This window comes from Rutidosis leptorrhynchoides, chromosome 6 (assembly GCF_046630445.1).
Source record: "Rutidosis leptorrhynchoides isolate AG116_Rl617_1_P2 chromosome 6, CSIRO_AGI_Rlap_v1, whole genome shotgun sequence".
NCBI lineage: Eukaryota > Viridiplantae > Streptophyta > Magnoliopsida > Asterales > Asteraceae > Rutidosis > Rutidosis leptorrhynchoides.
In genome coordinates, this window is record NC_092338.1 from 285,380,666 (window position 1) to 285,452,754 (window position 72,089).

General features: G+C 35.0%; 1 protein-coding gene across 1 annotated transcript; it reads right to left on the minus strand.

The window, feature by feature from the left end:
* Positions 1-43,114: 43,114 nt before the first annotated feature.
* LOC139852875 (plant UBX domain-containing protein 4-like) lies at positions 43,115-46,936 on the minus strand. The gene is made up of 4 exons (XM_071842215.1): positions 46,694-46,936; positions 44,573-44,864; positions 43,819-43,914; positions 43,115-43,659 (listed from the first exon to the last, which is right to left on the minus strand). Exons 1-4 carry the CDS (start codon positions 46,840-46,842, stop codon positions 43,285-43,287), a joined length of 912 nt encoding a protein of 303 aa, XP_071698316.1. The 5' UTR covers positions 46,843-46,936; the 3' UTR covers positions 43,115-43,284.
* Positions 46,937-72,089: the final 25,153 nt, after the last annotated feature.

A 72,089-nucleotide genomic window follows, 5' to 3' on the forward strand; every position in this document is an offset into this window, starting at 1 on the left:
AGCTTCAAGGCAAGGTACCTAATATAATAAGTACTCGATCAAAAACAAACTTGTTGACTAAATACCAACACTTCACTCATGTGCATTTAATGACTTAAATGCATTAAATGCCCCATTTTCACCAAAACCGCCCCTTAAGGGTCGAGACCATCATTAATCACTTAAAAGCTAGTGATTAAGGTCCAACAACACTAATTATTACACAATTAGGGTATTTCATACACATATTTCCCAACTAGGTCAATCATTAGCCCTTTGACTAATTTAAAGTCAACACACCCATTTACTAATTTACTAGGTGTGCTAGTGATTTACTAACCAATTAGGACTCATAAACATCAATTAACACTTTGAAACCCTAAGTTAGTTACCATTGAGTCTTCATGACTCCATCTTACCCAAGAACATCCAAAATCACCGAATATAGGTTTTATGTTCTTCATTTACCCAAACCCTAACCCATACATAAATCAAAGTAAGAAAATCCAAGTTAGAACATACCACTACAACCAAAAAGTAGCTAGAGAGGAGATGGACAACTTTAGAACTCGAGCTAAGATCCAAAACTAGCTCCTCCTTCCTTGGCTTGAGCTTTCTCACACAAAAATATCACTCTCTCTCTAAAATTAAAGTGGAAAGGATAAGGTTATTGATAATGGAGTTATGACTCTCCCCAAACTGATCTACTGGCCTTAAACTCGTCCACAAGTGAAATTACTAAAAAAGCCCATCAAAATATCTGATTAAAACAAGCAGAACCCGGCTACAGTAGACAGTGCGCCACGCGCACCAATAGTTGTGCGCTGAGCGCACCTTGCCCAGTTCGGCTTCTGACCTCAGTTTTAATACACAACATCACCCACGCTTCATGTACTCTATTTACAGCTTTGTACAATAATATTAGGGTCTTACAACAGAGGTATGGAAAGTGCTATTTTTAAAGCCCTCATTTCGAATTGTTTTCACAAAATATATGCATTTTTCATTCCTAATTGTTATAATAAGTCCTATTATTTTATAACATAACCTACATTGTTTAAATTATTGCAGATGGCAAACAGATATCATCTTCCTGAGGAGTACGATTTGCCCTATTCTATTCACGGGCAAGATAATCCAGGGGTAAATGAGCCGTTTATGAGAAACTGGATAAACAGGCGACAGGGTCATAACAAGTACATCAATTGATAGATAATGGAATAATGTGAGTGGGTGGATGAATTGAGAGGAATGTTAAGTTTTCAGACAAATGGAAAAACACACATTGCCTGGTTAAAGCTGTTTGAAATTAACGAGCGCATATATCAAGAACCGTTTGATGAGTTTATAGCTATATGGAATTTTGAGGCAAATGTTGACCCAGAAGAGTACAACACTCGTTCTTGCATCCGCTTCCGCCACCAAAATATCACGCACCATCTCACTCTTGCACAGTTCGCCACTCATCTGGAACTGTAAAAGAATACTCATGTAAACCGCTCAGTATTCAAGAGAGGGTACACTACTTTGGACCCTACAGTCGATCATCAGGTTTTCTGGAAAACCTACACCACTGATCAAGAAGCCTGGAGGTCATGGAAAAAGGCCTCAAGTTTCATTAACCCAGTCCATCGCATCCTCCACCACCTCATAGTTAAGATTCTTTATCCAAAAACCCAGTATAGCAGAGTTGTCACCATTGCTGACATACATGTTATGTACTCCATGTTCCACAACCGGAACATGCAAGTTGCATAGCTTCTGGCTTAGGCATTCACTAATGAGAAAAACGCGCCGGGTACAGTTGAGTCGGTTTTGGGAGCTGTAATCACAAAAATTCTTCATCGGATGCACATCTTGGGTAGTATTGAAGCAATAGGTTATCAGATAGTGACTGAGTCAGAGGAGATCTGGTACAAACTGCTGCAGGAGACGAGCCCGGGGTTCACAGGAGCCAAAGGATGAGGATGATCCCACGATGCATGGTGGACCCACTGATAGTGACACCCAGAGACATTCACCAGTACGTCAGGGGGCTCAGCCATATTATGAGCCGTATCATTATCACATAAGGGATTTGCTTGGGCTGGAGAGATGGTTTACTGAGTCTGCGATATCCCAGAACCTGCAGCACTTCACACATCATGCAGGCATATAACTTAGTGTCCCACCATATCTATGGCAGCATCCTTTGGTTGTCGCCCATAGGGAGCCTAGAGATGTAGGGACCTGCTATCAGCATCCACCACTACCTCCTCAGCATTACTACACACAGCACACGGTTATTCCTTCTCCACCGCGGGAGCAGAACACAGGGTACGAGGATTTGGCTAACAGCATTTTCGGGACAAACCTCGTCAGCACACTTAGAGATACATCTGCCCGTGATCAGACTTCTGTATGGGATTAGGCAGTCAGCCAGGGTATAGTTGAGGACGTAATGCAAGGTTTAGGAGGAATGGGTGTAAATGCCTATTTGGGTAGGGATCTGCAGAAAGGACAAGGTTGGCGTACGGGGCTAATGATACGTATTAGTACCTCATCGATCACCAGACTAATCACATGTTTAAATGAGGTTCGTTTCGTGGTATCTTCAGGTACAAACCCTTCAGGGTGGGTACGGCAGTTGGCCACCGACAATGAGATGCACGATGAAGTCCAGTCAGACTTGAGGTGTAACACCCCGTCAAAAATCCCTTTAACGGAATGTTACCTCTGGTCCAAGTGCTTGGCTTGACTTCTACGTAACAGCAATATTCTACAGCGGAAGCAATTAATACCTGAGAATAAAACACGCAAAATGGATCAACAACAATGTTGAGTGAATCTACAGGTTTTAGGTAAACAATACAGTATGTTTAAGAAATACATTTTGAAAACGTTTATTAGTGGAAGACCACCAAGGTTTAACGTTAAAAGTTTGTAGACAACACTGTGTCCCATTTCAAAAGTTTGTTGACATGACCATGTCAAGTTTCAATCATTTGTAGACAATACCATGTCAAGTTTCAAATATTCGTAGACAATACCATGTCAAGTTTTATCTCATTTGTTCGTAAACCACAGTTTTAAATAACGTTGTATAGTATCTGAAAACAGTTATCAGAAAATAGTTTAAATTCCTTGACCACGAGATTTTACAAGTACAACTCCAAGTTGCGAAACGTTTGCATAATCTATGAGCACCTGAATACTAGCAATGACCCGAGTATAGAATCCACTATACCCGCCTTTACCTCATAAAAATGTTATACACTTGTACGAATGTATTATGTTCAAAATAAATGCACCACAGTTTTTATAGCGGGTGGGGTTGTCAACCTAACGGATCCGTCCATCTAAATTGTGCCTACACCGATGGTATTTAAAGTATTCAAGCTAGAGGCTTTGTGTACAAACTCAATATGCAGATATAGTACTCGTGTCAAAACAAAAAGCATTTGATAATATAAGTATAACAGCATGTATTCTCATCCCTGAAAATATGTAAAAAGCGGGACTGTAGACTCACCTTTGAATAAAGCTCGGATTGAAAAGTGGACAATTTACTTGTACAGTTTATAGCCGAGTAATGCAACCTAAGTATATGTATTTAGGTTGGTCAATAAATATGTCTTAAACAAGTGTGATTTCATAGTATAAGTTGTTTTATTGCTAAAATCGACGCGTTACAAAGTAAAAGTCAACATACAATCAACTAATTCATGCAAGTCAAACAAAGTCAACCGAAGTCAAACCGAAAGTCAAAATTGGTCAAAGTAGTCAACCAAAGTCAACATCAGTAGGTTCATGTCAAATGTTGGTCAACATGTCAAACCTAAGTCAAACAACACATTTTATGTCATACATGGTCAATTTCACAATTTCAGTTTATCGTTGTGCACAAAGTTCATGTACATGTAGCAAACTTAGCATATTATCTCATAGTAAAAAATTCATACAAACATGGAAAACTCCAGATCATAAGTATACTCAAAATCGATACCAAAAAGTCTGGCCAGCGTCTCATGCGATAATTAAAAGTCAGGAATCAGAAGGGATACATTTATGGTTTGCCAAGTCAGTTTCTGACCGCGCACGGATTTCGTTTTGGCTATAACCGGAGTTAGGGAAATGCAATTGATACAATACCAGTGGCCATGGTTCAAGGACAAGTTATACTAACACATATCAAAAATCGAGCAATTTTGGTTTAGCCAATTTGTACAGTTTATTCATGAAAATTGAACATTCAGTTTTTCAGCTCAAATCAGAATTTACATAAAGTATGGCTCTATTGTGACCAATGCATAAGGTTTCAGAGATTGAAATAAACTAACAATAAGTCACATATCATGTTAAAATTCATATTCCAGAAGCTTACATGTTCATTCAATAAACATAATCAACAGAGTATAAACAGAGAGCAATTTACAGATTCAATTCTAGTTTCGCAAGTCACATTCGCACGCGATTACCCGAAGATATAGATACAATTAGCCTATGATATCTACATGAAAGATGAAGTACTTTTTGTGTACATTTCAAATATGCAAAGTTTTAAATCCAGAAGTTAAAAAATTTTATCATACAAGGCTGTTTTCATGCAAGTGCTGTATAAATCAACTTTTTCACTAAATCGAGCATATCTCAGGTTATACATAAGTAAACAACATGATATCCTAGTGTAAATTGTGTGTTTTTAAATTACCTATCCAGTGGTATTAATTTCACAAGCCAATTCATGGTCTATCAAACCCAGATTTCGGATTACACAACAAAAACACAACGTTAATTTCAAATGGACATAACTTGATCATCCGGAAACGAAATTAAGCGAATCCAAAGCCTAAAATAAATAGTTTTTTGCAAGGATTCTGAATATCACATAATATCATACATTTAAAAAGTTAAAATTTACTGTACATGCAATAAACAATTCGGTTTTCGCATTAATCAATCAAAACGAGCAATTTATCGCATCTAGTATTCATCAAACATCAAGACTTGAGCAATAGACAACCTAATCCATGAAACTTTAACAAAAATCAGATTTTAAATATTAGGGTTTATGTAATTATACCTTTGATCACAAAATTAATGATACGCACGCGTAGAGAACGACGATCGGAGCAAGATTGATCAAACGAGTAAGAGCAAACAAGCAAGTTTGATGGTTGATTTGTGTGTGTGTGTGTGTGTGTGTTTGATGTGAAGAAAAAGAGAGGGAGGAGGAATGAGCTGCATTTTTCATAGTTAGGATGGAATGAGAGGATTATCTAACTAGTTATTTAGTGCCTAAAATCAAAAGTCAACAAACATGGGCCTAAAAACCAATAGTCAACAAACATGTGCCTAAACTAATAGTCAACATGCATTGGCTACTCATGGGACCAAGGATGATGAGGTATGAGGTCATGGCCATGTGGTCTCGGGCTCGGGTCTCGGGCTCGTTTTGTGTAAAAGCTCGTTCGCGCGTGGTTCGTTTCGAGTGCCGTTAACCGTACCGAATCTCCGGAACGTTAACTAGTCGTTGAAACAAAATCACCGTGTTTAATTCATTAAGTAAATAATAAATTAAATTTCTTTCGTAAGTTCAATAATTATTAACAATAATTATTCTATCGTTTTTCTGAGTTCCGTTAACTGAAAAGTTTTCTAGGCGATTAACTTTAATCGTGTCATTTCTAGTTTAATTCGTCAACAGAATTAAGTTTACTAATTAATATAACATATTAATTCAAGTAATCCACTAAGGATCAAGTACGCATTTAATTTCTTTAAATACAAAAAAAAAATTCACGTAAGTTCCATTAACTAACTAACGGACAGTTAACTAAAATAACGGAAAAAGTTGGGTTGTTATATTACCTCACCGTTATTGAAATTTCGTCCCGAAATTTGAATGATGGCAGTTATTGATGAAAATAAAATATTTTCGTATCATTAGAAATCCACGTTTCAACGTGATCTTGAATTCTATAACGAAGTTTACAAATAAAGTTTATACTTGGCTTGAATAGTTTGTCTTTCCAGACGTAAGCCTTCATAGATTCTTTTAATAAAAGAATTTGGTCATATAAGAGTGTTTCGTCAAATAATATGATAAGATTAAATAATCTTTCGAGATCTCTATACGGATGGACTTCTAAGGTCCGTTCGGTTTCGTAATGAATACCAGTTAAGTGTATAGAATTTCTTATCATCAAGAATATGAATGAAATGATTCGGTTATGTGTAAAAATACGACTGAATATGTCACTAATGGATGTATTGAAGTAATAGTTGTCCGCCTTGACTTTTCGATGTAATCACTATTGATTCTCCTAAATTCAAGGGATTTGAATATAATCGTTTGAAATCTGTGAGATTTGAATCCCGGTAATTAAGGAAATTAGAATCCTTTTCTTTTTGATTTAATACGATTATCTTAATCGGCTGACGCGTTGCTATGGTAAAAAGTTCTGATATAAATTAATCATCTCTGCGGCCTTATTTTCTCAACCTCAATCTTCTTACTTTCAAGATTCTATTTTCGAAAATTTTGTGAAGATGCTTCATCCGCTCTTGATTTTCGTTACTATTTTGACTGTGTATACAGTCATTCTTCTTTTTAGTCTACCACCAGAAGAATCTCTGTGTTTCTATAATGCTCTAGGGGTGACAGTATTTTTAATTCTACCACTCCTCTATTTTTCAATACTTATTGATATAAATGGTTTATGATCTTCCATGTTTGTTGTCTTTTATATTCTGACCTATTTTTCGAAGACTCATGCTTTTTATCCAAGAAGATCTTCAACTTGTTCTTCTATACATGGTCAAATAATAAGGATCAATAGTCGATGATGATGCAGAAACATTCGCTGTTCATCGTCATAGTATCCGTTTTCACCTTGTTTTATCTTCTCGACTTTAAATCAAGCAAGTAATGGTCCAGAATTCGTAGGTATGGAGTTTCGAATGATCATAATGTACAAGGTAGAAAGGAAAGGTAATAGCACAATTTGATTTGTCAAATTACCAGAATATTCGAAAAAGACCGAATCATCAAGAAATATATTTCCTTGATATGTTTAGTAGTTAAATAAAATGAAAGAGTTATGTAACATGGTTCATGATGATTGTAAGGTCTGTGAATCATCATCTTCCATTAGAAATTCAGCATGACTTCGGAGCAAGATATTCTCTAAAGATATCATCGGATCCAGAATTACCTGGATTCTTTGAATATAAGGTTTGGTCCTTGTATTTGTCCTTGGTCTCCTTCATGGTTAGCTCAATCCGTTTTTCAGTTCCAAATCTGAGCTTTTTCAATACATTATTCTTTATCATCAAACTTTTGGCCATTAAGACCATCTATAGCTTTTGCTGCTTCGTCAGCATTCTCAAGGTTAACGAATCTGAATCGTTGGTTATTAATCCGAGATGGTTTCAAGAGATTTTATTTTTAGATGATTAAACGCTGATTGTAATCGTTAACGGATCTAATGGTTGACGAATAGGCGTTGTTGATTTCAAAAGTAATGAATGATAATTTCGATGGTTTGATGTGATAATTCATCATAGAATACAAATGAATATAATTCATGAATGTAGTGATCTTTAGGAAGATAACACTTGCTAAAGCTTTACTTAGATTCCGATACGTCAAAATCATAATATGTAGTAGTTGTTCTTTAGTAAACGGATACACATATCTTGTGAGTGTAATTAGTATAGTTACTGATTATTGAATCAGAATTTGAAGAATGTATAATGTAACATATTATTGTGAGATATAAATATTTCTCGGGTTTTACCTACCCGTTAAATATTTTTACAATTTACAGTTTGTACAGAAGGATTTTTAATTACAATTTTTATGAAGATATATATTCGTATTTATTCTTCAGATGTAATCATGGATTTAATGAGTTAATATAATATTAAACTCATTTGATTTACGGTTGAAGATAATCTCCAAAGCCTTAGAGATTTTATAATTGTCGCGAAATATTTTGCTAATGAAGTTATAAATCAATACTTCATCGTTCATTGTTTATTGATATACCTCGGTATATGATATTGATGCTCGAGGAGTTCTTGTGAAATTTACAAGGCACGAATAATGTTTTCTAGAAAGTTTCGAGTACATCAAAAATAGAAGTGAAAAATCAAACATGTATTTGAATAATACACTTAGTTTATTATGAAATGGAGTTTATTGTGCTGAAGCAGTGATTAATGATTGTTAAGTCATTAACGAAGGATGTACATCATAGCATATTAATGATATGATTTAACCAAGTAGTACATACTAGTTAAGATTCACACGTAATAGCTTAGTACGAAAAGATTTATTATTGTTCCAAACCATATATATATATATATATATATATATATATATATATATATATATATATATATATATATATATATATATATATATATATATATATATATATATATATATATATATATATATATATATATATATATATATATAAAGTATACATATATAAAGTATACATATATAATTTTTTTTTTCTATGAAGAATGAGTCAATACATCTTAACTCACAATTACTAATATTCCTTGGTATCTATGGGGCGTATGATGTTGATATCCGAAGTACCGAGTGTGATGTTGAGGTGTGGGATGCGGATGTTGTTGGTGAAGCTGATGCTGTTGGTGGTGATGTTGATAGTACTAGTGGTGCTGGTTATGCTGATGGTGCTGCTGATGCTCTTAGATTTCGCACCATATTCTCCAGAGCCACTACTCGAGCGCGAAGCTCGTTGACTTCTTCTACTATTCCGGGATGATTAGCGGTTCGGACAAGTGGATGAATAAGATCTAGAATTCTGGATATTAGATATTCGTGGCGGGATATCCTGGAAATGAAGGTGAAAATGGTGTTCCGGATTGGTTCGCTGGTAAGTGCTTCAGGTTCTTCACCAAGAGGTGAATTCGGTTGGTGGAAGGGATCACCTTCTTCTTGTCTCCATTGATTGAGTCGACTACGAACCCATCCCCAATTCATCCAGAATTGATGATGACTAATTGGTTCGTTCGTTCCGGTTATGCTACCATTGGAGCTCGAGGAGTTCGAGGAATCAAGTGAGAAATCCATATTATATGATTGGATAAAGGGTTTTTGTTATGAATGGGTGTTGAATACTGAATGATATATTCGTCTCCTCGATATACGTATATATAGCAAAAAGATTTCCGTATTTTACGGAGGAAATTTAGGAAAAGTGTTTAGACAAAGTCAATTGGATAGATATGATAAGATATGATTTGTCTATACTTCATTTACGCAATAATTGCAGTAAGATGTCGGTGGATCAAAAATGATAAGCAGTGAGAAGTAGTGATCGGTCGCGACTAGTAGTGAGAGGCAGCGTTGAGTAGTAGTAAGCAATGAAAAATAGCAAGGAGTAGTGGTATAAGATGATGAGTATGTCCAGGCAGTATCTTCGTAGTGCCAAGTACAAATCAGGGATGACGAACAGTGTCGGGTAGTGACGAATTGTGACGTGATTACACGCTCCTTATAGGTTATAATAACAATTAAATCGTACAATGTAAATTTCTACTCATATTTGAAATTAAATGGTTTATGTTCTAAATGGTATTTATCCAAGTAACCTACTTGACTCATTCCCAATTCCTTATTTTGCGATGTCGGAACTTCTATATGAGTTACCGTAATGTAATCCCGGTCATTATATTACGCTATCTCATATTTCCATTCGACATTACTCCATAAGTTTAAGATAGCGTAGTCGACTTAATTCTGTTAAATCTCGCGTCGCATGTACGTATGCGATTCGTAGTATATTGTTTAATTCAAGTCCATATCATATGGGTACAGTGTGTATATGTATGTGATGTATTGTGTTGCACTACATATAGCATAGTGACACAAACAGTGCAAGTATGGTGTATAAAAGTCATCCAAGACACACGGCTATAGACTAGACCAACTAATGCGCCCTACCGTTAGACACACTAATGCATCCTAGTTCCCAATAGCTAAAGCTCTGATACCAAACTGTAACACCCCGTCAAAAATCCCTTTAATGGAATGTTAACTCTGGTCCCAGTGCTTGGCTTGACTTCTACGTAACAGCAATATTCTACAGCGGAAGCAATTAATACCTGAGAATAAAACACGCAAAATGGATCAACAACAATGTTGAGTGAATCTACAGGTTTTAGGTAAACAATACAGTATGTTTAAGAAATACATATCAAAAACGTTTATTAGTGGAAGACCACCAAGGTTTAACGTTAAAAGTTTGTAGACAACACCGTGTCCCATTTCAAAAGTTTGTTGACATGACCATGTCAAGTTTCAATCATTTGTAGACAATACCATGTCAAGTTTCAAATATTCGTAGACAATACCATGTCAAGTTTTATCTCATTTGTCCGTAAACCACAGTTTTAAATAACGTTGTATAGTATCTGAAAACAGTTATCAGAAAATAGTTTAAATTCCTTGACCACGAGATTTTACAAGTACAACTCCAAGTTGCGAAACATTTGCATAATCTATGAGCACCTGAATACTAGCAATGACCCGAGTATAGAATCCACTATACCTGCCTTTACCTCATAAAAATGTTATACACTTGTACGAATGTATTATGTTCAAAATAAATGCACCACAGTTTTTATAGCGGGTGAGATTGTCAACCTAACGGATCCGTCCATCTAAATTGTGCCTACACCGATGGTATTTAAAGTATTCAAGCTAGAGGCTTTGTGTACAAACTCAATATGCAGATATAGTACTCGTGTCAATACAAAAAGCATTTGATAATATAAGTATAACAGCGTGTATTCTCATCCCTGAAAACATGTAAAAAGCGGGACTGTAGACTCACCTTTGAATAAAGCTCGGATTGAAAAGTGGACAATTTACTTGTACAGTTTATAGCCTAGTAATGCAACCTAAGTATATGTATTTAGGTTGGTCAATAAATATGTCTTAAACAAGTGTGGTTTCATAGTATAAGTTGTTTTATTGCTCGAATCGACGCGTTTCAAAGTATAAGTCAACATACAATCAACTAATTCATGCAAGTCAAACAAAGTCAACCGAAGTCAAACCAAAAGTCAAACTTGGTCAAAGTAGTCAACCAAAGTCAACATCAGTAGGTTCATGTTAAATGTTGGTCAACATGTCAAACCTAAGTCAAACAACACGTTTTATGTCATATATGGTCAATTTCACAATTTCAGTTTATCGTTGTGCACAAAGTTCATGTACATGTAGCAAACTTAGCATATTATCTCATAGTACAAAATTCATGCAAACATGGAAAACTCCAGATCATAAGTATACTCAAAATTGATTCCAAAAAGTTAGGCCAGGGTCTCATACGATAATTAAAAGTCAGGAATCAGAAGGGATACATTTATGGTTTGCCAAGTCAGTTTCTGACCGCGCACTGATTTCGTTTTGGCTATAATCGGAGTTAGGGACATGAAATTGATACAAGAACAGTGTCCACGGTTCAAGGATAAGTTATACTAACACATATCAAAAATCGAGCAATTTTGGTTTAGCCAATTTGTACAGTTTATTCATGCAAGTTGAACATTCAGTTTTTCAGCTCAAATCAGAATTTACATAAAGTATGGCTCTATTGTGCCCAATGCATAAGGTTTCAGAGATTGACATAAACTAACAATAAGTCACATATCATGTTAAAATTCATATTCCAGAATCTTACATATTCATTCAATAAACACAATCAACAGAGTATCAAACAGAGAGCAATTTACAGATTCGATTCTAGTTTCGCTTGTCACATTCACACGCGATTACCCGAAGATATAGATACAATTAGCCTATGATATCTACATGAAGGATGAATTACTTTTTGTGTACATTTCAAATATGCAAAGCTTTAAATCCAGAAGTTAACACATTTTATCATACAAGGCTGTTTTCATGCAAGTGCTGTAAAAATCAACTTTTTCACTAAATCGAGTATATCTCAGGTTATACATAAGTAAACGACATGATATCCTAGTGTAAATTGTGTGTTTTTAAATTACCTATCCAGTGGTATTAATTTCACAAGCCAATTCATGGTCTATCAAACCCAGATTTCGGATTACACAACAAAAACACAACGTTAATTTCAAATGGACATAACTTGATCATCCGGAAACGAAATTAAGCGAATCCAAAGCCTAAAATCAATAGTTTTTCACAAGGATTCTGAATATCACATAATATCATACATTTAGAAAGTCAAAATTTACTGTACATGCAATAAACAATTCGGTTTTCGCATTAATCAATCAAAACGAGCAATTTATCGCATCTAGTATTCATCAAACATCAAGACTTGAGCAATAGACAACCTAATCCATGAAACTTTAACAAAAATCAGATTTTAAATATTAGGGTTTATGTAATTATACCTTTGATCACAAAATTAATGATACGCACGCGTAGAGAACGAAGATCGGAGCAAGATTGATCAAACGAGTAAGAGCAAACAAGCAAGTTTGATGGTTGATTTGTGTGTGTGTGTGTTTTTGATGTGAAGAAAAAGAGAGGGAGGAGGAATGAGCTGCATTTTTCATAGTTAGGATGGAATGAGTGGATTATCTAACTAGTTATTTAGTGCCTAAAATCAAAAGTCAACAAACATGGGCCTAAAAACCAATAATCAACAAACATGTGCCTAAACTAATAGTCAACATGCATTGGCTACTCATGGGACCAAGGATGATGAGGTATGAGGTCATGGCCATGTGGTCTCGGGCTCGGGTCTCGGGCTCGTTTTGTGTAAAAGCTCGTTCGCGCGTGATTCGTTTCGAGTGCCGTTAACCGTACCGAATCTCCGGAACGTTAACTAGTCGTTGAAACAAAATCACCGTGTTTAATTCATTAAGTAAATAATAAATTAAATTTCTTTCGTAAGTTCAATAATTATTAACAATAATTATTCTATCGTTTTTCTGAGTTCCGTTAACTGAAAAGTTTTCTAGGCGATTAACTTTAATCGTGTCGTTTCTAGTTTAATTCGTCAACCGAATTAAGTTTACTAATTAATATAACATATTAATTCAAGTAATCCACTAAGGATCAAGTACGCATTTAATTTCTTTAAATACAAAAAAAAATTCACGTAAGTTCCATTACTAACTAACGCACAGTTAACTAAAGTAACGGAAAAAGTTGGGTTGTTACATGAGGCATCCGAGATAGCCCTGTACCTGCGTATCATATTCTCTCCCTCCGCACCAGCCAGATCAGCCATGACTCTAACCTAACTCTCTCTATCATTTTATGATTATCTGTGATGTTTCGATACAATATTACATTATTATTTCTGTACGCCCAATCTTGGGCATAACTGCTTTTTACTTTTTAGTTTATATGATACTAGTCAAATAAGTTTGCATGAATAAGTGTCACAAACAAACGACGATTCAGACCGTACATAAGATGGAAGCACGACTTAGAGCAAGGACGCACTGAACGAGAATGGCGCCACTACAAGATTAGAAGAAACCATAATCGATGAACCATCTACACACACCTTGTGACCATAGGGGAGTACTACGTCTTCACCACTTTTTCAATAGAATATACGCAATATACTAGACCACTTAAAACACTAAGTGTGAGATTAACAACCCTGCCAACATAAACTTTAAATAACAAAATGTTTTTCAAAAAAACCTAAAGTGTAGGATACGATGTATCCTTAACATTGAGGACAATATTATTTTAAAAGTGTAGGATAGCAATTGCATATAATAATTCTCGCAAAATCCTCTAGTGTTTATAAAACTAAATTTTTCACAAAAATTTTAAATTTTTTGAGCTATAAAACACTTAGCATTCCAGAATTCTATAAATTATCAAAAAGTTTTTGTTACAACATAGATAAAAGAGTAAAACGAAGTCGAAAATTTTTAAAAGCCGAACCAATTTTCCAAAATAGCATTGCATAACCAAAGGCGCGATTCGACCCATTATAATTGTTGTGAGGCACCCCAAAATAATGCCTGACAAGAACTCATTTTTAGTGCTTTACTATATTCCCGTTGAGTGCGTCGATGTTAGCATCTCTGAATTATAACTTGCTCTTGATCTACATTTAGGAATCACACCTTTTGACGAGAATTACTAGGTTAGAAACCTCGGCTATTCGTGAAGACAAAACACCCCATCAAAAACCTTCATTTCCATTTTCACTCCAATCCACCACAACTACCTATTCTTTTCATTCACTTCATAAATAAAGAAATAAATCCCGATGAAATCATAACTTTCAGGAAGTCCTCTATAGAACAGCATTAGAAAAATACGAGTATCCAAGTCAAGTATAAAGGAGACCGCGAATAAAAGGACACTTCGAAGAGAAAAGTAAAAGATGCTTGCCAAATAAATAAAAAATAAATAAATATGATGAATAAGGTTCTGAGAAAAGGAGCGAACCAAAAAGATTCGACGAAAGAACTCCTGGCAATCAAAAAGAAGGATGCTCATTTCGAAATTCCCAATAAAAAGCTGAAATGATTATCAATATTCGATCCTTAAAGAACTCCTATCTATCCAAACCCTTTATAACCCAAACCTCCAATCACCATCCCTTCACAAAAATAAGCTGAGCCTATAACTGAAAATTCTCTCAAATAATTAATGGAGATTTGAGTCTTGTTCAAGCCTATGATGAAGAATGCAAACATGGTTGGCTATGAGCGATTTTATTTCTTAGAAGTATAGGACACCCGATACACTTTAGTGAATTGAGTGACCCGAGTGAGATAGCTTTACTTATGTAACCTCCTCTCATGTTTGCGGAAAAAGACTCGGGAATAACAAAAAGAATAACACCAATTTTTTGCTCCTACGTCTTGCGGAATAAAGATCGCTTGATCACTACGAATAGGAGTCTTCTGTGCTAAACGCTCGAAAGTTTGTTTGAGGAAAAGTAATGTCTAAGTGTGGGATATTTGATATCGGCTAAAAAGTCACATTTTTACTTCGATATTGGATCCCAAAAGTAATAAAGTTCCAAGCTTTGTCAACAAAACATTCACTTTATCGGTTAATTTTGTAGAATTAATAATTATGAAGACAATGCAAAAAAGAATCAAGAGAATCGGAGCTAAAATGAAGATTCTAGAGCGAAAATGGTAAAAGACAAGTTACGACCCAATAAACCAAATTACGATCAAGGAAATCAAGTTATGATCCAGTAAAAACCGCAGACCAGGGCAGGCCATACGGCTTGCCATACGACCTGCCACTATGTAAAACGGCCTTGGCATACGGGCAAACAAAACGGCTTGCCTAGTCATACGGCCTGGCCATACGGCCTGCCAGCCGTATGCCAGGATAATTTTTCTTATTTAAGGAGCTTTTGTCATCCAATTTTACAGACACCTCTTTTCACTCTCTCACTACAATACACTTTCTCTCACTAGATCTTTCTAGGCCTTCTCACCTCCGAGCGTGAAAATAAGTACCCGGAGGTGAACACTGAAGATTGTATTAGGAGCGGTCTAGATGATGTCAGCACTTGTAATGGTTCAGATCTCGTCTATAAACGGTGAACGCTTTCCTTAATTTAATAAAGTTATTTTGTTACTTTAAGTTGCTTTCATCTTGCATGCTTATCTATCTGTTGCAAATAGCAGAATGTCTTATCTGGAACTTATGCTATTGTTATGCTAAAACCTTGATGATTTAGAAGTCTAATTTACGGACCACCCTTTCCACTTATTCACGTGGCTATAAACTAGTATTAGGACTTGATCAACCCTAGGATACAAGGTAAGTAGTTATGTGTGCTTAACGTCATAATAGGGATATAGTACCTATGTACAGTTAATCATTTATCCGTCAAAGAAGAGCTGTCTATTTAGGTTATGATTAGAGTAGGCAATATAGAGTTTAGTGAACACTGGCTTACTCAAAAGAATGATTCACCTTAGAAGCAATGTTCTTGAGATGTTGTAAGATGATCTGAGGTTGAGTAAGTGATCGCAAAGGAGAGACCTCTAATACAATTAGCAGTACCTTAGAATATCTAAGATTGCACATCTGTTAATGTTAAGGCATAACTTAGTATTAAGTGGAGGAATGTTACTGTAGTTAAACCAACTAGGATTAAGAAAAGAAGAGACTTTCCTTTAGGGATATACCACTTTATTCATGTACCTAGGATTCTATCTATAAAGTCGTTTAAACCCTCTAAGGTTAACGTTGGGAGTAGGGATATCCGTCTTAGCCAGAATCTTCAAAGCCTAAACTCTTAGTGACAAATCAATTAGGTTCATAGTAAGCTTTAGTGTTCATCCTAGGAAGTTAAGCTCTTGTAATAATTCCCCATCAGTATCCTATTCTTCATACCTATCCCTTTTTATTTTTATAGTTTATATTACCTTAGTTAATCTTAATCTATCACAACTTGTCACTAGAGTTAACTATTTAGGCACTTTTATCCCACATTACTGAGCAAACATACAAATATACAAATCTGAGTTATACTTACCACTTACTCGTCAAAAGAAAGACAAGTAGGTGAAATATAGCTAGGAAAGCCAGCTAAATATAAATAATAAAACCATTACTCCCTCTTGGTAACTGATTCTGACGTTTTGAGACCTAACAACAACACACAAATAAAACCATCCGTTTGGTGATATCAAGTGTCTTCACCGAGAATCAAATCCCTAATACCTTCAAACGCTATATTAGCAGTTCCTGTAGAGCTACTAACCGCGACGATCGTACCCGACCAACTTTGCGGTAACCATGAAAGCATGATTAGTGCTTTTAGTTCATTATCAAACTTGATATCTACCGATTCAAGCCTTGATATGATATTGTTGAATTCGTTGATGTGATCCGCTGCAAAAGACTCCAATCAGCATCACTCTTGCCTTCGGGTTTGATCTCCAACACGGGTTGGTGTAGCTTCTTTTGATACAAGTAATATTCAATTTTTATCTTCCAAAATCCGAAGACTTTCTATCAAATTTATTGATTCTAAATGTCCCGTCTTCCGCCATCTTCCCAAACTCGAAACCTTGTGCTCTAGATACCAATTGTTATTATTTAGGACCCAACAATAAGAGTGATTTCCAGAAAAATCACCCTCCCACAAAGACAAACGAAGACAATAACAAAGAAAATAAGAATGTGATAATGTAACGTAGTTATAAGTAATCAAGGGTTGATTACTTTAATTCATGGACAAAACTATAGAGATTTTATTTATAGAATTCGTGATAAATGGTATGTGTAACACCCCGTTTTCCCCGTATATGATTTATAGGTGTATTGTGTATGTACGATAGGCGTATGAAGGGTTCGGGACATATTCGGGTGTTAAGATCTTGTATGCAAGGAAATGAGTCAGACCACGTTGAACGTCGTGGCGCGACAAAGGAGGCCGTGGTGCGGCATTTAACTGGAATCCAGATCAGAAGCTTGATAAAAAATGATCCTAGAACTAGGCAAATGTCGCGGCGCGACATTTAAGGTCGCGGCGCGGCATTCTAGGCAAACTGGTGTCGGATTTTTGTAATATTACATGAGAAGCAAGGGCATTTTGGTCTTTTCATGTTTGAGCCAGATTTGAGACTTTAACCTCATCCACTCATTCATTTTCCTAATTTCATTTTCCTTTTCTTTTCATTTTTCTCTCAAAACTCAAACACCCATTTGATTTCAATGGGATTTTTGGAAAGGAAGAAGCGGGATTTGATCTTTGGCGTAGTTGACTAGGTTGTTCTCCTCGTTCTTGGCTACACGGTGATACTAGTGGTAAGCTCTAACTCCGAATTTCATTTTCGTGTTCATCATTCAAATTTGGGGCTTTTGATTATATGATTCATAGATGGAACCCATTTAGTTGTTAATTGGAGATTAACACCAAGATTCAGGTTTATAAGTGTTAAAGGCGGGTTTTGGGTTGGGTAATGATTTAACCATGTTTAAGACTTGTAAATGGTGTACAATCACTAGCATTAGTGATTATTGGTGTTTTGGAGACTTTTAGGGTTTTCGTGGTTGACTAATTTTGACTAGAGTCAAAATTAGGGTTTGTTGAGGATTATGATCCGAATGTCGATTCGATGAGGTTTATAAACTTAAAATGGATTAAGTTGAAGTATAAAACCGAGTTAAACATGTTTTGGTGTCAAAACTTGTAAATGTTGAGATTTTGACCTTATGGGTCAAAATTAGGGTTTATGGGCGATTTTGAGAACGATAAGTGTTTAACACTTGTGTTCGGGTTTAATTGGCATATTAGGACTATTATCACTTGTGTTAGTGATTATTAGTTAGTTTGGGCACGGTTTGTCCTTGGAAGTGCATTTGGGTCGAAATTGCACTAAGTGTCGTATTGGGTTGGTTTGTAGATACAATCTAAGTGTGTTGTTGAATTTGTGATAATGGATTAGGTACTTTCCATTGACGAGTTGCGGATTACTTGGAAGCATTCTTTAAGGCGACAAGGTGAGTGTTAATATCCTATATGCATATGTATGTGTAGGATGGGTGCGGGTCGGGTGAAGTGGTTCTCGGTTATAGAGCTCACTTCACATATAGGTGGATTGATGGACTTGTGTATAGGTCCAATTGGCACGTTTGTGCGTTTTGGTTGACCACCTTTGGCGAGGTACACGCTTGTGTGTACGTTATCACACGTGGTTGTGATTTGGATGTTATAGACCCAATGGCGAAGGGTTGATATTGTTGTGAAGTGGATGACCCCGATGTGGTGGATTTTATAATCCCGTGACCGTGGGTTTTGATGTTGAGAAGTGAATCGCGTGTAGTTCGGATTCACGATGACTCGTGTAGTTCGGTCATCTTATTGAGGTAGTAATCTCGTGTGGTTTCGGATTACTAAGGCTCGTGTAGTTCGGCCAACCTCGATGTTGTGAAGATAGTAATCTCGTGTGGGTTCGGATTGCTAAGGCTCGTGTAGTTCGGCCAATCTTCCGTTTGGTATTCGGTAATGGGTTAAGGGGTTAACCTTATTCGTTTTATATTGTTATATATTAAGGTAATGTTGTGTTGTAGCTAACCCTCCGGGTGTAGCTTATTGGCGTTGTTCACATCGTCGTTGGTGAACTTATACTTTGTTGATATCTTTAGCTTGATGCTTAGAGATCGTACGGTATGCTTAGTGTAGTTGCCTTATTCATGGATGTTTCGGTATGTGGTATTTGATATTATGTGGCGTGTCCATTTTATACATATATATGTATGTAGTATATTATCATTCACTAAGCGTTAGCTTACCCTCTCGTTGTTGATATTTTTATAGGTTTGCATGCTTGGCGGCTCGGGTAAGCTTGGGGATTAGAGATCTTGGCTAGGCTGCTAAGAAGATCTTGCTTTTGTATTCGATTAGGATTTGGGTAGCGTAGTCCCAAATCACCATGCTCGGTTTTGGTTGGAAACTAAACTATTCGGGTCATGTATGTCCGTTTGGACAATTAATCAATGTATTAAATGTTTTAAGGTTTATTAAACCTTCTATTGTATTAAAGATGCTTATGGAAACACAATTGGGACCTAAAGTGTTATTTAAAGCGTATTAAAAGGAAAAAAATTTATGGGCCGGTTTTAATACGGGTTGGGTCGTTTCAAGTGGTATCAGAGCATGGTCTAAGGGATTTAGGTGACTTGAGATAGGTGCCTAGACTTAGACTTTTGTGTGTGCTTATTTGTTGCGGGACTTGTAGGATTACGGGTCGGAATAGGTTATAGTTAGTGCCTTGTTTGTAGATGGACTAACGTTTATATTAGTAATGCGGATATTATTAATATATTAATTGTGTTGTGATAATAATTCTCGCGTATGTGCATATCGCGTAGAATTTTGTTTGTGTTTGTTTATATCATCGAGCGAGGCGGTCGTTGTACTAATGAGTTGATACGGCGTGTGTGCGTAATAAGGACTTGCAAACCTTATTACGGGTGCAAATCATGTCTAGCAAGTGACGTACGACGAGTGTTTAGCAAGATGGGGCAGTATTGTGTGTGTGCTTTATACGTTCGTGATCTAATCACTTTGCATTCCTTAGAATGGCGACGGGAAACGGGATCGAGACGAACGACTTGGAGTTTAACGCTAGAGTTGCGACCGCCGTTGCGCAGCAAATGGGTGCGTTGGAAGAAATAATGGATAGGAGGTATTCCGAATTTCGGAGTAGCAGTGAAATGGAGCGTTGTCTTAAGAGTTTCATGAGGACTAAACCTCTAATATACGATGGGAAACCGGATCCCTTGGTAAGCACCACTTGGATCTCGGATGTTGAAGGGTGTTTTCGAACGATTGAATGTCCTCCCGAGAAGAGGACAAGGCTCGCTACGAGTTTGTTGCGGGGTAGAGCAAAGGATTGGTTGGATGGTAAGATTGATCTTGTCGGTGGTGAACCGTTTATGGCGTTATCATGGGACGGGTTTAAGAAGGAATTCTTCGAGGAGTTTCGGACTTCAGCCGATTTGTCGGAAATGCGTAATGAGTTGCGAAATTTGCAACAGGGTTCTTTGGATTTGAATACTCTCAAGACGACCTTTATGGCGAAGGCTCATTTTTGCTCGGAGTATTTGGGGAATGATAATTTGTTGATGCAAGATTTCTATCGAACCTTGAATGATGACTTAAAGAATAAGATTAGCCGGGGTCACGCGAAATCATTTGCGGAATTATTCGCCGTGGCTAGAGGTTTCGAGTCGTATACGCGATCAAAGATTGGTGAACCTTCAAGCGAGAGAAGGGTTGTTTCGTATGGTGCTCCGAGTAAGAGGACTAAGGGTCCGAGTGTGAGCACGGGTGGTACGCGGACGGGTATACTGGATTCTAGTGCATCTAGATGTTACAATTGTGGCATGAGGGGTCACAAGTCTTGGGAATGTTCGGTACCAAATGGTGATGGTATGGTGTGTTTCAATTGCCAAGAAGAAGGACATCGTAAGTCAGAATGTCCCAATTTAGCGGGGACGGGTGCGGCAAGGAGACGTTAAGGTACGTTTCGTTTTAATAAATATGCCCTTTGATCATTTATTAAGTGCCGTTTGAATTGGAGTATGTTAAATGCATCGTGTTGTGCATGTTATCATCATGGGTGACGTTCCTAATGGAAGTACCCTATGGTGACGTTTTGATTGTTGGGCGAAGGGCGTAAGACTTGGCGTAACCAAGTATTCCTTAGTATTTGAGAAATATTTCTATCAAACCATGGAAATGGGTTTTGGTGTTCGATTGTTAAGCGCGTTTTTGCTTTCATGTAGAAGTTGATGAACCATGAGGTTCGACGGTGTAGCGACCCGACCAAATCATGTTTAACGGCGCCGTCTACTTAGGTCCCGTTACGTGGTCATAAGTCTTTAAAACAACGTTTGACCAAAAGATATGTCGCATTCATTTCAAATGTAAAGATTGTTCAAAGTTTACAAGAATAGTTCCACCACAAGTTAAGTTACAAAGTTATAAGTACAAGTGAAACTTATACGACACAATTTAAAAGTAGCCAAAAGACGCTCCATGTATGCATATATACTCGACATCCAATGCAAGTATCAAAATAATGAGCGGAAGCATGTATAATGTATCGTTCAAGGACCTGAGAAAAACATAGAAATCTGTCAACGAAAACGTTGGTGAAATCATAGGATTGAGTAAGTAAGTACAAGTGAACCACAAGATTTGCAACAATGAGATAATAGTAATACATTCCAAAAGTTTGTTTCACGAGCACCCAATTATCAATGCTTAACATTCCTTCCATTGAACCCCATCACTTAGTGCTAGAACATACACTGTTTCTCGAAAATATATTTCATTCGTAAACGGTAGCGAACCGTTTGAATGAGGGTTTGTCAAACCCATATGGATCCATACAACATAAGTTCTCGCTTACACCCGGCAAGTGTAACTAATGATAATCGAATTGAGGATTTTGTTCTAAACTCGTATGTAGAATGTTTGTTTTCCTGTACTTGTGTTCACTTAGTAAAAGAAATGTTTATGTTTTCTCATCCCAAATGTAAGTTCAAAAAGAGTAAAAGTGGGACTATGATCTCACCTTGAGTGCACGAGTAGTAAAGTACTTCAACAAGTAAACGTGTGCAAAGAACAATGCTAGTCTTGACCTAAACAAATAGGTCGTATCAACAACGGTAAACACAAAAGGTCAAAGATGTTCAATTAGTCCTATGGCTCGTTACGACTCGATTACGTAGCATGTGAATCAATTTGTCAAGTTTCATGCAAGATACAAGTATAGAAACAAGTTAGGAATGTTGCATAATCATTTGGTTAAGTTTGACAAAAAGTCAAACTTTGGTCGGTCAAAGTCAACGAAAAAGTCAACACGTTCGGGTCGGGTCCCGAACTATTTTTCTGAGGTTTTTAATCATATATAAGCATGTTAGAACAAGTTACATGTGAATCGGAGGTCCATAGCATAGCAAACATTTTCCGTAAAATGACCAACGAGGACAGTAGCCTGCCAGTGCATCTGGACGGCGTCCAGATTTTCTGGACGGCGTCCAGCTTTGAAGGCTGGGACGGCATCCAGAATTTCTGGACGGCATCCAGCTTTGAATACTGGGACGGCGTCCAAGTATCTGGACGGCGTCCAGGTTGGATTTCAAGTCTGATGCAGAACTCCTAAGTGCACGAACCAAAAACCAAATAAACACAATTTATGATCCGCAAACAATCAAGTCAAGTATTTTATACCGTTGGGAAGGTAATTTGACGAGGAAGACAACTAAACACATTTCATCAATCAATCTACCTATTATAACAACCAAAACCGCATCTAATGCTCAACATTAATTGCATACAAGTTCATAAATGCAATTCAATGATTCGGGCAACCAATTTACATGAATGATATGCCGTTTCGAAGGTAATCAAGCATACAATCTAACTAAACACTTACCAACCATAATCCATGGCATTCAATGCATCAAAAGTTCATTTCAAGTTCATCAAACCCTAACCCAAATTCACCAAAATCATAAATCGAGTTCATGAACTTTTCTAAAGCAACCTACACATCAAATTGAAGCTAGTGATACTAGGAACACAATTAGAACATGAACTTTTAACATCTAACAACATATGATCATCCAAAATTCAAGAACAACACACCAAAATTCAAGTTCATGCTAGTTACACTAAAACAACGAGATCGAGCATATAAATTACACACACGACATCACAATGAGCCATAGACACTAACTAACACCATTTCAAGTCAAAAACACGAATTTAGAGAAATCTAGAGTTTTAGAAATGTTACCCAAACGAGATGAAGTTGGTACCAAAATGAAGAGGATGAAGAGAGGATCACGAATATGTAATTTATTTTGTTGTAAGCCTCCTAGATCGAATTTAGATGATGATTGAATGAATTTAGAAATTGTGTGTGTGTTCTTGTAACGACCCGGAAATTTCCGACCAAATTTAAACTCTAATCTCTATATGGTTCCGACACGATAAGCAAAAACCCTAAAGTTGACCCGCACTTTTTCGATCGTTCTATACTTATAAGATTAATATTTACATAAATTAAACCTTACCAACATGATAAGTAATCCAAATTGTTGAGACTTATGTTTTCGAAAAGAGTTTTACACAACGTTTGACCGTCTAGTTTGACCGATGATATCACGAACTATACAATATATGATAATTATACGTTTGTGTATATATATGTATATATACATATTTAACATGATCTAAGAATGTTTTAATATCTCATTTTGTATTAATAACAATAAGTTATAAGTATATTTTGAAACTACTAACTTAAGTTTTCAAAACGATAACCATACGTAACGTTATTTGACTTAAATACTTATGACCTATAATGTTTATACATATATCGTATAAGTAATGTATTTAATCACTTTTAAAGACTTAAATACATAAAACAATATAAGTATATTTACAAAAGATAGCTATATTTGAATCCTCGTTCCGTTTTCTCAAAGATTTCTATACGTATACCTAGGGTATATGTACCCGTATCATACGCAGCTTCTAGATGTATTTACTATTGGTATATACCAATAAAAATCTGCTCCTTAGCAGCCTTAAATGATTAAGAAACATGTGGAACCAACCATTTGTCAAGTAGCATGAATTATTTAGCAAGAAAACAAAGTTAGGTATTTTTTTTTCCTTTATAACCTAAAAACGTTTTTATGCATGCACACCATTTCTTCACCCCATTTTCTCATACTTACACTTCCATTTCTCTCTCAAAATACTCTTAACTTCATACTTGATCATCTCTAAGCATTTTCCCCATCATTTAGCTTCAAAAACAACACTTAAACCTCATAAGAAAACCTTACAAAAACACTTCAAGAAATCCTTCCAAGAACACAAACTTACTTCCAATCTTTCATCCAATTCCATCACCCTTTTGGTTCTAGCTTTTTACTCCTCTTTTACAGCAACCTTGTCCAAGGAACTTGAGGTAGTAACTATGTTCATAACTTTATTCGATTCATATATATATAGCTATCATATTTTGTGGTATACAATTTTAACAACAAGAACATAGTTTGAAAGTTTTCAAACTTGTTTGCAAACTAAATAGATCCTTCTAACTTAACTTTTAAAATACTTCAAGACCTGTAATATAACTTAAGTATATGCTAATTTAACAAGGTATAACTTGGTTTTTCAAAGAACACCTTAAAAACTGTTTTTACGACGTCGTAGTGCAACCGGGGGCTGTTTTGGGTTGGATAATTAAAAACCATCTTAAACTTTGAATTGGAAGTTTATTCTCTGGAAAAATGATTTTTACTATAAATATGTTAACACATAAAAATTTCATGATTTAATTCAAAGTATAAGTATTTTTAGAAAAATGGTCATTAAATGATATTTTTTGTAACAAAAATGTTTAACTTCATAAGTTTCACTAAAGTTTCACCTATGCTGTGTGATTTTGAATACAAACTAAGGTATTTACAGTTCATAGTCTTAAAGAGGGACTCGATCCAAGGAGATGGCAAGTTGAATCAACGAAAACGGAGTTGTAACGAAGAAACTATGACCGAAACAAAATCGGATATCCAAGACTAGTTTAGCCACGAAAATAATTGGGAAAAATTAAATAAATCACATCTTTTTAAGATAACATGATATTTTATATATATGTACTTATAATTCAATTTTATATGGTTCAGGATTACCCGTAAACAACACGAGAAGATTAATCATAAGATCCCATGATTGTACGCAACACGTCATTTGACAACACCGGTACTTTATGTACGCAACACGTCATTTGACAACACCGGTACCGTGGGTCAAGATTAATCTCGACCAATACATATACGATGGGGGTTTTATTATTTCGTTGGGGGTTTATTAAACATCTAAAAATGAACCATTAAAATTGAATTACTAACATCGAACTGCTAACTACGGACTAAGGAATTATTAAAAGTATTAAAAGTATAACAAGTATATATATGTGACGTTTGTTTAAAAAGAAAAGGTATTGATATATTATATATGGATAGGTTCGTGATATCAACCGGAGACCAAGTCAAAATATATATATCTTCAAGACGAAAGTGAGTATATAGTCCCACTTTTAAACTCTAAATATTTCGGGATGAGAATACATGTATTTTATGTTTTACGATATGGACATAAGTAACTGAAAAATATGTTCTACGTTGAGTTGTACCACTGGCATACTTCCCTGTAGCTTGGTAACTAATATTTACAGCGGTATTGTAAACGCGAATCCTGTTGATAGATCTATCGGGCCTGACAACCCCAACCGGACTGGACGACCAGTATTCAACGGTTGCACAGTACTTCGTTTTGTGACTACACTTGGTACGGTGTAGTAAGATTTCATATTAAAGGGAATATGCGACGTGATTGAATGTTAAGTATGGTTACCAAGTGCTCAACCACTTAGAATATTTTTATGAAAATGTTTATATATGAAATCTTGTGGTCTATATATATATATATATATCGCTGCCGGCATTAAACCTATATCTCACCAACTTTATGTTGACATTTTAAAGCATGTTATTCTCAGGTATGAATTAAGTCTTCCGCTGTGCATTAGCTCGTACTAAGGATACTACTTGAGGCTATTAAGGACTTATATCATAAGGCGTTGCATTCGAGTCATTGAAGTTCATAGAGACTATTATTAAGTAAATGGCGGTTTATGTCATTTGAATATTATGAAATGTCAGGCGATTATGTCAATTCTGGATGTAACTATAGATTGCCTTTTAAGAATTAATGCAATGTTTGTAAGATGTATCATATAGAGGGCAAGTACCTCGCAATGTTATCAACTATTGTAATTCGTTTGTAATCAATATGGACAACGTCCGGATGATTAGTTTCGGATCCTTTCAGTTGGTATCAGAGCGTTGGTCTTAGCGAACCAGGCTTTGCATTAGTGTGTCTAACTAGTAGTTGTTAGGATACATTAAGTGAGTCTGGACTTTGACCGTGTCTGCCTGTCAAAAGTTTTGCTTATCAATCCTAGTCGGAAATCATCTGCTTATCATCCTTAGGGAACTGCCTGCTTATCATTCTTAAGTCTAGACACGTCTTACTGCATTTAGTGCATCGATAGTGTATAGACAAAATTCATATCTTAGCGTATCTGTTACTATAGACATTGCCTGACGTATTTCAAAGATTCTCCGTAATTCATGGGATTTTGATATTATATATACATATGTAAATTATGTATTGAAGAGTACCAAACCCAACTCCTATAATTTATTCCAAACCAAAAATTCATTTCTCCGACTATACAAGATGGATTCTTCATCCAGTTCGAATTCCTCCGACTTCGATAGCTACGCCGATATGGATTTCCATTCGAGCTCCGAGAACAGCGTCACCGGAATGGATCAACCAATTTCCCATCATCTATTTTGGATGAATTGGGGATGGGTTCGTAATATACTAAATCTCTGGAGACAAGAAGAAGGTGATCCATTCCATCCACCAAATTGTCCTCTTAACGATGAACCTGAAGCACTTACCGGCGAACCTATTCGAAACACCATTTTCTCGCTCATTTCTAGAGTATCTCGTCATGATTACATACTATCCCATATTTCGAATCTTGTTCATTCGCTCGTTCCAACTGTCAATCATCCCGGTATAATAGAAGAAGTCAACGAGCTTCGCGCCCGGGTAGTGGCTTTAGAAAATACGGTGCGAAGCTTACAAACACCAGCAGCAGCACCAGCAGCATAATCTGTATCACTATCAACAACGCCGACAGTACTTTTGTCACCCCCAAAATCTCAACATCACAAACTGTATCTCGGATATCAACATCACATACCTCAAAAACCTCATCGGAACTTCGAGTATGATCTTCGTTCTATATATCGTTCTACATCGATTATCTTCGCTTTACGTATCGTTTTACCTCATTTATCTTCGTTCGACCTGGCGATTATGTAATCTCTAATGCTTTAGAAGTTATGTAATCTAGTATTAACGATAAATCAAATGAGTTTAATACTTCATTGACTCATTGAATCTATGATTACATCTGAAGAAAATATATATGCAAGTATATTTTTATAAAGATTGTAATTAAAAATTCTTTCGTACAAACTGTTAATGATGAAAATATTTTAACGGGTGGGTAGTACCCGAGGAATATTTAGAATTCACATTAATAAGTTACGTTGTACATTCTCTAAATCTGATTCAACGGTCATTTACTATCCTACTTACAACTACCGATATACGTATCCGTTCACCACAGAATAACCATTTCTATTCAAATTTCATATTTGGATTTTGATCTATCAGAATCCAACAAGTGGCATAATGAAGAAAACATTGGACAAAAATAAAAAGTGTTAGAAACAAACGAATTAATTAATTGAAATTGTGATAGGATTTCACGCTAACTGTTCCGGCTAACTGTTCCCAGTTAACTGATTAACATTTAATTTATCGCAATTTACATTCTCGCAATTTTATTTATCATCATTTAATTTCTGTTATTTACTTTTACGCACTTTAAATAACGGGACACGTATGCAAGGTTTCGACTTATCATATCGACCCATCTATATATATATTTCGGAACAACCGTAGACACTCTATATGTGAAGGCGGGAGTTGGCTATACAGGGTCGGAGTTGATTTCAAAATATATATATACTTTGAGTTGTGATCGACACCGAGACCGGTATACGGGTCACGATACGTATTATTTAATTCGAATATTATATATTAAATTATATATGAATCATTGAACCATCGGACTATTGGACTGCTAACTTTGGACAATTAAAATGAATTAAATTAAAATATTGATTATAACATATGAAACTAAATAATTCTTCAAGTTTGCCACTTGATTTCATCCTAAACCTCATTTGTACTTCGACAATTATAATCCTCATTCAAATCTTTTCATGATTCTTGAAAACACCTCGATCGAGAAGTTGAACCAGCCGCACCTCGTTTACGGAAGAAAGATTTATGCATACAGTGATGCACCTGAAAAATTTTCGAAACCGAAGTTATAGTTAAAACGTATCCGCGTCGAATTCCTTATCATTCATTATCAAAAACAATCATACGATTCCTTTTCAAGAAGCTAATTTTGTCACAGCTCCACTTCGACTTCTCAGTGAGACTACTCCTATTATAATCTCGATATTTATACTTTGTCCTTTCGCCGTTGTTACCGGAGAACCTTTTTCACAACATCATCAGCAGACGTACCAGCAACTCGTTATCTCTTTGGCGAGATCCGCAATCAGTATTTTGAAAATCTCGTAGAAATTCTCCCAGTTATACCAAGAACGACTATCCCTAAGAATTACATATTTCGAATGTGAAGTTCTGAAAAAAAAAATCCTGGACTATGAAGTAGTTCTTGAAATGCTGAAGAAGCAGCAAAAACTGTAAACGACTTTAACAGTCAAAAGTTTAATGATGAAGTACATTGTGTTGGTAAAGCTTAGAAAAAGAGGAGAGTTGGAACTGGAAAACGGATTGAGCAAAGTATGAAGGAGGATGTAGATAAATCACAAGAACTGAATCTGCTTTCAAAGGATTCAAACGATTCAGTGCCTGCTGAAACCATTAGTAAAAACCCTACCCCTTATCCTAAACCTTTCCCGATGATATTCTTCATCATCATCTTATCCTAGATATTATAAGATATCTTCATATCTTCCGTTATACATATTCTCCATATTTCTGGAAATATTTTCACAACTATTCTTATCTGAGAATATTTATCTCTCCGTAATATCTGCGTTACAACATAAAAGAAACTGTGTTAGTTTCTAAGTTCTAAAACCTTCAAGTTTAAAATAGGAATGTTCTGAAGCAGTGTTGGGAACTGATGCATGAATTAGTATAATATAATGAAACTTGATCAACTTCATTATATTACAGTAAGTCATGTTAAGTTTCTAATGAAATGTGATGATTCACAGTACCATCATCATGTGCCATGTTACACGGCTCTTACATTCTATCCAATTCTCAAACATAATAGGAACATGTCATCCTGACAGTTCTATCTTTTCCGGGGTATTCTGGTAATTTGACAAATCAAAATTTGTCCTATTACCATTTCTTTCTTAGAGCATTAGCTATAATCATTTCAAATCTCATATCTACAAATTCCGGACCATTACTCGCTTGACTCGAAGTCAGGAAGAGAAAACGAAAGTATGAAGCTTTGAAAAATAATGAAGAATACAAAGGCCGAAAATCACCCAGGATTTACAAACCGTGTATATCAATACGTATTGCAACGTAAAGACACGGGAGAATTAAAAATATTATAATTCCGAGGAAAGGATAGAAGTAAATAGATTCTTCTGGCGATAAATGAAAGAGAAGAATGAAAGATATGAAAGTTAGAAGTATAACAAGAATTAGAACGGGATGGAGCATTTAAAAGAATACTTTAAGGTATGAGTTGAAGGAGAAAGGATAGAAGATGTGAGTTGTGGAAATAAGGAAGAGAAGGAAATGGATTTATAGCAAAATATTAGACAAAGAAATCGAAACAGATCGCCGCACTAAATCAAAGAAGATCTTGATCGCCAAAGAACCAAATCTTATTACGTAAGATTTTCCATAAATTCCGGAAATCAATCCTAATCACGTCATCGGTTACAACAATTCTATATTTACTCATTTCACTCTTTTGTGATAGCTTCGCTCGTGCGTCTCACATAACCGAATTGTTTTATCTAAATCTTTCAATAATGATAAAATTTCATTATTACCTCATATTCGTCATGAAAACATTCCTATTGTTATTTATGACAACCTCTACCAAATTTTGAGGACGAAATTTCTTTAACGGGTGGGTACTGTAACGACCCGGAAATTTCCGACCAAATTTAAACTCTAATCTCTATATGGTTCCGACACGATAAGCAAAAACCCTAAAGTTGACCCGCACTTTTTCGATCGTTCTATACTTATAAGATTAATATTTACATAAATTAAACCTTACCAACATGATAAGTAATCCAAATTGTTGAGACTTATGTTTTCGAAAAGAGTTTTACACAACGTTTGACCGTCTAGTTTGACCGATGATATCACGAACTATACAATATATGATAATTATACGTTTGTGTATATATATGTATATATACATATTTAACATGATCTAAGAATGTTTTAATATCTCATTTTGTATTAATAACAATAAGTTATAAGTATATTTTGAAACTACTAACTTAAGTTTTCAAAACGATAACCATACGTAACGTTATTTGACTTAAATACTTATGACCTATAATGTTTATACATATATCGTATAAGTAATGTATTTAATCACTTTTAAAGACTTAAATACATAAAACAATATAAGTATATTTACAAAAGATAGCTATATTTGAATCCTCGTTCCGTTTTCTCAAAGATTTCTATACGTATACCTAGGGTATATGTACCCGTATCATACGCAGCTTCTAGATGTATTTACTATTGGTATATACCAATAAAAATCTGCTCCTTAGCAGCCTTAAATGATTAAGAAACATGTGGAACCAACCATTTGTCAAGTAGCATGAATTATTTAGCAAGAAAACAAAGTTAGGTATTTTTTTTCCTTTATAACCTAAAAACGTTTTTATGCATGCACACCATTTCTTCACCCCATTTTCTCATACTTACACTTCCATTTCTCTCTCAAAATACTCTTAACTTCATACTTGATCATCTCTAAGCATTTTCCCCATCATTTAGCTTCAAAAACAACACTTAAACCTCATAAGAAAACCTTACAAAAACACTTCAAGAAATCCTTCCAAGAACACAAACTTACTTCCAATCTTTCATCCAATTCCATCACCCTTTTGGTTCTAGCTTTTTACTCCTATTTTACAGCAACCTTGTCCAAGGAACTTGAGGTAGTAACTATGTTCATAACTTTATTCGATTCATATATATATAGCTATCATATTTTGTGGTATACAATTTTAACAACAAGAACATAGTTTGAAAGTTTTCAAACTTGTTTGCAAACTAAATAGATCCTTCTAACTTAACTTTTAAAATACTTCAAGACCTGTAATATAACTTAAGTATATGCTAATTTAACAAGGTATAACTTGGTTTTTCAAAGAACACCTTAAAAACTGTTTTTACGACGTCGTAGTGCAACCGGGGGCTGTTTTGGGTTGGATAATTAAAAACCATCTTAAACTTTGAATTGGAAGTTTATTCTCTGGAAAAATGATTTTTACTATAAATATGTTAACACATAAAAATTTCATGATTTAATTCAAAGTATAAGTATTTTTAGAAAAATGGTCATTAAATGATATTTTTTGTAACAAAAATGTTTAACTTCATAAGTTTCACTAAAGTTTCACCTATGCTGTGTGATTTTGAATACAAACTAAGGTATTTACAGTTCATAGTCTTAAAGAGGGACTCGATCCAAGGAGATGGCAAGTTGAATCAACGAAAACGGAGTTGTAACGAAGAAACTATGACCGAAACAAAATCGGATATCCAAGACTAGTTTAGCCACGAAAATAATTGGGAAAAATTAAATAAATCACATCTTTTTAAGATAACATGATATTTTATATATATGTACTTATAATTCAATTTTATATGGTTCAGGATTACCCGTAAACAACACGAGAAGATTAATCATAAGATCCCATGATTGTACGCAACACGTCATTTGACAACACCGGTACTTTATGTACGCAACACGTCATTTGACAACACCGGTACCGTGGGTCAAGATTAATCTCGACCAATACATATACGATGGGGGTTTTATTATTTCGTTGGGGGTTTATTAAACATCTAAAAATGAACCATTAAAATTGAATTACTAACATCGAACTGCTAACTACGGACTAAGGAATTATTAAAAGTATTAAAAGTATAACAAGTATATATATGTGACGTTTGTTTAAAAAGAAAAGGTATTGATATATTATATATGGATAGGTTCGTGATATCAACCGGAGACCAAGTCAAAATATATATATCTTCAAGACGAAAGTGAGTATATAGTCCCACTTTTAAACTCTAAATATTTCGGGATGAGAATACATGTATTTTATGTTTTACGATATGGACACAAGTAACTGAAAAATATGTTCTACGTTGAGTTGTACCACTGGCATACTTCCCTGTAGCTTGGTAACTAATATTTACAGCGGTATTGTAAACGCGAATCCTGTTGATAGATCTATCGGGCCTGACAACCCCAACCGGACTGGACGACCAGTATTCAACGGTTGCACAGTACTTCGTTTTGTGACTACACTTGGTACGGTGTAGTAAGATTTCATATTAAAGGGAATATGCGACGTGATTGAATGTTAAGTATGGTTACCAAGTGCTCAACCACTTAGAATATTTTTATGAAAATGTTTATATATGAAATCTTGTGGTCTATATATATATATATATATCGCTGCCGGCATTAAACCTATATCTCACCAACTTTATGTTGACATTTTAAAGCATGTTATTCTCAGGTATGAATTAAGTCTTCCGCTGTGCATTAGCTCGTACTAAGGATACTACTTGAGGCTATTAAGGACTTATATCATAAGGCGTTGCATTCGAGTCATTGAAGTTCATAGAGACTATTATTAAGTAAATGGCGGTTTATGTCATTTGAATATTATGAAATGTCAGGCGATTATGTCAATTCTGGATGTAACTATAGATTGCCTTTTAAGAATTAATGCAATGTTTGTAAGATGTATCATATAGAGGGCAAGTACCTCGCAATGTTATCAACTATTGTAATTCGTTTGTAATCAATATGGACAACGTCCGGATGATTAGTTTCGGATCCTTTCAGTTCTTGCTAGAGAGAAAGAGAGAGATATGGAGATAGTTGAATGGTGGTGATTGGGGTGGACTAGGTGACCTAGTCAACTAGTTTGCCCCGTGTCAATTTTAGTCCCTCGAGTTTGTAGTCGGGTGCGAAAATTACCTAAACGGAATATTTTAAAACGCGTATTAACGGGAGATGTTATAAACATATAACGGAGTTTAAATTAGTATAACGGAAAAGAAAATGGAAAAAGGCGGGATGTTACAGATGGGTGGGATGAAACCCTTGAAATCGAGTGTTTTGGATCTCGATGTACGTTGGTAAAGGAGTCTACGTGACGCGACATTAGATGCCTCTTTTATACCTACTAGCGTGGTGTCCGACTCCGATTATGTTGTGGTTACATTGTACTTAGGGTACCGAAGTGAAACCCTTAGGTACATGAGTGACAAGGTGGAAGTTGACAAACTAAAGCAATTGGATGATTGCGAGGGATTTGGGTTGTGTAATTGGTAGTACACTTTTTGTTCGAAGTGTTTAAGGATAGGTTAAGATCCTTAGTATGCTCAAGGTTGGAGCAAGATATGGTGATGGGTCGTGTGAACCCAATTGTTGTAAAGTCTACCCTTGGTAGCATTATACGGTTGTACGAGTTGTGGAGATGGAACGTAGTTCCAAGTGGGGGAGTTACACTCCCGCACGAGGAGGCCTTAGGGTGAGATTTCGGATGACGTTTTAGTAGGTCCGAAAATTATGTTGGGACCTAGTTTTGGTCGGTTTGTGGTAGAGTACAATTTCGGTTAAATTGTACTTATGATTTTGGATTTGAATTATCACCGATGTGGTAATGTGGTAAATCTTGTTGAGAGATAATGGACGTGTTTGACGAGCAAGGTGAAATCCTTCGGTTAAGGGAGGTGTGTATCGGATTCTCTTCTAGAGAATTATTGTTTTGTGCCTATGTTTGATATAGGTGGTTCTTGCTTGAGTGTGTGAATGGTTAGTGGTATCCGTTAGGATTCACTATGGCATAGCAGAGCGCGATGTTACGCTACTCGTCGTTCGAGGCCAAAAGGGCGTTGATTGATGAAGCATGACTTTCGGAGTCCGCTGACTTCATCATGGTATTGGTGATTGATGAAGCATGACCTTTAGGGTCCGCTGACTTCATCATGGGAGTATGCGATTGGTGAAGCATGACCTTCGGGGTCCGCTGACTTCATCATGAGCGAGGTATTATATCGGTGAAGCATGACCGTTGACGGGGTCCGCTGACTTCATCCGGTGTTGAGATTGGTGAAGCATGATCTTCGGGTCCGCTGACTTCATCATAGTAGTGGATCGCGTGTGCTTTCGGATTCACGATGACGCGTGTGGTTTCGGTCATCTTATTGTGGAAGTGAGTCGCGTGTAGTTCGGATTCACAAATGACTCATGTGGTTTCGGTCATTGTATTGAGGAGTGAGTCTCGTGTAGTTCGGATTCACAAATGACTCGTGTAGTTCGATCATTCCTCCGGGATAGTGACTCTCGTGTAGTTCGGATTCACTAAGGCGCGTGTAGTTCGGCCAATCCCGATTGTTGTTGTGGTGAAGGTAGTGAGTCGCGTGTAGTTCGGATTCACTAAGGCGCATGTGTTTTCGGTCAGCCTTCGTGTTGTGTGATCTGTCGGTTGTTTTATACACCGATGGTGGGGTCGTAAGGACCGTGATGTTTGAACTATCGGTTGTTTTATACGCCGATGGTGGGGTCGTGAGGACCATGTTGTATGATTAGTGAGGCGATAGCTGTGCTTCGCTCACGTGTTGTTTCGGGTGTGATAATAGTCAATTTTGTACACCTTGAGATTTGCGTTTCCATAGTCATTTTGGGCGCTATCGGTTTTAACCGTTGGATTATGATGTTACTGTAGTTGCGTATTGGTCGTATTGCGCACTACAAGGGATGTTTAGTGATTGGTGTTATCCGTCAGGATTTGTTTGGTTCGGTCTTCATCGTTTCAGATTGTTGACCTTAGGTTGAGACTTGATTGTGTTTAGCGTCGTACTCGGTAAGGGTATGCTAAGGAATTGATATCTCGATACGAGATTGGTTGAGTTTTCCCGATGTGAGGGATTGAGTTAGTGCTAGTGCTCGGAATTATGGAATTTAATAAATCGCGGGTGACGATTTAGCTGTTAAGGGTAACTCTTTGAGAAGAATTGTCTAAGGGATCATTGTAGACTTCGGTTGTTGCGTGTATTGTACGTCTCGGGATGCGTTCAAGTGTGTAATTTTTCATTGGATTAACCATTGGGTTAGCGAATTTGTGGTAGAAGTCGGTTTGAAATGCATGTTCGACGACCATTGAGTGTGGGTCCGTTTGGGTTCGTGACTAGGATCACGAGGACGTGATCGAATCTAAGTGGGGGAGAGTTGTAACACCCCGTTTTCCCCGTATATGATTTATAGGTGTATTGTTTATGTACGATAGGCGTATGAAGGGTTCGGGACATATTCGGGTGTTAAGGTCTTGTATGCAAGGAAATGAGTCAGACCACGTTGAACGTCGCGGCGCGACAAAGGAGGCCGCGGCGTGGCATTTAACTGGAATCCAGATCGGAAGCTTGATAAAAAATGATCCCAGAACTAGGCAAATGTCGCGGCGCGACATTTAAGGTCGCGGCGCGGCATTCTGGGCAAACTGGTGCCGGATTTTTGTAATATTACATGAGAAGCAAGGGCATTTTGGTCTTTTCATGTTTGAGCCAGATTTGAGACTTTAACCTCATCCACTCATTCATTTTCCTAATTTCATTTTCCTTTTCTTTTCATTTTTCTCTCAAAACTCAAACACCCATTTAATTTCAAAGGGATTTTTGGAAAGGAAGAAGCGGGATTTGATCTTTGGCGTAGTTGACTAGGTTGTTCTCCTCGTTCTTGGCTACACGGTGATACTAGTGGTAAGCTCTAACTCCGAATTTCATTTTCGTGTTCATCATTCAAATTTGGGGCTTTTGATTGCATGATTCATAGATGGAACCCATTTAGTTGTTAACTGGAGATTAACACCAAGATTCGGGTTTATAAGTGTTAAAGGCGGGTTTTGGGTTGGTTAATGATTTAACCATGTTTAAGACTTGTAAATGGTGTACAATCACTAGCATTAGTGATTATTGGTGTTTTAGAGACTTTTAGGGTTTTCGTGGTTGACTAATTTTGACTAGAGTCAAAATTAGGGTTTGTTGAGGATTATGACCCGAATGTCGATTCGATAAGGTTTATAAACTTAAAATGGATTAAGTTGAAGTATAAAACCGAGTTAAACATGTTTTGGTGTCAAAACTTGTAAATGGTGAGATTTTGACCTTATGGGTCAAAATTAGGGTTTATGGGCGATTTTGAGAACGATAAGTGTTTAACACTTTTGTTCGGGTTTAATTGGCATATTAGGACCATTATCACTTGTGTTAGTGATTATTGGTTAGTTTGGGCGCGGTTTGTCCTTGGAAGTGCATTTGGGTCGAAATTACACTAAGTGTCGTATTGGGTTGGTTTGTAGATACAATCTAAGTGTGTTGTTGAATTTGTGATAATGGATTAGGTACTTTCCATTGACGAGTTGCGGATTACTTGGAAGCAGTCTTCAAGGCGACAAGGTGAGTGTTAATATCCTATATGCATATGTATGTGTAGGATGGGTGCGGGTCGGGTGAAGTGGTTCTCGGTTATAGAGCTCACTTCACATATAGGTGGATTGATGGACTTGTGTATAGGTCCAATTGGCACGTTTGTGCATTTTGGTTGACCACCTTTGGCGAGGTACACGCTTGTGTGTACGTTATCACACGTGGTTATGATTTGGATGTTATAGACCCAATGGCGAAGGGTTGATATTGTTGTGAAGTGGATGACCCCGATGTGGTGGATTTTATAATCCCGTGACCGTGGGTTTTAATGTTGAGAAGTGAATCGCGTGTAGTTCGGATTCACGATGACTCATGTAGTTCGGTCATCTTATTGAGGTAGTAATCTCGTGTGGTTTCGGATTACTAAGGCTCGTGTAGTTCGGCCAACCTCGATGTTGTGAAGATAGTAATCTCGTGTGGGTTCGGATTACTAAGGCTCGTGTAGTTCGGCCAATCTTCATTGTGGCGTTTGGTATTTGGTAATGGGTTAAGGGGTTAACCTTATTCGTTTTATATTGTTATATATTAATGTAATGTTGTGTTGTAGCTAACCCTCCGGGTGTAGCTTATTGGCGTTGTTCACATCGTCGTTGGTGAACTTATACTTTGTTGATATCTTTAGCTTGATGCTTAGAGATCGTACGGTATGCTTAGTGTAGTTGCCTTATTCATGGATGTTTCGGTATGCGGTATTTGATATTATGTGGCGTGTCCATTTTATACATATATATGTATGTAGTATATTATCATTCACTAAGTGTTAGCTTACCCTCTCGTTGTTGATATTTTTATAGGTTCGCATGCTTGGCGGCTCGGGTAAGCTTGGGGATTAGAGATCTTGGCTAGGTTGCTAAGAAGATCTTGCTTTTGTATTCGATTAGGATTTGGGTAGCGTAGTCCCAAATCACCATGCTCGGTTTTGGTTGGAAACTAAACTAGTCGGGTCGTGTATGTCCATTTGGACAATTAATCAATGTATTAAATGTTTTAAGGTTTATTAAACCTTCTATTGTATTAAAGATGTTTATGGAAACACAATTGGGACCTAAAGTGTTATTTAAAGCGTATTAAAAGGAAAAAAATTTATGGGCCGGTTTTAATACGGGTTGGGTCGTTTCAGTATGGGTTACATTAAGGTGTTTATATAGGCATAACATAACAAGGAAACAATTTCAGGACCAAGAAAACTCGATTTTGAAAACTTTGGCACGTCAGTCCCCGATTCACGATCGCAAGGCACTCCTTGCCTTTATTCTCTCTATCGCAAGATATGTCCCGAGTAAAATCTTCAGTCGCGAATTCCACTTTCCATATCGCGAGCTCCTGTCCTTGCTGAACTTGCGATCGTGACTTCCCTTCTTGCGGTCGCGAGTCTTGTGTTTCTTCATTTTTGTTCAAGCTACTTCACTCTAACAGTATCCTTTCTGAGTCTTGTTTGTATCCGTGTTGTAAATTTCTTTATTTTTCGATGAATATCCCTACTTTTTAAAGGTTATTGTTATTTTTAGGCAAAAAATAATAAGTTATATGTAACACTGTACATTTTTTTTTTTTATTATAAATCACAGCAAAAACATATTATATTAATATTTGCAAACCATAATTAGTTATTAACTATACCATAGTTATTACAGTCATCCATGTGTTACGTTAACCAAAAAGTTTTTACACGCATATAGGTATCAAAATACAGACATCAGAGTAAGCTTGTCAAACACTTCTCAAAAGCAACCACTCCCAAAACTATAACATGCAAAGCTTAACCTGCAAGGAAGGAACTGTGGGGTGTTAGCATAAAGCTAAGTGAATGGAATTATCCTAACAGTCATAGGTATCTAGCATCAAGCTAATCACAATTACATAACATCAAATAAACAAGCAAAACAGTAATAGAGGAACGGCAGCTTGTACATGCCATTAACTACTAGCTGATCGGGCTAGAGTTTACCGTTAGTTCCTGTTACTGTCTCTTTCATATAGTAGTCAAAACGTAGGGAATACGTCATTCAATACTATACTACATGAATAGTAACACTTGAATCCAACCTCACAATTCAAGGTTGACCCCTACCCAGCTTCACAACTTAAAGCCGGTTGTCGAGCTTCACAATTCAAAGCTGACAATACTAATGTGTACACCATCACCACAAATAACATAGTATATCATATACTATCAAATCAGGTCAAACATAGCAGGACAGCAGTAGCATAACCCGCTACTACATACATATAACAGTATCAGATAGTCTCACTCACCTGATAAATAGCAAGAACTCAGAAGTGTTATATTACTGAGCTTTATCCGTTCCTTTATTACCTTAGAATATCATATCTCAAGTTAGTGCATATCCAATCAATAATATCATCAATTCATACTCTAAAAAATATCATATAGCCTAATATATCCATATATGACAAGTTTACATGGTTCCCCATTCAGTTGCAACTATTACACACGTGTAAAACGAAGCATAAACGTTATCCCATCATTTTGACCTAAATTAATGTTTGATTCAGTGTTTTAAAACTTCACCATTTGTAAATAGACCTCATTATGTTTCCAACAGTAGTTTATTCATCAAAAACATAGTTACGGTTTGAATGTTACGGCCAAAACAAGTTTTCCAAAAAGCTGACAGACTGCAACCGCATGGCATCACCTGCAACCGTATGGATGCATCTGTATCCGTACGGTTGCAGCTACAATGGTACGGTTGCACCCAAAATGGCCCGGATACACCCTGTATCCGTCCGGATGCATCCTGCAACTGTACGGGAGCTGTTCATCAGCACCAGGTCGTTATTTTCGTCATTTTGAGCCCCAAATCTCGTTTTTGCACTGTTTTGACACTACAAATCACTTAGGAAACATACATAACTCATATACAAACGTTTAATAACTTCAATTTGACATACACAATACTTCAAATACAAGATTTGATTAAAAAACCCATGATAACTCAAAAACTCATTTAACTAAAAATTAGATTGATTTAACACTTGAAATCACTTGTTAAATACCTTATGATGTTACTGAAATCACAAGGAATGATTTTTAGTTTAAAAACAAGATCAAGGACTAGTTTAGGGACTTAGGGTTTGTGAGATTTGGTACGTATGTGTATGTTATGCAAGTTTCAAAAAAAAAAAAAAATAAAGAAGAACATGGGTTTTTAAAACAAAAGGGGTTTCTTCATTGGTAGGAAATCTCTTCCGTGTGTCACACGGGTATTTACCAGTTATCTGAAATACGAAACACATCCTTAAGTGGTCCAAACGAGGTCCAATTTAAATAAACAAACCTGTTATGTGACCCTTGTCACGAACTGGTCTCAACTATATAATTAAATAATTATAAACATGTAATTATTAAAATAACATATAATAACACGCAATGGCAATTAGGACGATTGCCACTAGACCCAATTTGAGGTTGTTACATTATATCAAGTACTAACTGTTACAGAGTATATTAAATCCAATAACACTGAATTCATGAAATCAGTCTTATCAGTATAAGTACAACAAATATTAAGTCCTTGTAAAAAAAAAAAGTGAATATGTGTAGTTAACCCTATAAATGCTTAAACTGAATTTGTTAAAGACTACTTAATGGCATACGTCTATTGAAGTTGTCATTTATTGTATATGTTGATGATATTGATTGATCATTACAGGATAACATAGTGATCGACGTTTTGATACTTTCACAAGAGGTATTATGTTCAGTTCTTACTTGCAAAATATACTAGTCATAGAAAGGTTAAAAAATGGTCACGAAATAACTTTGTACATTCAAGTAAGAATATTCATCCTCTACTTATAATTTGAACATGAAAAACCTTCTACGTTGTCTTAAGTTTGACTATGTTACTGATCAAGCCAAAATTTACTTGAGTGTAAAGAAGTAGTGCCCTAACCCCACATCGTCGGAACTCGGTTAGGGTTGTAGGGTGAATGGTGTTGTTGTGGTTGTTTATCTTTTTCGGAGCCTCCACTATAGTCGATGGAATAGGTACTAGACTTTTGAATTCAAGATTAACCCCAAAATGATGCTTAAACACCCTATTTATAGGTGTGGTAAGTGGCGGTTACACCATAATACCATTATCATAACCACCTACTAAGGGAATATTCTAGAATACAGCAGTTATAAGCTGATGTGGACAACCCATGGCGTATCAAACGTGGCTGAGCTAGACCGAATATTCTGGAGACATATAAGGGGTGTTTGACTAGATGATACGCTACGCCATGACCTAGCGGGACGTACCGTATAAGAATCATGACCTATTTTTATATCAAACAGATGCCACAAGTGCCACGTGCAGGCATGTGACGTGCCTTGCGTGACGTACGTCATTACTTACATTAATAACTAAAAAACAGAATTGATTACAAGAAACCTATTAGGTGTTGATCAAGCATAAAATGGTTGAATGGGTTCGGTTCATGCAAGATCAACAATAAAGGGGGATTTAAGGGTTCATTGAGTTTAACTATCCGGTCCGGAGTACCGTGAATAACCCTCATACGAGATGATGATCCTAGAAAGGGTGGTTAAACATGACCCACCATCATTCGGGTTAGCCGGCGCTGATGGCTCAAGGGTGGTGTTAGGATTTATGTTATAGCAACGTTACCTGAAACTGCAAAGAGTGTTAAGTAGTTGTTCCGGTTGCGCGGGTTAACTAATGTGCTAAGAGAATAATATGTTTGAGATTGGTTTTTTTTGGTGAAATGGAGGTGATTCTCAATTGATGTTTTCAGCTCAAGTTGCATCTATTTATATGCGTGAGTTTTTGTTCCTTAGTGCCACGTAAGGGGACAAAAAGACATGATAGTGCTACGTTGTTTTATTCTTGTCCTTTTGTTCTATAAAGCTGTAAAAAGTACCGTCATTATTTTAGTGCTGCCTCCTTATACCCTGTTGTCCTTTTTCAGCCGCTATGCAGTATCAGGATCGTACCAACCTGCCACATTGTCCTTTCTGTTTTAGTATCGCCATTGTACACTTCTGGCTTTGTATGTACTTTTTGGGTGGCGCCATGTTTAAACTGTGCGACCAACGTCGAGGGCATATCATTAAGTCTTAAACAGCAGGCGTGCGAGCAAGCGCATTAATAGGGCTTGCCCGATTATTGTTGGGGTGTCGCGCAATGGATGTATAGCTATGCGCATCATTAGGTGTCATGTAATATATCAACTTGATTACCTTACCCATATAAATATAAATATAATAAATATAAATATAAATAAATTGTTTTTGTTTAGTTGGATGCTGATTAACTCAAATCTTGCTTTGCTAATGCAAGAAAGAGGTACCAAACGTACTTTTGACATCAAATATTCCAGTACTCTTTTGGCCGACAACATATTTAGCGATGGAAGTTGTCTAACTCATCCCGCTATGGATAGAATCTATTTGATACAAGTTTGCCATAAGCGAGATGCTTATTTTTGTCTGGCCATTGTCTTGCTACTTGTTCTCAAAATGAGGCCAAAATTATCAACCATGGCAGACAACATATATCTTAAAAATCTTGTGCAATTGATATCATATTCTATCTTTTATACCCTAATCTTAAACCTACTATATGACATTCATACCCGAATCATAAAACCTATGACGGTATCAAAAACATTGCTACCATAATGCATGAACGTCTTTTGTGCATTCAACGGACATGAGAACATGAGATGTGAGGAAACACTTCTTATTGTAGGATATCAGAAACTTTGCTTATATTAAATTCCGATTCCGAAACACTTAGGCCCCATTTGGCTCACGGAATTGGCACCTGACAGAATTGGAATTGATTTTAGACACACGTCGTATCTAAATTCAATTTCGATCACCGGAATCACATCGGATTCTATGAGCCAAATGGGCCTTAAAGTTAATCGAATGTGATAATAATCTATAGATATTGAATGTTGAAAAGTTGTCAATATAGTTCCACAAGAAATACAACGTTATATATAAACAATTTTTATGAAAATCCAAACAGTGATGAAAGTTCAAGTCTTACTTGGTTTGCAGTTTCAGATAGTTGCAAGGTGCAACTTTACTATGATCAAAGCTAAATCGTTTTTTTAAGTTCTAGTGCCACGATTCAAATAATGTTTTGTGACTTAAAGGGTGCAAAAATAAAAGATCAATTCAAAAGTTAAATGTGAATCCACATCAAATTTATACAAGCATTATGCTACTGTTTACCAATACTTCTAACGAAGGCAGAAGTTTCAGGTTTACAATACAAAAAGCTCTAGCTTCAAATGACAACATTACTAAAGTTGAGGAACCATTTTTTTATATTTTCTGGATGACAACTGAGTTAGCAAGGCCAGCCTGCTCAATAGTCTGGTTCGGATCAGTGAGTGGCTTCGGTGGGAACCCAACTGTCTGTAACTGGTACGTTCTTGAACCGTCAGGCCGGGATGCATTAATAAAGGCTCGAATATCAGCAACAGTATGATGATAATTGAAGTGGGCGATCATCCGGGTCCCATCAGCTAAACGTAGCTGAATCGAGGTTGAAGGTAATGAACTGTCCAGAACAAGACTGTTAGAGGGAGATGCAGCGGTTGAAGTATTTGTATTGGTTAGTGGTTCATCTGTGTTGCTGCTGCCACCTAATGTTCTTCCTACTCCTTGAAATGCAACTTGGGATGCCACCTGTGGTTCCTATAAAACAAACGAAAACCAGAAGGCCTATGTAAGTAGCGGTTATTATTAACAAAAATAAGATATTACTATTAATCCCCATACACCACTCATGTGTTATTGAGTTTTGTTGTTGTAAGATATTACTATTAAACACTAAAGAAGGAAAAAGAGACTCACGGGACGGTTTTCATCCCTCCTTATAAGATTTACAAGAACCGAGGATCTTCTGTCTGCAGGCTCAAGTTCTCTCGGACACTCAGATTTCCTGATACTCTGCACAAAGATATTGCTAAAAAAGTTGAGACGCGCAAGAAAGTGACCAACAATTTATGATAAAAATTACTACTTTGGCCCTAATATTTGATGAAAATTACTCCAAGTATATATACGGAGTATAAAAAAAATAATAATAATAATTTAAGCAAAGTTGAGGAAGAAAGAATTATGAAAGTCAAATGAGACAATTATTTTGAGATATTTTTAGACGGAGGGCGTATAGTTAAACAGGCTAGCAGTGGCATGATGGGAAGGTTAAGTGACATGCCAACATGAGTTGGGTCGGGTCACCCACCAACACTCGTCTGTCAACCGTTTGTATTAGATGAATCATTCGGTTTTTGAAGCACATAAAACTTAATGTGACCCATTGAAGATGTAATATATAACCCTACACGACAATCTTAGTAGTTGCATGAATCAAAATTGTCATCTTTGACACAAGCAGATGCCATATATGGTTGCAGAACTCGGAATTACTCGGCGAGCACTCGGTCAAACTCGGTCGATCTTGGTTGCGACCTAGGCTACATTTGACAGCACACTGATATATATATATATATATATATATATATATATATATATATATATATATATATATATATATATATATATATATATATATATATATTCAACCTCCTTAAAGGTTAATTACCTCGAGGAAAGGGGCATTTTCAGGATCATCCAACCTCCTTAAAGGTCCATCATTTACACTAAAACCATTCCTCCAAAATACAATGTTGTGCACAACATTCTGTGGCTGCTCAGGAGCAGCTGCAGCTGGTGGTACCGTGTCGCCAGACAGCAACCTGCCGGTACCAGTAAAACTTCTTGAACTTGAAGGACGAAGATTTTCAATGGGCCCATCCACACCACCCACTTGCCTAGCTTGCTTAAAAATCTCATCCACATCGTTACGCTTATTTGGGTCTTGGACTAGCATACCACTGCATATACCATTACCATAAATAATGTCAGTGATATTCATACATCATCCACACACAGACTAACTGATAAATATTCAATTTATAACTGAATCCTAACACGTTTGTAACTGCCTAACTAATTACACTAGTTCCCATCACTCACATAAGTACATGTGTACTTCTATCTAGCTTTATTTTGACCCATATCAGTATATCACTAGCCTGCATACAGTAGCATACCAGATATTTCTTATGTACTTGTATCACTCAGTTACAATTACTAATTCCATAAAATCTTTTGTCTCATCCGCCTACTTGACTGGTCGATGCCGGTTGATGTGTCAAATCAGTCGAAATCGAACCTTGTAGGTCAAATTCAGTGTGGTCAGTCAAAATTGGTCCAAGTCAAAGTTGATCAACTACTTAAATTTTAATTAAAATTATGATTTTAAGTATCTGAACAACTGAACGATTATGTTTATGTTCCTAGACAATTATGTAGGAAATAATTTGAAATTTATTATTTAAATGTATACAAAGTCCATGCCGATTGATCCCCGATTTGGAAGGTTCCGGTCGATTAATCCCCATATTTTAATTTTTACAACCTCACTGGTGCTACAAATGATAAGAGATGTATGCTAAAGAAATGAACTTTGGTATCTTTAAACCTAATTCTAGCAATATGGAGTATGATGGAACATAAGGAATGACTTTTAATCTTAATATCTAACCTCGCGGATGTTGTGTCTTTTGTAAGAAGGATTAATATTAATATATTATACTCACGCTATTCAAAGTTGATTAGTGTTATATCAATTTATCAGCCTAAAATTTTATGCAAGAACTCTACTCGCTAAGTCTCTATCAGTGATACTACCCAGCATCTAGCAAACTTATTCATATTCATATCTATACTGAAACAATTAGATTATAATATGCACATATGTTTCCCGATTAACATAATAAAATGTATATGGCCGAAACAAATTTCTTCAATTTGTTTACCCTTCATTGATAATATCTATATCCATCAATCCGTCATCTAAGCGGTGTATACCATAGGTTTACTAAAACACCAACCTCTCAAATTGATAAAAACTAAAAACCAACAGGATATGAAACAGAAATCATTTGATACAAGTTCATGTAGAAGCTAAACCATGTTAACGAAACTAAAAAACACATTGTTTTTCTAGAACTATTTCTACTTATAGCGCTTCATAATTTGAGCACTTTCTTACAGAATCCTCTAAGAACAAGAAAAATTGTACCACGCACTGAACACGTCCAACTTACTATCAATGTTCTACACAAATAGAGAAAGCTTCATAGTAGCTCAAGTAAGCATACGGCTATCCAGGTCTCAGTAGATAGAAAAATGAAAACCTAAATGAATCCCAAATTTGATCACAAATTGGGGATATTTGGATGTGTTTAAATCGATTCTCACAACTTAAATGTCTAAAAACCAGTTATCACTAATCGAGTAATCGGATATGGAGATGCATTAAGGTCTTATTAACTATTGAGATTACTGTAAACCTATATACCTATCCAAAGTTCAACAAACTAATTTTCTGATCTTGATCCATCTGCTCACAATAACATAATATATCCTTTACTTTTTCGTGTTGTGTAAAGTGACGTATACAATTTAAACAAAGTTATGCGATTGCAATTTTGACCTAGATTTCATATCTTTCTCCCATTTCCCTAATTTCAAGGCAACAAAACATTAAATTGACAATTGACGATAAATTTAAAAAGGAAATGAATTTTGAGGTATAAATAAAGCATACAGTAGTACTATATATTATTTGAATGGAATTAAGGGTAAAAGTATAAACCTCTTTTCGCCGCCGGTATAGTACTCCTGAGGGCCATCGGAATCGCTGTCGGAGTCATTAGCGGAAGGGCGATTCAAATCGGATAGAGTCCGAATACCACCGGGTCGACTGGTTGAGGGTTTTGCCGGTTTCTTATCGCGTGATGTCATCGTTTTTCCACCGATCGCGGTGGTGGTAGCTCAATTCACAAGAAACAAACAGAGGGAAATATGACTAACCACCAACTGGACCCGTGCAGGTAAATCCTGAGAGTTTTATCCAAGTAAATAGGTGCAGGTAAACCTGACACAGTTTTATTCAAGTTGCCTATGTTATAAGCAAGCAATTAAGCTAAACTATTTCGGGTAGACTTTGCGCGATAGATGCGAAAAATTTCTTTCTAACGAGTGTGTGATGACAAATGAGAGGATTCGATGTCAAATTTGTCGTTCTAAAAATGAAATATGACTAATGATATTAGAAGTAACTAGCAGAGGAGTGATCGCGCGTTGCCGCGGACGGCGGATCCCAACATTCTCTTTTAGTAGTATACTAGTGAAAAGACCCGTAAAATCACGGGTTTATTTAAACGAAACAATTTAATAACATGTTTTAGGTATTAAGTGAATGTAAATGATAAAGTTATTTATTTTAATGACTCGTTTAATCAACAAACTTGTCGTTGTTTTTACAAATACATAGAGACATGTATTTTCGTATACATATGTAACGTAATTTATTTCGTAAAAAAAATTCATATTTAAATATTAATAATATAATTATTATAAATATAATTATAATTATTATATTAAAAATAAATAATGATAATAAAGTTCGCTCAAAGTTGAGTATTTATATTTTTAATAATAACTAGTAAAATGACCAGTGAAATCACGGGTTTGTTTAAAGGAACAATTTAATGACATGTTTTAAGTATTAAGTGAATGTAAATTCTAAAGTCATTTATTTTAATAACCCATTTGACTAAGAAACTTGTCGTTGTTTTTACAAATATATAAACACATGTATTTTCGTATACTTATGTAATGTAATTAATTTCGTAAAAAGATTTCATATTTGAATATTAATAATGTAATATTATAATTATAATTATTATGTTAAAAGTAAATAATAATAATAAAGTTCGCTCAAAGTAGAGTATTTATATTTTTAATAATAATAATAATAATTAGTAATAATAAATGTCTTTTAAATTTTTTTAGAAAATTAAAATTACAATTTATGAGAGATTAGTATTTCCTTTTATAAAAGATTTCCTATTATTTTTTAATTAAATTAATATATAATTATGACATCATCATTATGAAAATCAAAGAGTAATTGCCTTAATGATAACATCATCATTTTAGAGCTTTATATGACTATATAAATAATTATTATTATTAGTAATAACAAATGCCTTTTAATTTTTTTTAGAAAATTAGAATACAATTATTATATATAAGTTGTACAATATGCTTTAAAATTTGGGTGCTTTATAGAAGATTTTTTACAATTTAGGAGAGCTTAGTATTTCCTTTTATAAAAGATTTCTTATTATTTTTTAATTAAATTAATATAAAATTATGACATCATCATTATGAAAATTAAAGAGTAATTAGCTTAATGATGATATCATCATTTTAGAACTTTATATGACTATATAGATATGAAACGTTGTTGGCGAAGTTAAGTGGAAATTGTAAGGAAAAAGAATGGTAAAATAGCAAAATAAGAAGGAAAGATAAAGTTTTTGTGAGAAAAATAAGTTTAAAAACAAAATAGTAAAACTCTTTTGTGCATGCCTTTAGTAAAAATGGTAGGAGAAAATGAGGGAAATTTTTTTTTACTGTAGCTTAATACTGAGCCTTGTGTGTACAACTGTTTCTACACAGAATACAAGTCGATGAAGCTTGGGAGGGTGGTACTATTCACCAATAGTACCCCGACTATGTCTATTAGTATATGTATAGCTTAATACTGAGCCTTGTGTGTACTGTTTTTACACAGCATACAAGTCGATGAAGCTTGGGAGGGGGTACTATTCACCAATAGTACCCCGACTATGTCTATTAGCATATGTATATAATATAATGTATAATTATTGCATGACAAACTCTGAATATATCAAAATTATTAGTGAAAATATATATAAATAAAATTAAACGGCAGTTTTTAAAAGAAAAAAAAAGACAAAATTGCACGAGCGATCCATGAACTTTGTAACAAAATGCATAGTCAACCTTTTTCTATTTTTCGGCAATTGCCCCTGAACTATTAACATGTTGCATAGGTGGCCCAACCACTAAACTCTGTTACCTTATTTTCGTTAAATATTGTACTTGTGCCTCTCACGTGAGGGTAAATCCGTCATGAAACCATTTCTCCTTGAAAAGGGTGCATGTAACTACTAAAAGCACAAGGTGTCGTGACGCGTTAGTTCAGTGTTAGTTTAGTGTCTTGCTGATGACTGGACACTGACTGGACTGACACGTAAACTGACATTGGTGAAAAAATAGGGGAATTGGGACGATTGTCAGTTCAGTGCCTTGGAGAGAGAAGATAGGGTCCACCAATTATTTATTTATACATTTTCTTATATATTTTTAACACATTATTAAATAGAATTAATAAATATACGAACAAATATTAAATTAAAAATACATTAAAGGTTTAAAATACACTTTTATTTAAAAAAAAAAGTCCTAAAACGGTACAATTAAAAACCTAAAATTAAAAGTTTCAAAAAATAAAAAAGTCCTAAATTTACTTATTAATCCTAAAATTACTTTTTAAATCCTAAAAATTACTTATTAAAAATAACAACAATTTAACGGGCATAGCGAGTCAGAGATCCCGATTCATGCGAAGACGTATCACCATCTCGACCGTTCGAAGCGGGAAGGCTCCACACGTTCCTACAGTACAACGTGATACGTTTGTTCGTCAGTTTGGCCTTTCCGACCATTCGTTCCCACACGGCTTCGGATCGAAATTCCTTGAACAAATTCGTGACCTCGTCACAGTACCAAACGTCGGCGGCTTCGCAATCTACCCTATCGCGTATAAAGCTTACTACGTGTTTGTGACGACCCGAAAATTTCCGACCAAATTTAAACTTAATCCTTATATGTTTCCGACACAATAAGCAAAGTCTGTAATGTTGAGTATCGAAAATTTTGAAACTATATTCATGAAATCAGTTATCCTTTGACTATGCTCGACGATTCACGAACATTTTTTGATTGTAAATAAATATGTATATAAATGTATGTATATATATGTAATTGGAAATTATAAAATAAACATTAAAATTAAATATAAAATATAAAATAAGTAAAATGAACTTATATATATATATATATATATATATATATATATATATATATATATATATATAATTATTATTAAATGTATATTGTAATATATGTTTAAATATATAAAAACTTAATAATAAATATTAGTTCTATAATATACATTATATAGTTATATTACATAAGCAATAACATATAATACTAAAATACTAATTTTAACTATTAATTATTATAATGATATTGTTGTTTCTTTTAAAATTAATATCAATATCAATACTATTATTATTAATATTATTATCTGTAGATAAGAAATGTGATATATAGTGATAGATTATTATTAATAATTTTATCATTAATAATAAGTATATTATAATTAGTATTATTATAAGTAATATTATTGGTATCACCAATAATATTATTATCATTATCAATAATGATTTTAAAATTGATTAAAATTATTATTATAGTTATTATTATTAACATATTATTATTATTATTATTATTATTATTATTATTATTATTATTATTATTATTATTATTATTATTATTATTATTATTATTATTATTATTATTACTTTTATCATTATTAATGTTAATATGAGTATTATTAATCATTTTTATCAATATCAATATTAATATTATTATTAGTATTAGTATCTTTATTAATTAGTATTACTATTATAATTATTATTAACTAGTATTAATATTACCAATATATTTATTTATAAATAGATTTATATTATTATGTAATATTACAAAAGTTAGTCTGTATATATATACATATCAGATATATAAATAAAATAAGGATACAGAATATTTATGTATATATAATTCGCGTATTCAGTTCTCAATCTTAATCAACCTGTTGAAGATTCGTTCCTGTGTATAATTGCTGCTAGTACAAATCAAAAGCAATGCAAACAAAAATCTATTATCCATCTATCTCACTTCCTGATTTTCTTTAACTTCTTCATCTTGTCTCTTGATATCAACGTCGATTCCTTCTCCTATATCAACTGATCGATTACTCGGTGTTATTAATTAAATCCTTTGAACTCTCAACCCTCACCAACCATTATAACAGCCAAAAATCGTTGTAGCTGTGAATGTAATAATTTTTTTTTAAAACAGATCGATACCTCTGTTCAAATACTTTTTAACAAAAACTTCAAAACGAACCAATTATCAAAATCCTTAAATGCATTATTGTTAGGAATCATTCACTTAATCTTCCTTCAAAATCTCAGGTTTCAATTCGTTGTATCGAGTACGAATTGACGAGTCAAAGTTTTATTTTCAAAAAGTCAAAAATCATGTTCATCGCAAAAATTCGTAATCACATTGATGTTTCTGGATCAATTGATAATTTTAATGTATTCTAAGGTCGATTTAGAAGATATTTCATGTAGATAACAAAGTCTCAAAATATACCAAATGCGAAATCAATTTTTTTTTTCTTCCAAACCGTCGAACACAGGTTACTGCTATTTTTATTTTTTTTTATTTTTTTTGTTAATCAATACACACACTTTATTGTTCTTTGATTGTTACTAGTATTAAATAAACAATAACCTGAAACTAGGATTGGTTATGGGTCGTCTTTCTTTGTTTGAGCCGATGAAGAAGATGGGGATTACATACGGGGTAAATAAATTCGTGTAATGCTATTATTCAGAAAAACAGTGATGGTGGGATGGTTGTGTGGGCGTTTGAGTATTGGAAAGGTCTCGGGTTCAAACCCGGGTGGTGGCATGTATTTTTTTTAAAGCTTGATTATAGGTAGTCAATTATTATTATTATTATTATTATTATTATTATTATTATTATTATTATTATTATTATTATTATTATTATTATTATTATTATTATTATTATTATTATGTTTATTATTATTATTATTATTATTATTATTATTATTATTATTATTATTATTATTATTATTATTATTATTATTATTATTATTAGTTATTGTTATTATTGTTAAGATAATTATTATTATAATACAAGTTATTATTATTATTACAAGTATTAGAATGGTTATTATTAGTAATGCTAAAATTGATGTAGTTGTTATTATAAATATAATTACAATTATGAATAATATTAACATTATTATCATTTTATTACCAAATAACATCTTTACTATCATTATTACTATTATCAAACTTATTATCATTATTATCATTCTTATAAGATTATTATTTTGTTATCACTAAAACTATCAATATTATCATAAAAGGATACTTTTATATAAAAATACATTACGTTATACTTTTATTACTAAAATGATATTAGCTAAGCTATATCAATTAATATATAAATATATACTAAACCTTAATATATAGTTTTTATTATTAATGATAAGTAATAGTTATATAAAACCTATAAACTAAATATATTAAATTTATCTAAATAACATATAGTATAACAAGTGTATTATTAATAACAAAAATATATATATAATTGATCGATTACGATTACGTGTATTAATATATCCACAAATGATATAGGTTCGTGAATCCAAGGCCAACCCTGCATTGTTTAATGTCGTCATATGTATTTTTACTACAAAATACATTAGATGAGTTTCATTTGCCTTTTTACCCTTTATATTTTTGGGCTGAGAATACATGCGCAATTTTTATAAATGTTTTACGAAATAGACACAAGTAATCGAAACTACATTATATGGTTGAATGATCGAAGCTGAATATGCCCCTTTTGCTTGGTAACCTAAGAATTAGTAAACCGATCTACTAATTGACGCGAATCCTAAAGATAGATCTATTGGGCCTAACGAACCCCATCCGTTGTAGCGGATGCTTTAGTACTTCGATGTTGTTTTATCATGTCCGAAGGATTTCCCGGAATGATAGGGGATATTCTTATATGCATCTTGTTAAAGTCGGTTACCGGGTGTTCACCATATGAATGATTATTTTTGTCTCTATGCATGGGACGTATATTTATGGGAAATGGAAATGAAAATCTTGTGGTCTATTAAAATGATAGAAATGATTATTTATGTTAAACTAATGAACTCACCAACCTTTTTGTTGACACTTGAAAGCATATTTATTCTCAGGTATGAAAGAAATCTTCCGCTGTGCATTTGCTCATTTTAGAGATATTACTTGGAGTCATTCATGGCATATCTCAAAAGACGTTGCATTCGAGTCGTTGAGTTCATCAAGAATATTATTAAGTCAATTATAGTTGGATATATTATGAAATGGTATGCATGCCTGTCAACTGTCGATGAAATGAAAGTTTGTCTTTTAAAAACGAATGCAATGTTTGTAAAATGTATCATATAGAGGTCAAGTACCTCGCGATGTAACCAAATGTAATGTATTCGTCCAGATGGATTAGGACGGGTCATGAAAGGTGGTATTAGAGTGGTGGTCTTAGCGAACCAGGTCTTACATTATTGTGTCTAACTGATAGTTGTTAAGATGCATTAGTGAGTCTGGATTTCGACCGTGTCTGCATGTCAAAAGTTTTGCTTATCATTTCGTGTCGAAAATTACCTGCTTATCATTCTTAGGGAATCACTTTCTTATCATTCCTAGTCTAGACACATTTTACTGCATTGTTTGCATGAATAGTGTATAGACAAAATTCATATCTTAGCGTATCTGATAATTCATATCCTAGCGTATCTGCTACTGTAGATTTGCCTGATATATGCATTAAATTCCTCCGTAATCTATGAAATCTTTTGTTCTATATATATATAGATATTCTATGTAATTAGAATACCATCCGATAGCCGAAAATCATTTCATATTGAAAAATCCTTTATTCGAAAGTACGAAATGGGACTCGTCACTAGTTCTTCGGAACCCGACAGCTATTCTGACATGGATGTTCACCTAATCTCCAGAGGCAGCGTCACCAAAATGAATCAATCAAACAACCATCCCCAATTCATCTAATGAGTTCGTAGTCGACTTAATCAACAGAAACGAGAAGAAGGCAATTCCTTTCCACCAACCAAATTTCCCTCTTGGCGATGAACCTGAAACACTTACCGGCAAATCAGTCCGAAACACCATTTTCACCCTCATTTCCAGAGTAGCTCGACACGATTATATTCGATCCACAATTCTAAACATTATTCATCTGCTCGTTCTGACCGACAAATCATTCTGGAATAATAGAAGAAGTCAATGAACTTCGCACTCGAATAATCAATTTGGAGAATATGATGCAAAATTTACTAGCTTCAGCAACATCACCGGCACCAACAATACCATCAATAACAGCACCAGTATCATCAACAATCCATGCCTCAACATCTCATTCTGTACCTCGAGAATAATCATCGTTCTACGTATCGTTCTACATCATTTATCTTCGTTCAACATGGCGATTATGTAATCTTTAATGTTTTAGAGATTATATATTCTTGTTCTAACAGTAAATCAAATGAGTTTAATATCATATTGACTCATTAAATCCATGGTTACATATGAAGAAAATATATACATATATATGTTTTCATAAAGATTGTAATTAAAAATTCTTTTGTACAGACTGTTAATGGTGAAAATATTTTAACGGGTAGGTAATACCCGAGGAATATTTAGATTTCACATTAATAAGTTACACTATACATTCTTCGAATCTGATTCAACAGTCATTTGCTATCCTATTTACAACCACCGATATACTTTTCATTCAATTTCATATTTGGATTTTGATCTATCAGAATCCAACAAGTGGCATAATGAAGAAAACATTTGACAAAAATAAAATTTATTAGAAACAAACAAATTAACCATGAGAAAATTTTGTTAACAATCCAAGCTAACAAAATCCTAGCTAACTGTTCCTAGCTAACTGATTACATTTTATTTATCGCAATTTATTTATTGCAATTTAATTATCGCAATTTTATTTATCGTCATTTAATTTCTGTTATTTACTTTACTCACTTTATTTATCGTCATTTAATTTCTGTTATTTATTTTACGCACTTTAAATATCGGGACACGTATACAAGGTTTTGACATATCATATCGACGCATCTATATATTTTATTTGGAATAACCATAGACACTCTATATGCAGTAATGATTGAGTTAGCTATACAGGGTTGAGGTTGATTCTACAATAATATATATACTTTGAGTTGTGATCGAGTCTGAGATGTATACGGGTCACGACACGTATTAATTAATTCGAATATAATATATTAAACTATATATAAATTACTGGACTGTTAACTGTGGACTATCGACTGTGGACTAATAATATTGGACAATTAAAAAGAATTAAAATATTGATTATAACATATGAAACTAAACAATTCTTCAAGTTTGCCACTTGATTTCATCTTAAACCTCATTTGTATCTTGACGATTACAATCCGCGTTCAAACCTTTCGGGATTCTTTAAAACACCTCAATCGAGAGGATGAACTAACCGCACTTCATCCACGGAAGAAAAGATTTATGCATATAATTATGCACCTGAAAACACTCGGAACCTGAGTAAACGTTTAACACGTATCTGCGTTAGTTCCTTTGGCATTGTTATTACAGAAAATAACATTGCAAATTTTTTTTCACAATGGTCAGTTTTGTCACAGCTCCAGCAAGTCAACTTCGACTTTTCGTTCGAAACAACCTTATTATAACCTTGATATATACGTTGTCTTTTCATCTTCGTTACCGGAGAACTGTTTATATCCCACCACATTAACAGTAAACGTACCAGCAACTTCACTACTCTTTGGCGTAAGTCACTTTGATAAATCACTATATTTATTCATTAAAACTCTCTCATATACTCATCCGTATCTTGTAACGAGAACTGCCATACCAATTACTGGGAAATAGCAATCAGTACTTTGAAAACTCACAGCATATCTACATCAACAGTTATATGTATAACCTTTATCTCTTAGAATTATGACCTTCCATTCTGAAATTCTGAAAATCACCCAGTCTACTAATCAATACTCGAAATGTTGAAAAAGTGAATGAAGCAGTAAACGACCTTAACAACCAAAAGTTTTGTAACACCCCGTTTTCCCGTACGTATCGAAAGGTACATACTTAATCATTTGTACGTTGTAACTCGCTATATTATGCGTAATTGTATAGATATATGAGTAGATATGTATATATATATATATATATATATATACTTGATAATGTGTGCGCCTACAAGTGTATACAAGGGCTTTGATAGCGTTAAGTCTTATGAGACTATTGTTGAAGTTTAGGCGAATGTAGGAATCGGGTTTTAAGTGTGCGAATCAAATAAAATTGAAAAGTGTTTAAGTTGGCCGAGATGTCCAGTTCTAGTCTTGGGCCGCGCCGCGACAATTGGGTCCGCGCCGCGGCATAACAAGCAAACTGGGATCAGAAGTTGGCTTAAGAAGGGTATATTTTCCCTTTATGTGTCGCGCCGCGACGATTAAGGTCGCGCCGCGACAGTCCTGTAGTTCTGATTCCGGTTTTAGCTTAAATTAAATGACTTTGAGGGACAAAATGGTAATTTGACATGTAAATCTGGTGGGAGCATTAACTCTCCACCACACATCCATTTAGTTCATTTTCATTTCCATTTTCTTTCCTATTTCTCTCCCAAAACACAAAACTCACCAAGCTTGATCTTGAGATTTGAAGTTGGAGATTTGTGAATCAAACCTAGGAGCGAGATTTAAAGTTGTTCCTTGTGTCTCTAGCTACGCGTTGATAGTCTCGGTAAGTTCTAACTCTAAGTTTGAGTTTTTATTGGTTAATGACTAGGGTTTTGGGTACTAGTGATTTGTATGACCCATTTGAGGGTAAAATGGGTGAGTTTGGGTTATGTTGTTGTAATTAAACCCTAATAGCCATAATCTAGGGTTTTGGCCTTGTGATTTGAGGTTGTAAGTGTCAATTGCTGTTGTTAGTCACTAATGCACTTTAAGATTTATGAAAGAAGGGTTAATGGGTAAGTTTGACTTGATTGTGAGTTTAAGTGAGTTAAAATGGGTCAAAATGTACTAGTTGACCTAATGGGATGAAATGGGTATGGATTACCCTAAGTTTTGTGTTAATTGAAGTTAATAGACTTTAATTCACTAGTCTTAGTGATTAAAGTCGAGTCTTGGCCATTTATGGGCGGTTGTGAGTAGTGGAGTCATTTAATGCAAATTGGGACATTAAATGCTCAAGTGGGAGTATTGTGGTTAATCCCACTAGTTGTGAAATTGAATGTGCACTTAATGATTTAGGTACATTGCGTTGAAGCTCGGAAGTGCTAAATCATCATCCTTGTGACAAAGTGAGTGGAATAATTATATATGTATGTATATAATTTATTTACTTGTGGGGTGTGGGTTTAAAGTTCGTTGTTGACGATACCATACACTAGAGTATATTGTGTTGTGATGAGGGTTTAAAGTTCGTTGTTGACGATACCTTACGTATGGAATTAAAGTTCGATGTTGATGATGCCATACGACTATTGTAGTGAGTTGATGAGGGTTTAAAGTTCGATGTTGACGATGCCTCATATGTGGGTTTAAAGTTCGGTGTTGACGATACCACATTAATGTAGGCGAATGGGGTTTAAGTTCGATGTTGACGATACCATTCGTTGGGCTAGCCTTGAGATCTCGAGTACTATGGATGTTGTGAACATCATCATTATATTTGTGTTTAGCATATTGTATTGTTGTGTTATATGCTATTGTTATACTAGTCTTGTTATAGTGGTACTTAGCGTTATACATGTGAAGGGTATGCTAATTGTGTAACTAGTATGTATGCGGACTTGGTAAGTGTTTGCAAGTAAGTAGGTTATATATATGTATGTATAATTGTTGCACTCACTAAGCCTTGCTTACCCTCTCGTTGTTTACCATTTTATAGGTTCCGGCTTGGACAAGGGTAAGGGCATACGGTTGGATTAGATGTCTCCCTTTTATGTTGATATGGGGTGCTTTTGGGATAGCTTTTGAAGTGGCTGAACGTTTTGGGTAGTTTAGCCCCAAACCATGCTCGAGTGTCGTTTGGGTTATAAACTATCATTTGTTGTTGGTCAAACTTGTATCACATTTGTTAATGGCCTTTGTGCCTTTTTGTAGACATCAAACTCGTAGTGTGTTTTGACGAATCGTGTGGAATGGGTTACATATTTAATTGGCTCGTAAATATGTATTATATTTATAAAAAAAAAATTTATCGTATGGAGTACGGGTTGGGTTGTTTCAAGTGGTATTAGAGCATGGTCTAAGGGATTTAGGCGACTTGAGATAGGTGCCTAGACTTGGACTTTATTGTGTGAGCGCTTTATACGGGACTTGTAGGACTTTGGGTCTAATCGGGAATTGTTAGTGCCTTGGTTTATGTGAACTAACCTTGTGCTAATTGTTTTGTATTGTGTTTAGCAATCATCAAGCAAGACGGACGTTGTACTAGCGAGTTAATGCGACGTGCTCGCGTAACAACGATTAGCTACTGTTGTTACGGGTGCAAATCGTGTCAAACAAGTAATGTACGACGATTGTCGAGCGAGATGGAGTAGTGTGGTGTACATGTATATACTTACATGTTATGTCTTTTCGTTCTTCATTTAATATTTACCGTTTTATGAAATGAAGACGAGAAACGGATACGATAATGATAACGGTGGTACAAGTGAGGATGTTGAACTCACGGCCAAGGTTGAGGCCATCTTTAAAAAGTTAAAGAAGGATTTTCTTGACGATGTCCGAAAGGTATTCCAAGAGTCGGTCGATGGACAAGTGACCGAAATGATCAACGATCGAATGAAAGCCGCAATAGAGGAGGCTTTAGAGGCTAGAAACATTTATCCTCGTGGTGAAGGAGGTGAAGGAAGACGGGATTTCCACTACAAAAACTTCAAGGATACTCAACCTCCGATGTTTAAAGGGGTGAGGGATCCATTGAAAAGCACTTGTTGGATTTCCGATATCGAGGGAGCTTTCCGTACCGCGGAATGTCCTCCTGAGAAGAAGACGAGATATGGGTCTAGTGAAATGTCCCGTTCTTATTGATTAAAAACGTTCCATATTAATTGATTTCGTTGCGAGGTTTTGACCTCTATATGAGACGTTTTTCAAAGACTGCATTCATTTTTAAAACAAACCATAACCTTTATTTAATAGAAAAAGGTTTTAAAAAGCTTTACGTAGATTATCAAATAATGATAATCTAAAATATCCTGTTTACACACGACCATTACATAATGGTTTACAATACAAATATGTTACAACAAAATAAGTTTCTTGAATGCAGTTTTTACACAATATCATACAAGCATGGACTCCAAATCTCGTCCTTATTTAAGTATGCGACAGCGGAAGCTCTTAATAATCACCTGAGAATAAACATGCTTAAAACGTCAACAAAAATGTTGGTGAGTTATAGGTTTAACCTATATATATCAAATCATAATAATAGACCACAAGATTTCATATTTCAATACACATCCCATACATAGAGATAAAAATCATTCATATGGTGAACACCTGGTAACCGACATTAACAAGATGCATATATAAGAATATCCCCATCATTCCGGGACACCCTTCGGATATGATATAAATTTCGAAGTACTAAAGCATCCGGTACTTTGGATGGGGCTTGTTGGGCCCAATAGATCTATCTTTAGGATTCGCGTCAATTAGGGTGTCTGTTCCCTAATTCTTAGATTACCAAACTTAATAAAAAGGGGCATATTCGATTTCGATAATTCAACCATAGAATGTAGTTTCACGTACTTGTGTCTATTTTGTAAATCATTTATAAAACCTGCATGTATTCTCATCCCAAAAATATTAGATTTTAAAAGCGGGACTATAACTCACTTTCACAGATTTTTTACTTCGTCGGGAAGTAAGACTTGGCCACTAGTTGATTCACGAACCTATAACAATATATACATGTATATCAAAGTATGTTCAAAATATATTTACAACACTTTTAATAAATTTTGATGTTTTAAGTTTATTAAGTCAGCTGTCCTCGTTAATAACCTACAACTAGTTGTCCACAGTTAGATGTACAGAAATAAATCGATAAATATTATCTTGAATCAATCCACGACCCAGTGTATACGTATCTCAGTATTGATCACAACTCAAACTATATATATTTTGGAATCAACCTCAACCCTGTATAGCTAACTCCAACATTCACATATAGAGTGTCTATGGTTGTTCCGAAATATATATAGATGTGTCGACATGATAGGTCGAAAAATTGTATACGTGTCTATGGTATCTCAAGATTACATAATATACAATACAAGTTGATTAAGTTAAGGTTGGAATAGATTTGTTACCAATTTTCACGTAGCTAAAATGAGAAAAATTATCCAATCTTGTTTTACCCATAACTTCTTCATTTTAAATCCGTTTTGAGTGAATCAAATTGCTATGGTTTCATATTGAACTCTATTTTATGAATCTAAACAGAAAAAGTATAGGTTTATAGTCGAAAAAATAAGTTACAAGTCGTTTTTGTAAAGGTAGTCATTTCAGTCGAAAGAACGACGTCTAGATGACCATTTTAGAAAACATACTTCCACTTTGAGTTTAACCATAATTTTTGGATATAGTTTCATGTTCATAATAAAAATCATTTTCTCAGAATAACAACTTTTAAATCAAAGTTTATCATAGTTTTTAATTAACTAACCCAAAACAGCCCGCGGTGTTACTACGACGGCGTAAATCCGGTTTTACGGTGTTTTTCGTGTTTCCAGGTTTTAAATCATTAAGTTAGCATATCATATAGATATAGAACATGTGTTTAGTTGATTTTAAAAGTCAAGTTAGAAGGATTAACTTTTGTTTGCGAACAAGTTTAGAATTAACTAAACTATGTTCTAGTGATTACAAGTTTAAACCTTCGAATAAGATAGCTTTATATGTATGAATCGAATGATGTTATGAACATCATTACTACCTTAAGTTCCTTGGATAAACCTACTGGAAAATAGAAAAATGGATCTAGCTTCAATGGATCCTTGGATGGCTCGAAGTTCTTGAAGCAGAATCATGACACGAAAACAAGTTCAAGTAAGATCATCACTTGAAATAAGATTGTTATAGTTATAGAAATTGAACCAAAGTTTGAATATGATTATTACCTTGTATTAGAATGATAACATACTGTAAGAAACAAAGATTTCTTGAGGTTGGATGATCACCTTACAAGATTGGAAGTGAGCTAGCAAACTTGAAAGTATTCTTGATTTTATGAAACTAGAACTTTTGGAATTTATGAAGAACACTTAGAACTTGAAGATAGAACTTGAGAGAGATCAATTAGATGAAGAAAATTGAAGAATGAAAGTGTTTGTAGGTGTTTTTGGTCGTTGGTGTATGGATTAGATATAAAGGATATGTAATTTTGTTTTCATGTAAATAAGTCATGAATGATTACTCATATTTTTATAATTTTATAAGATATTTCATGCTAGTTGCCAAATGATGGTTCCCACATGTGTTAGGTGACTTAAATGGGCTGCTAAGAGCTGATCATTGGAGTGTATATACCAATAGTACATACATCTAAAAGCTGTGTATTGTACGAGTACGAATACGGGTGCATACGAGTAGAATTGTTGATGAAACTGAACGAGGATGTAATTGTATGCATTTTTGTTAAGTAGAAGTATTTTGATAAGTGTATTGAAGTCTTTAAAAAGTGTATAAATACATATTAAAACACTACATGTATATACATTTTAACTGAGTCGTTAAGTCATCGTTAGTCGTTACATGTAAGTGTTGTTTTGAAACCTTTAGGTTAACGATCTTGTTAAATGTTGTTAACCCAATGTTTATAATATCAAATGAGATTTTAAATTATTATATTATCATGATATTATCATGTATGAATATCTCTTAATATGATATATATACATTAAATGTCTTTACAACGATAATCGTTACATATATGTCTCGTTTAAAAATCATTAAGTTAGTAGTCTTGTTTTTACATATGTAGTTCATTGTTAATATACTTAATGATATGTTTACTTATCATAGTATCGTGTTAACTATATATATATCCATATATATGTCATCATATAGTTTTTACAAGTTTTAACGTTCGTGAATCACCGGTCAACTTGGATGGTCAATTGTCTATATGAAACATATTTCAATTAATCAAGTCTTAACAAGTTTGATTGCTTAACATGTTGGAAACATTTAATCATGTAAATATCAATCTCAATTAATATATATAAACATGGAAAAGTTCGGGTCACTACAGTACCTACCCGTTAAATAAATTTCGTCCCGAAATTTTAAGCTGTTGAAGGTGTTGACGAATCTTCTGGAAATAGATGCGGGTATTTCTTCTTCATCTGATCTTCACGCTCCCAGGTGAACTCGGGTCCTTTACGAGCATTCCATCGAACCTTAACAATTGGTATCTTGTTTTGCTTAAGTCTTTTAACCTCATGATCCATTATTTCGACGGGTTCTTCGATGAATTGAAGTTTTTCGTTGATTTGGATTTCATCTAAGAATAGCGAGATCTTCTTTAGCAAAACATTTCTTCAAATTCGAGACGTGGAAAGTATTATGTACAGCCGCGAGTTGTTGAGGTAACTCTAGTCGGTAAGCTACTGGTCCGACACGATCAATAATATTGAATGGTCCAATATACCTTGGATTTAATTTCCCTCGTTTACCAAATCGAACAACGCCTTTCCAAGGTGCAACTTTAAGCATGACCATCTCTCCAATTTCAAATTCTATATCTTTTCTTTTAATGTCAGCGTAGCTCTTTTGTCGACTTTGGGCGGTTTTCAACCGTTGTTGAATTTGGATTATCTTCTCGGTAGTTTCTTGTATAATCTCTGGACCCGTAATCTGTCTATCCCCCACTTCACTCCAACAAATTGGAGACCTGCACTTTCTACCATAAAGTGCTTCAAACGGCGCCATCTCAATGCTTGAATGGTAGCTGTTGTTGTAGGAAAATTCTGCTAACGGTAGATGTCGATCCCAACTGTTTCCGAAATCAATAACACATGCTCGTAGCATGTCTTTAAGCGTTTGTATCGTCCTTTCGCTCTGCCCATCAGTTTGTGGATGATAGGCAGTACTCATGTCTAGACGAGTTCCTAATGCTTGCTGTAATGTCTGCCAGAATCTTGAAATAAATCTGCCATCCCTATCAGAGATAATAGAGATTGGTATTCCATGTCTGGAGACGACTTCCTTCAAATACAGTCGTGCTAACTTCTCCATCTTGTCATCTTCTCTTATTGGCAGGAAGTGTGCTGATTTGGTGAGACGATCAACTATTACCCAAATAGTATCAAAACCACTTGCAGTCCTTGGCAATTTAGTGATGAAATCCATGGTAATGTTTTTCCATTTCCATTCCGGGATTTCGGGTTGCTGAAGTAGACCTGATGGTTTCTGATGCTCAGCTTTGAACTTAGAACACGTCAAACATTCTCCTACGTATTTAGCAACATCGGCTTTCATACCCGGCCACCAAAAATGTTTCTTGAGATCCTTGTACATCTTCCCCGTTCCAGGATGTATTGAGTATCTGATTTTATGAGCTTCTCTAAGTACCATTTCTCTCATATCTCCAAATTTTGGTACCCAAATCCTTTCAGCCCTATACCGGGTTTCGTCTTCCCGAATATTAAGATGCTTCTCCGATCCTTTGGGTATTTCATCCTTTAAATTTCCCTCTTTTAAAACTCCTTGTTGCGCCTCCTTTATTTGAGTAGTAATGTTATTATGAATTATTATATTCATAGATTTTACTCGAATGGGTTCTCTGTCCTTCCTGCTCAAGGCATCGGCTACCACATTTGCCTTCCCCGGGTGGTAACGAATCTCAAAGTCGTAATCATTCAATAATTCAATCCACCTACGCTGCCTCATATTCAGTTGTTTCTGATTAAATATGTGTTGAAGACTTTTGTGGTCGGTATATAATACTTTTGACCCCATATAAGTAGTGCCTCCAAGTCTTTAATGCAAAAAAAACCGCACCTAATTCCAAATCATGCGTCGTATAATTTTGTTCGTGAATCTTCAATTGTCTAGACGCATAAGCAATCACCTTCGTTCGTTGCATTAATACACAACCGAGACCTTGCTTTGATGCATCACAATAAATCACAAAATCATCATTCCCTTCAGGAAATGACAATATAGGTGCCGTAGTTAGCTTTTTCTTCAATAACTGAAACGCTTTCTCTTGTTCATCATTCCATTCAAATTTCTTCCCTTTATGCGTTAATGCAGTCAAGGGTTTTGCTATTCTGGAAAAGTCTTGGATGAACCTTCTGTAGTAACCAGCTAGTCCTAAAAACTGGCGTATGTGTTTCGGAGTTTTCGGGGTTTCCCACTTTTCAACAGTTTCTATCTTTGCCGGATCCACCTTAATACCTTCTTTGTTCACTATGTGACCGAGGAATTGAAATTCTTCCAACCAAAATGCACACTTTGAAAACTTAGCGTACAATTCTTCCTTCCTCAATACTTCTAACACCTTTCTCAAATGTTCACAGTGTTCTTGGTCATTCTTTGAGTAAATAAGTATGTCATCAATGAAAACAATGACAAACTTGTCAAGGTATGGTCCACACACTCGGTTCATAAGGTCCATGAACACAGCTGGTGTATTAGTTAAACCAAACGGCATGACCATAAACTCGTAATGACCGTAACGTGTTCTGAAAGCAGTCTTTGGAATATCATCTTCTTTCATCCGCATTTGATGATACCCGGAACGTAAGTCAATCTTTGAATAAACAGACGAGCCTTGTAGTTGATCAAATAAGTCATCGATTCTCGGTAGTGGGTAGCGGTTCTTGATGGTAAGTTTGTTCAACTCTCGGTAGTCGATACACAAACTGAATGTACCATCTTTCTTCTTGACAAACAAAACAGGAGCTCCCCACGGTGATGTGCTTGGTCGAATGAAACCACGCTCTAAAAGTTCTTGTAATTGGCTTTGTAGTTCTTTCATCTCGCTGGGTGCGAGTCTGTAAGGAGCACGAGCTATTGGTGCAGATCCTGGTACAAGATCTATTTGAAATTCAACGGATCGATGTGGGGGTAATCCCGGTAATTCTTTGGGAAATACATCAGGAAATTCTTTTGCGACGGGAACATCATTGATGCTCTTTTCTTCAGTTTGTACTTTCTCGACGTGTGCTAGAACAGCATAGCAACCTTTTCTTATTAGGTTTTGTGCCTTCAAATTACTAATAAGATGTAGCTTCGTGTTGCCCTTTTCTCCGTACACCATTAAGGGTTTTCCTTTTTCTCGTATAATGCGAATTGCATTTTTGTAACAAACGATCTCTGCTTTCACTTCTTTCAACCAGTCCATACCGATTATCACATCAAAACTCCCTAATTCTACTGGTATCAAATCAATCTTAAATGTTTCGCTAACCAGTTTAATTTCTCGATTCCGACATATATTATCTGCTGAAATTAATTTACCATTTGCTAATTCGAGTAAAAATTTACTATCCAAAGGCGTCAATGGACAACTTAATTTAGCACAAAAATCTCTACTCATATAGCTTCTATCCGCACCCGAATCAAATAAAACGTAAGCAGATTTATTGTCAATAAGAAATGTACCCGTAACAAGCTCCGAGTCTTCCTGTGCCTCTGCCGCATTAATATTGAAAACTCTTCCACGGCCTTGTCCGTTCGTGTTCTCCTGGTTCGGGCAATTTCTAATAATGTGGCCCGGTTTTCCACATTTATAACAAACTACATTGGCATAACTTGCTCCGACACTACTTGCTCCGCCATTACTCGTTTCGACACCATTTGTTCCTTTCGTTCTATTAACCCCTGGTCCGTAGACCTCACACTTCGCCGCGCTATGACCATTTCTTTTACACTTGTTGCAAAATTTGGTGCAGAACCCCGAGTGATTCTTTTCACACCTTTGGCATAGCTGCTTCTGATTGTTGTTGTTGTTGCGGTTATTATTGTTGTTGGGATGATTGTTGTAGTTGCTGTTGTTGTTGTTGTTGTTGGGCCGTTTGTTGTTATTGCGATTGATGTTGCGATTGTTGGGATAATTGTTGCGATTATTGTTGTAATTGCTGTTGTTGTTGTATTGGTGATTCTTATCACCGTTTTCCTCCCACTTTCTTTTGACTTGCTTCACATTGGCCTCTTCAGCAGTCTGTTCTTTAATTCTTTCTTCAATCTGGTTCACGAGTTTGTGAGCCATTCTACATGCCTGTTGTATAGAGGCGGGCTCGTGTGAACTTATATCTTCTTGGATTCTTTCCGGTAATCCTTTCACAAATGCGTCGATCTTCTCTTCCTCATCTTCGAATGCTCCCGGACACAATAGGCACAATTCTGTGAATCGTCTTTCGTACGTGGTAATATCAAATCCTTGGGTTCGTAACCCTCTAAGTTCTGTCTTGAGCTTATTGACCTCGGTTCTGGGACGGTACTTCTCGTTCATCAAGTGCTTGAATGCTGACCACGGTAGTGCGTACGCATCGTCTTGTCCCACTTGCTCTAGATAGGTATTCCACCATGTTAACGCAGAACCTGTGAAGGTATGCGTAGCGTACTTTACTTTGTCCTCTTCAGTACACTTACTTATGGCAAACACCGATTCGACCTTCTCGGTCCACCGTTTCAATCCGATCGGTCCTTCGGTTCCATCAAATTCCAAAGGTTTGCAGGCAGTGAATTCTTTGTAGGTGCATCCTACACGATTTCCTGTACTGCTAGATCCAAGGTTATTGTTAGTATGTAGCGCAGCCTGTACTGCGGCTATGTTTGAAGCTAGAAAAGTACGGAATTCCTCTTCATTCATATTCACGGTGTGTCGAGTAGTCGGTGCCATTTCCTTCAAAATAGTTAAATGGAACAAGTTAATCATACAGAATATTAAGAGTAGTTAATAGTATTTCGTAGCATAATATGAACTCATTTATAAAAGCTTTTTCTTCATATTAGCGTTTTATAAGTTTAAATTCGGGTAGTACCTACCCGTTAAGTTCATACTTAGTAGCTAATATACAATTCAACTACTACAATTCTATATGAAAAACTGATTATAATAATATTTCGCGTTCAAACTTTTACACAATATTTTACAAACTTACAATACCGCTTATTTTACATATAGCATGAAATATAGCACACAATAAATTTGATACAAGATGGTTGTGAAGATAATTCTAGCTAGTACACAAGTCGTTCAGCAAAGGCAATAAAGACACGTAATTCATACGTCCAGAAACAAGTCATGCATTCTGGTTTTACTAGGATTACTTCCCATCCTTGGTCTTGTGGAACATAACCGTTATGGCCATTGATAAGACAGCGTGTTGTAACGTCGTCAAAGGGACGAGGGTTACGTAATGTCCAACAGTCCCGTAACAATCTAAAAACCTCATTTCTTACCCCAATTACCGACTCCGTCACTTGTGGGAACGTTTTGTTTAATAGTTGTAGCCCGATGTTCTTGTTCTCACTTTGGTGAGAAGCGAACATTACTAATCCGTAAGCATAACATGCTTCTTTATGTTGCATGTTAGCCGCTTTTTCTAAATCATGAAGTCCAATATTCGGATATATTGAGTCAAAATAATTTCTTAACCCATTGCGTAAAATAGCATTTGGGTTCCCCGCAATATATGCGTCAAAGTAAACACATCGTAACTTATGGATTTCCCAATGTGATATCCCCCATCTTTCGAACGAAAGCCTTTTATAAACCAAGGCATTCTTGGAACGTTCTTCGAATGTCTTACAAACTGATCTCGCCTTAAATAGTTGTGCCGAAGAATTCTGACCGACTCTAGACAAGATTTCATCAATCATGTCTCCGGGTAGGTCTCTTAAAATATTGGGTTGTCTATCCATTTTGTGTTTTTATACTGTAAAATAGACAAGAGTTAGATTCATAAAAAAAAATACTTATTAATACAAGCAATTTTTTACATATATCATAAAGCATAAGCACACTATATTACATATATTACACCACATGAATACAACTATCTTATTCCGACTCGCTTGTTTCTTCTTCTTCGGTTTTGGTTCGTTTTGCCAAGTTTCTAGGGATATATGATGTTCCCCTAATATGAGCCGTCGTGATCCACATTGGTTTAGAAAAACCTGGTGGTTTAGAGGTTCCCGGGTCATTGTTACAACTTAAGGACTTCGGGGGTTGACGATACATATAAAGTTCATCGGGGTTGGAATTAGATTTCTCTATTTTTATGCCCTTTCCCTTATTATTTTCTTTTGCCTTTTTAAATTCAGTTGGGGTAATTTCTATAACATCATCGGAATTCTCGTCGGAATCCGATTCATCGGAGAATTGGTAATCCTCCCAATATTTTGCTTCCTTGACGGAAACACCATTGACCATAATTAACCTTGGTCGGTTGGTTGAGGATTTTCTTTTACTTAACCGTTTTATTATTTCCCCCACCGGTTCTATTTCTTCATCCGGTTCCGATTCTTCTTCCGGTTCCGATTCTTCTTCCGGTTCCGACTCTTCTTCCGGTTCCTCTTCGGGAACTTGTGAATCAGTCCACGAATCATTCCAATTTACATTTGACTCTTCATTATTATTAGGTGAGTCAATGGGACTTGTTCTAGAGGTAGACATCTATCACATAATATCAAACGCGTTAAGAGATTAATATATCACATAATATTCACATGTTAAAAATATATAGTTTCCAACAAAATTTGTTAAGCAATCATTTTTCAATTAAACACGGTCGAAGTCCAGACTCACTAATGCATCCTAACAAACTCGATAAGACACACTAATGCAAAATTCTGGTTCTCTAAGACCAACGCTCGGATACCAACTGAAATGTCCCTTTCTTATTGATTAAAAACGTTCCATATTAATTGATTTCGTTGCGAGGTTTTGACCTCTATATGAGACGTTTTTCAAAGACTGCATTCATTTTTAAAACAAACCATAACCTTTATTTCATAGATAAAGGTTTTAAAAAGCTTTACGTAGATTATCAAATAATGATAATCTAAAATATCCTGTTTACACACGACCATTACATAATGGTTTACAATACAAATATGTTACAACAAAATAAGTTTCTTGAATGCAGTTTTTACACAATATCATACAAGCATGGACTCCAAATCTCGTCCTTATTTAAGTATGCGACAGCGGAAGCTCTTAATAATCACCTGAGAATAAACATGCTTAAAACGTCAACAAAAATGCTGGTGAGTTATAGGTTTAACCTATATATATCAAATCATAATAATAGACCACAAGATTTCATATTTCAATACACATCCCATACATAGAGATAAAAATCATTCATATGGTGAACACCTGGTAACCGACATTAACAAGATGCATATATAAGAATATCCCCATCATTCCGGGACACCCTTCGAATATGATATAAATTTCGAAGTACTAAAGCATCCGGTACTTTGGATGGGGCTTGTTGGGCCCAATAGATCTATCTTTAGGATTCACGTCAATTAGGGTGTCTGTTCCCTAATTCTTAGATTACCAGACTTAATAAAAAGGGGCATATTCGATTTCGATAATTCAACCATAGAATGTAGTTTCACGTACTTGTGTCTATTTTGTAAATCATTTATAAAACCTGCATGTATTCTCATCCCAAAAATATTAGATTTTAAAAGCGGGACTATAACTCACTTTCACAGATTTTTTACTTCGTCGGGAAGTAAGACTTGGCCACTGGTTGATTCACGAACCTATAACAATATATACATGTATATCAAAGTATGTTCAAAATATATTTACAACACTTTTAATAAATTTTGATGTTTTAAGTTTATTAAGTCAGCTGTCCTCGTTAATAACCTACAACTAGTTGTCCACAGTTAGATGTACAGAAATAAATCGATAAATATTATCTTGAATCAATCCACGACCCAGTGTATACGTATCTCAGTATTGATCACAACTCAAACTATATATATTTTGGAATCAACCTCAACCCTGTATAGCTAACTCCAACATTCACATATAGAGTGTCTATGGTTGTTCCGAAATATATATAGATGTGTCGACATGATAGGTCGAAACATTGTGTACGTGTCTATGGCATCTTAAGATTACATAATATACAATACAAGTTGATTAAGTTATGGTTGGAATAGATTTGTTACCAATTTTCACGTAGCTAAAATGAGAAAAATTATCCAATCTTGTTTTACCCATAACTTCTTCATTTTAAATCCGTTTTGAGTGAATCAAATTGCTATGGTTTCATATTGAACTCTATTTTATGAATCTAAACAGAAAAAGTATAGGTTTATAGTCGGAAAAATAAGTTACAAGTCGTTTTTGTAAAGGTAGTCATTTCAGTCGAAAGAACGACGTCTAGATGACCATTTTAGAAAACATACTTCCACTTTGAGTTTAACCATAATTTTTGGATATAGTTTCATGTTCATAATAAAAATCATTTTCTCAGAATAACAACTTTTAAATCAAAGTTTATCATAGTTTTTAATTAACTAACCCAAAACAGCCCGCGGTGTTACTACGACGGCGTAAATCCGGTTTTACAGTGTTTTTCGTGTTTCCAGGTTTTAAATCATTAAGTTAGCATATCATATAGATATATAACATGTGTTTAGTTGATTTTAAAAGTCAAGTTAGAAGGATTAACTTTTGTTTGCGAACAAGTTTAGAATTAACTAAACTATGTTCTAGTGATTACAAGTTTAAACCTTCGAATAAGATAGCTTTATATGTATGAATCGAATGATGTTATGAACATCATTACTACCTTAAGTTCCTTGGATAAACCTACTGGAAAATAGAAAAATGGATCTAGCTTCAACGGATCCTTGGATGGCTCGAAGTTCTTGAAGCAGAATCATGACATGAAAACAAGTTCAAGTAAGATCATCACTTGAAATAAGATTGTTATAGTTATAGAAATTGAACCAAAGTTTGAATATGATTATTACCTTGTATTAGAATGATAACCTACTGTAAGAAACAAAGATTTCTTGAGGTTGGATGATCACCTTACAAGATTGGAAGTGAGCTAGCAAACTTGAAAGTATTCTTGATTTTATGAAACTAGAACTTTTGGAATTTATGAAGAACACTTAGAACTTGAAGATAGAACTTGAGAGAGATCAATTAGATGAAGAAAATTGAAGAATGAAAGTGTTTGTAGGTGTTTTTGGTCGTTGGTGTATGGATTAGATATAAAGGATATGTAATTTTGTTTTCATGTAAATAAGTCATGAATGATTACTCATATTTTTGTAATTTTATGAGATATTTCATGCTAGTTGCCAAATGATGGTTCCCACATGTGTTAGGTGACTCACATGGGCTGCTAAGAGCTGATCATTGGAGTGTATATACCAATAGTACATATATCTAAAAGCTGTGTATTGTACGAGTACGAATACGGGTGCATACGAGTAGAATTGTTGATGAAACTGAACGAGGATGTAATTGTATGCATTTTTGTTAAGTAGAAGTATTTTGATAAGTGTATTGAAGTCTTTAAAAAGTGTATAAATACATATTAAAACACTACATGTATATACATTTTAACTGAGTCGTTAAGTCATCGTTAGTCGTTACATGTAAGTGTTGTTTTGAAACCTTTAGGTTAACGATCTTGTTAAATGTTGTTAACCCAATGTTTATAATATAAAATGAGATTTTAAATTATTATATTATCATGATATTATCATGTATGAATATCTCTTAATATGATATATATACATTAAATGTCTTTACAACGATAATCGTTACATATATGTCTCGTTTAAAAATCATTAAGTTAGTAGTCTTGTTTTTACATATGTAGTTCATTGTTAATATACTTAATGATATGTTTACTTATCATAGTATCGTGTTAACTATATATATATCCATATATATGTCATCATATAGTTTTTACAAGTTTTAACGTTCGTGAATCACCGGTCAACTTGGATGGTCAATTGTCTATATGAAACATATTTCAATTAATCAAGTCTTAACAAGTTTGATTGCTTAACATGTTGGAAACATTTAATCATGTAAATATCAATCTCAATTATTATATATAAACATGGAAATGTTCGGGTCACTACAACAGGGAGT

Bases quoted from the DNA above. Each gene is read 5' to 3' on its own strand.
- LOC139852875 (XM_071842215.1), bottom strand. From the start codon at position 46,842: ATGACATCACGCGATAAGAAACCGGCAAAACCCTCAACCAGTCGACCC. The intron at 44,865-46,693 runs GTTTATACTTTT...TGGTATATGCAG, and splicing joins TATACCGGCGGCGAAAAGAG to TGGTATGCTAGTCCAAGACC. The intron at 43,915-44,572 runs GTAATTAACCTT...ATCTTTGTGCAG, and splicing joins AAAATGCCCCTTTCCTCGAG to AGTATCAGGAAATCTGAGTG.